Source organism: Lepisma saccharinum, chromosome 15, assembly GCF_977018435.1.
Source record: "Lepisma saccharinum chromosome 15, izLepSacc3.1, whole genome shotgun sequence".
NCBI lineage: Eukaryota > Metazoa > Arthropoda > Insecta > Zygentoma > Lepismatidae > Lepisma > Lepisma saccharinum.
In genome coordinates, this window is record NC_139243.1 from 23,695,972 (window position 1) to 23,768,060 (window position 72,089).

The window sequence follows — 72,089 nt, forward strand, 5'->3', positions numbered from 1 at the left end:
AACTGTGGGCACAGAAAAATTAAACAAAGTTTCTTCTAATGAAACCAACTAGTCTTACACTCTTTTTCACCATAGCTTGATAATGGGTGATGAAAGACAAGTCAAGATGTGAAGTGGACACTGAGGTCAGTGACACAACTCGTACGCCTCACTGTCGAGCTGCCAAAATTTTATACTCGTCTATAATGGTTGGTTTTTTGTTGGTGAAGGTCATTACGTTGCACTTATCCACATTTACGATCATTCCTGTCGATAATAAGTTGTTGCTACTGGGTTTTACATTATCAAAATAATTGATTGATTGATTTGTTTTATTTTACTTCGCTTTTTTGTGCCACTTTTTGGCTAATTTGCGAAGATGGGGATGAGTGATGATATGATTAAATTGATAATGGACACTCACAAACATCCATGCCCAGGCCGGGACTCGAACCCGATACGCCTGGCGTCACAGCGCGATGTGCTAACCACTCCGCCACGGGGACAGGCACATTATATAAATAAATAAAAATATGTAAATTTGATAGTTAAATAACACGCAGGACAGTGAGGGAGATGTGGGAGGATGGTATCCCCAGCTAGCAAGATTTTCGCAAAGTGTCCCCAAACTGTGTCACTGTCAGCATGTTAAATCATACGATCCTACAGTGTTGTCAACTTTTGAAAAACATTAGGTGGAATGAACAATGAGATTTGTTTTAAGCCTGTTACACACGTAATGTTTTATCGCGTCTTGCATGATCAAGCCAGACGGATAGAACAAAACATTACGTGTGGGTGGCAAGTTTGGCGTCTTGCATGAACTGAATGAGCTTGGAGCTTTTTTTCGCATAATTTTGCGACGGATCTCATTGATATTGGATGAGCAATGTAATGTTTTTCGATTTCTAGGATTACTAGCGTTAATTTGCAGTAGGTGTCCCCATCCATACGTAATTAATTACGCCTATCCTCACGTTCCTGCGGTAATTCACGGAGCAAATTGAAATGCGAATATTTACCCTTCTTAAGAAACCACTCTCGAGACCGCAGTGAACAATGCGTTTCTTTCCTTTCATTCTCACCGTACGCACTGAAATTATACGTGTCAATAATGCTTCATCTGTGGTGTTTTTGAATAAAAAATGAAGAAAAGACGGAGTGAAGCCATGAATAGTGCAGCCGCGTGTATTGCTTCAGTCTTATGTGACAAATTTATCATCCTACCAGACTGACGACAAACCATTACGTGTGGACCAGGCTTTACACTTTTATGGAATATTTACCCTAAAATGCCTTCCTTGCGTATCCTGAGTCTCGAAAGACAGTTCCCACTGATCTCGATTTTGACGCACGGTACTGCCCTCTGTGGCCAGCCATTGTAGTTTGTGTCAATGGTCAAAAGGAACAGGATACCCAAGATTTTTAAAGCGTTTGAAAGGTTGGTAGCAGTCAACAGATACACTATCTGTAATGTTGACTAACATTTGCGGGTCATAGGTAACTCAGCGGGACATGTAAAGTGACAACAGGTACGGAATAGAATATAGGACACTTAAAAGATAGAAAAGAAGACGTTAAATTCTCCAGAAGACATTTTTCCACCTTGTCATTTGCCTGGGGATGATGTGAATACAATTAAGAATAATGCTAAAATATTTTTCAAAACTGCTAAAGAGATAGGTTTGCAAGAGAAAACTAAATATATGCTTACAGGCCGAAACCAAGTGTTAGGTAATAATCAAAATCTAATTATTGATAACAACTCGTTTGAACCAGTTTCCAAATTCAAGTACTTAGGAGTAATATTAAAAGTAGGCTTAATTCAGGAAATGCATGTTACTTCTCTCTTCATAAACTTTTGTCTTCTCGTTTAATATCTAAGAAACTAAAAGTTAAAATATACAAAACAGTAATTTTGCCTGTAGTATTATATGGATGTGAAACTTGGTCCCTTACATTGAAAGAGGAACATAAATTGAGAGTATTTGAAAATAAGATGCTTAGGAAAATCTTTGGACCTAAAAGGGATGAGGAGACAGGTGAGTGGAGAAGGTTACATAATTTAGAACTACATAATTTGTATTCATGTCCAGATATTATTAGAATAATTAAATCAAGAAGACTTAGGTGGGCAAGTCATGTGGCACGAATGGGAGAGGAAAGAGGAATTTACAGGATTGTTGTTGGGAAACCTGATGGTAAGAGACCTGTAGGAAGGCCAAGACGAAGATGAAGGGACAACGTTGAGATGGACCTAAGGGAAATCGGTAGGGATGGAAAAGAGTATATAGAACTTGCTCAATATAGGGAAAGATGGAAGGCCTGTGTTGCTGCAGCCATGAACCTTCGGGTTTAAGAAGGCTATAGAGTTAGTTAGTCAGTCATTTGCCTTGTAATCTAATCACCTATCGTTTCGGGTTCAAATCCTGACGTGGGTATTTATTTGTGTTTGTTCCTTCATCAATATTATCACATCATTGACTCTCATCTTCACGGTCATAGCCCAGAGAACTACACACAGAATTCCAAACGCGTCAGCGCAGTAGTAGCGTCGTCGCCTTGTAATCAAGGGGTCCGGGTTCGATACTCGGTGGAGGCACATAGTGGTTCGGATCCCACTTTAAACTGTAGATCCAGTCCCGATTAGCCATACTGTGCATAAATTGGACTTATAACACCAAATGAATCAAATATGAGGATGAGTGATGACATGATGAAACTGATGAATGGACACTTACAAACATCCATGCCCAGGCCGGGATTCGAACTCGGGACCCCTGGCATCGTAGTGCGATGTGCCACTGAATAAATGAAAGATTGAACATAGAACATTTACATTCTCAGTGGACGGTATGTGTGCTAATTTCGTTTCGGGTTCTGTGTGTAGAAAAACCACATGAAACAAGGAACATGCACAGGCCTATACGTAGCTATTTTTAGAGCTAGGAATTTTAGGTGCTGCACCTTAAATTTTTTTGTGTGAAAATGGGTAAAAAAGTGAATCATCCCCAAAATAAGCACGTATTGAACTTTACTCATGGTGTTTCGGTTGCACCTTTTTGCACCTTTTTCACAATCTCAGAACCTTTTCCACCTTTTTCACAATCTCAGAACCTTTTGCACCTTTTCGCCCTGTTTGCATCTTTATCATTTTTTTAGTACAATTCGCGTGCTGTTTAACCCCACCCACATTTGAGGCACGGCTTCTTGGCACGCGATTCTTGTGTACCGCACAACAATGAATCGGCTTTCTTCAGTTCTTGGACGTTAATGTAGTAAGCGCGCGGACTTTAAACAGTGCCAACAATGACGCGTTACAATTGCTAGAAGTTGTGCTCTTTTTGTCCTATGCTGTATTGTTTACGAATTGTTGTAGGAAAGCTGTTTTGTTTTCGTTTCCTTCTCCAGCCTCAGCGAGCAATGTAACTGCAGTTTGTGATCGACTGATCGATGCATCGGATTTGCTTGTTCACCATGCCAAAACATAAAGTAAATGTTGGGAAACTGCAGGACATTGTTAAACAGTTTAGCGGTGACGGCATTCAGAGTGATGGATCTGTTCTGAGGTGTGATGTGTGTGATATTTCTATTGCTCTTGATGAAAAACACCAACGCACTCGGGTTGTGCAGCATATACAAAGTGGGAAGCACGTCAGGAATAAAGAACTACGAGATGGTAAAGGTGGGAAGCGATAGCAATTCATTGGTGAGGCGCTTGCATCTTCGAGTTCCAGAAATACAAATGAATTTTTCAGTTGGACAGCAAGGACATTTTTAGCGTGTGGAATACCTCTTTCGAAACTTAACAATCCTGTCATGAAATCATATTTGCAAAAATAATCTGGGAAGTCAGTTCCAGATGAGAACACCTTAAGGAAATCTTACCTTCAACCTCTTTATGAAGCTAAAATCTCGCAGATCAGGCAAGTAGTAGCTGACCATCCAGTCTATTTCATACTAGATGAAACCACAGATAGGCAAAACAGGTACGTTTTGAACATTTTAGTAGCACCTCTCAATGGACATCAAGTGAAACCCATGCTTTTAAAAACTTATTTTCTCGGCAAAACAGATAATGCAAGTGTAATGCAAAGTTTCGATGATGCATGTTTTGTATTGTGGCCGGAGGGCGTAAAATATGATAGAGTGTGGTTAGTTCTTACAGACCAAGCATCTTACATGTTAGCTGCATTTTCTAATCTGAAGAATATGTATCCTAACTTAAAACATGTGACCTGCTTTGTTCATGCTTTGCATAGAGTTTGTGAAGCTCTTAAAGATGAATATACATATGTGAACGAATTTGTTTCTAGCATTATAAAAATACTGAAAAAGGCTCCTTCTAGAATACAGAAGTACGTAGAAATTACGAAACTTCCACTACCACCCTCTCCCATCCTCACTAGGTGGGGTACATGGTTAAAAGCTGTAGTGTTTATTTGCAATCATTTCTATACAATATCGAAATTTTTAGATGCTTTGCCTAGTGATTCCTCAGCTGTAGAAAAAGCCAAAAAACTTGCACTTAAACAGGAATTGCAAGATGAACTCTATATTGTACATGGCTTCTCTTTCCTTACTACTGCAATCACAAAACTGGAGGAGCAGTGTCCTGAAAAGGAAGCACAGTGGGCTGTTTTGATGGATGTGCAACGAGAGCTGCAAGGGGTCGGGAAAGAGAAGTTAGAACAAAGTTTAGCCAAAAACCCAGATGTTCAAGAAGTCACAACCAACAAGGATGTGGATTACCGGTTGAAAACAAAATACGCACCACTTGTGTGTGTTGACGTTGAATGTTCTTTTTCAACTTACAAGTATCTGCTTAGTGACCGCAGATGTAGCCTCACTCAGAAGAACATAGAAATTTTGAATGTAATCTATTTTAACAGTTTTCTAGATGACTAATTCTAAGCAAGTAAGAAGAAGCATATTTTCCTTTATGTTGCTTTCTAATGTATCAGATAATTTTCTTTGCTTAGTTATATTAAACGATTTAAAACCGAGAATACTCTATGTGTTTATCCAGACAAGTTGAATCATATCTGTATGGACTGCTCACAATAAATTCTACATCTGAAAATTAGCACCTATTTTAGCACCTTTTTTGTACAAAAATTGGCACTTTTTTTGCACCTTTATTGGCAAATTTTTGCACCTAAAATTCCTAGCTCTAGCTATTTTGCACCAACATCCGTGACCGTGTGGTTAGCACACTAGATTCGAATCCCGCCCTGTGCATGGGTGTAACTTACGAGTGTCCCTTCATCACTCATCCTCATCTTCGCAATTAGCCAAAAGTAGCAGAAAAGCGAAGTAAAATACACCATATCAATGAACCAATCAATTTTGTTGAAAGTATTAGTTACAAAATAAGATATTCCTTACACCTTAGTTACATGCAGTAGCTAAAAATTAATATGACCCCGATGCCTCTCAGATGGTGCAGCGTAATCTAGGGGTCCTGGGTTCGATACCCGGTGGAGGCACATAGTGGTTCGGATCCCACTTTCAACTGTAGGTCCAGTCCCGATTAGCCTTTCTGAGCATAAAGTTGGCTTAATTAAAACTCAAACTCGTCAACACTTATCACCAGTTATCGGCATTCTTCCAAATTGCCTTATCACTGGCAACACTTGACGTTTCACTGCAACAGATACTTTTGAATTAAGATTCACAATGTTGTTTGCCCCCCCCCCCCCCCCCCCATCGTTTTGCCATGCAGTCGCAACGTGCGTGGCGTTTCCAAATGGCCCTTTTATACGACTTACAGTTCAAGTTGTTATTGCTAGTTGTTGTTATTGCCCAGAGGCGTCTCGTGAACGCATGCGTCAATTGTGGGAAAAAGGACAGCTTGCTCTGCGACGACATTCATGAGCATTTCTACATTCTAATTTCTTCATATATGAGAAGTATTTATTTTACACGATAGCGCTGAACTAAGCTTATATTACATTTCTTGGATCTGAAGTGACGCATGCATCAATTGTGGGAAAGGAATTATTACTTTCTTTCACTTCAGATCCAAGAAATGTAATATAAGCTTAGTTGAGCGCTCTCGTGTAAAATAAATACTTCTCCTATATGAAGAAATTAGAATGTAGAAATGCTCATGAATGTCGTCGCAGAGCAAGCTGTCCTTTTTCCCACAATTGACGCATGCGCAGCATGCGTTCAAGAGACGCCTCGCCGAATTGCTGATCAGGGATCTTCGGCGAATATTTATTTTAAAAGTAGGCTTGCTCGTCAACGGGGGGAGTAAACTTCTATGGTTTTGATTGGTTGGTTTATTTTACTTCGCTTTCCTGTCGCTTGTGGCTAATCGCGACGATGAGGATAAGTGATATGATGAAATTGATGAGGCGATACCCACAAAGAACACCGATCTCCAATCCTACATTCGAACCCGGGACCCCTGGCGTCGTAGCCACTACTCCACGGAGGTCAGCTGATAGTGTTGAGACCATGCAATTATTACTTATACAGTAACCCCCGAGTTACGTAAAATAAGTAATGCGTTCCGTAAACATTAATTTTAAGTAAGTCGAATTTGTAACTTAGTAAGAAACTGCAATATTTATTATTATTATACGAGTAGTATGTATGTATATATATGTATATTATTTACACAGTATTATTTTATAAATGAAACATCATGCAGCAGTATTTACTCGGATATAAACTAGAAAAGTATGAAAAATATATAAAAGAATATACAGTAATTACGTAACTGCGAATTTACGTAACTCGGGGGTTACTGTACATAAGATTATGGTCAGGCACGTATATAGAAATAGATTTGGGGGCGGGGGTCCAAACCAAGTGTCTCACAATAATAATAATAATAATAGTTTAAATTTAAATAATGATATTAAATTTATTAAATATGTATATTTATTGATCTTGTGTTTTTATTGCATGAGTAGGTAAAAAGACGATATGAGAATAGATATAACAGCACGTATTTATTATCTAGCATACATGTAGTTTAGATCGCCAAAATTAAGGAAATTAATGTAAAATGCATAAAGAATTGAAGATTTTTTCAATAACAAAGAAAATAATGTCGAATCCAGTTGACGAAAAGTATAATTCATGATTAATATTTGATGCATAGCTATTATTATAAGTAGTAGCGTGCATAAATCTTCTTTGATACTGTCATTCAAAGATTAGGATCTAAAAATAATCCTTGCCTTCCAATAAGTTTGGTGGAAATAGCCATCGACTAGAGAACAAATGTTAAAAAAAGTGTATTTTCATTATTTAATTTTAGTACTTGGTAAATATTTCTGGGGTTGGGGGTCCGAACCCCTTGGACGTCCTTGATTATGGCTGAGCCCATACCACTTTTGGACTGATACGATACAATCGAAATAATTAAAAGGTGTTCAAAATTTTGATCAGAATTAAATATTCTACTCAGATTACTTTGTATATGCATGAATTTACCAAGTATGTTGCTTAAAACTATATAAAGAAAAATAACATCAGAATATTAAAATCGTAGATATGTAATCACAAAATCCACTTTTTCATGCAATATTGGGGCAAAATGAAAAGAAATTTTGAATTGTGCCTTATTTCCAGGATTGGTTTCGCGAAAGTGTCATGTACATAAGAGATCTTCAGGATTGTATGACACTATGTACGATTGTTCTGGAAAGCACGTAACCAAGAATAACATGTAATTATCCCCAGGAATATACTGGTCGTAGCTGTACACCTTGAAATACAGTCTCGCAACTTCAATATAATATCTACATTGATTCATTTGTTTACATTGACTTTGATCTTTTAGCTGACAGATATTAGTTGATTTTGTTATTATTCTTTCTTTCAGGGAGGCGGAGATAGAAGTAAAACCATATATTCATGAATACGGTTGTTTAGTCCCGGTAACATTGGCTTAGAGCATGCAATGTTGTAATAGGGTGGAACTACCTTATTACAAAGCACCACACACATACAACTTGCGAATATGAAACACCAGCTTGCCAGTGGCAGTGATGTGCCGTAGACTATAAGTTTACGTCTACATGCGTTGTCTACACGTAATCTACGCGTAGATTACATTGGGTTGTAGTTTACATAGACTACGTAGACAATCTAAAGTGCATTAAAATTAATTTTCAAGGGTTTCATGAAAGGAAAGTGACATTTTCAACTATATTGGTTCCTAACGAAATGAAAAGAATCCTATTTACAACAAAATTTCTCTTCTCTTCTATTACACTAGGGAACAAATGAAATATTTTTTTTGCCTCCAGAGCGAAATAAGTTGCCTCTTATGGAAACAAGTGTGCTGAATTCAAAAATAACAAAAAAATGCTCTAACACGCAAGATTTTATTTTTACAGGTAGATTTTAGTATACATGGAAATATGCGTAACAAATGTACAGAGCCATGAATTGTACATCATGTAAGTACATGTAAATAATATGAAGTATCATTTTATAAGGAAATTAGTAATCAACCACTAGTCAGAAGTAATTAGCTTGCTTGAGATAAGGACATTTGAACAATACAAAAGCATACGTTTACTTGAGAATAGGTAAAAAATGTCTACCTTTCAATGAACGTCTCTTATATTCAGTGCTACTTTCTCGTTTCGTATTCCAACAGTAATCCCCTAACATGGCTGGGTCCCATCGTCCTTGGTAACGACGTTCCATGTCAGAAATGTCCTGATGGAACCTTTCCCCCTGTTTATCACTTACATCACCTAAATTCTGTGGAAAATATTCAAGATATTCAAGATGAGAATGTAGAAGATGAATTTTTAAAGACATTCGGCAACCCATTTCTTTGTAACACCTCAGTAGCTCTGAAACTAGAAATTCATAGTTCTCTTCTTTTTTGTTTCCCAGGAATCCATTCACCACAGCTTTGAAGAAACTCCACGCTGCCAGCTCGACGTCTTGGAGCTTTGATTAAAAAAAATGTCTTTCAGGAGTTTTCTAATTTGTGGTCCCACAAAAATACTTTCCTTCAATTTTGCTTGTTTTCTAGTTCGAGAAAAGGTCTTGGAGGTAACGAAATCCACTGCCATCTTTATTCAAGGTTTTCACGATGTTCTTCATCAATCCTAATTTAATATGTAGTGGTGGGAGAAGAATCTTCTTTGGATCAACAAGCGCCACATATTCCACATTTTTTCTCCAATTTGGTATTCATCCCTCATTCCCCAATCTTTAACTACAAAATGACGACTTGTGTCGCGACTGTCTCAGAGGCACAAAAAGCAGCAATGTTTCGTAAAAACTCCCTGTAATCCTGTGAGCAAGGCAATAACCTTGAGATCAGCACAGATTTGCCATTCATATTTATTATAATTTACAGCTGCTAACAAAGCAGACATTGTTTCGTATGTTTCCTTCGTATTTAGAGCATGGAATAAAGGAATTGATGGTAAAACATTGCCATTATGCAGCAATACAGCTTTCATACTTAGTTTTGAGGAGTCTATGAACAGTCTCCAATCGGGTACTGAATGTCGAACACCGAACTCATTCATTAAGGAAACGATATCTACACAGAAGCACATATTTTCTCTCATTGTGAAATACTTGGAAAACTGTTCGTTACGGTTTCGATAAATGGAAATTTTTGTGTCTTTCGCAAGGAGTTTCCACTGCTGAAGCCTTGAACCAAGAATCTCTGCTTCTTTTTTTCCCAAATTTAAATCGCGTATAAGATCATTTAGCCCATCATGCATAATGAGGTGCACACCATCATCTTGTTCGTCACAATGGTATTCTACGTCGATTGATGTTGACGGCTCGTCTGCGGTATCTTCATCTGGTGCTTGCACAACCTATGTGCGTGTGGGGGTGGGGGGGGGGGGTAGAACTGGTAGTTCCTCGCTGTGGTATACCGGTCTCTTATATATAAATTTACATAACTTTTCGAATGAAGTAATTCTTTCCCTTTCTTTTCCAGATAAACATCTAGCCTTATTTTCCAATGTTCGTATACCTTATACCTTAAATTATATTTTATTAAAAATTGACATTATGAAAAAATTTTACGTGTAGGAGAATTTTGAGGATTAGTTCCGCTTACTACACTACAAAACACATTAGAAACAGTCATTACTTTCACGGGGGCAAAAATCATGTTCCCTAGTGTTATCAACAATGGAAGAACATAAATAGTATGCAAAAAAAACAACAACAGATGGCAGTCGTGAGGCAAGAGTGGTCTTTTTCCCATAAAACACTAGAATATTTCCTATATTAGGTTTCTTCCTAAGTGAGAAATTGTTCGACTTTGGAAGAAAGAGTATGAAAAGTTCTCCTCACACATCAGCAATTGATACGCAGTATATTCTTCTTTTCATTCAACAGCGCCCTTTGCTAAGTTAACACCTTTCGCCATGTTGTTTACATAGATTACCTAATCTACGTGTATAAAATAGTCTACGTGTAGAATGTAGACTAACGTTGTTTACGGGTAGACGCACATCACTGGCCAGTGGTAATAAAAATTACAATTAAAATTTCATGCAGGAATATTAGAACGAAAAAAGCATTAGTGTTCATCACGATAGATGACTGAAATTTTCCATATATGTCATAAACCTACAGCTTCTGTATAAATTAACTAACGTGTTAGGAACGAGAAATTATTCCCTAATAACATTTATTGGAAGGTTGAATTCTTCTTAACAGCCAACCAATGGTCGGTGAAAATTTCTAGATGGCAGGTTCGAGCCTTTGGAATGGGCAGTGACATCTTTAAAAAGCAGGGAAGGGTGGGTCTTTCCCCAGTTTTTAGAAAATATACAATATTCTGCATTAACTTTCCAACTTCTGGGAATTTTTGTATACCCGATCTGCCACTCCGGTCCTATCTTGATTCCCATTATACTAGGTGGGGGTTGCCTTGCGCAAATTATCCTAGCTAAAGGGGGTGGAATTTCTCACATCGAACACTGCAGTTGAACTGAATTACTAATCATTAGAAAATACCACAGGAATATTCACTACACTATCGTAGTGGTTTTTAAGTGCAATTTCATACTTCATGTTGCAGGTTTAATACATGTAAAGTAATATCATGATAAGAGTTATTATTATTATTACATATTTGAGTGAAATTCAAAAATATTAAGTCGCGAGCATAACTAATTTACTAAAATTGCAACTAAAAATACCATTTCTACTTGCATCAAATTGAAAGGGAGTCACGTCATGGAATTTCGAATCTTTAGAAATTTGAAAATTCACAGAAGAATCTGGAATTATATTTTTACCTTAGAATAATATCTTTTAAAATTATATTCTCTCTCTCTCATATACGCAGATCAGGTTTAGAGACTTTTTAGTGAAATAAATGTAGAGATTTAGTGGCATCTATGTTCCAATTGCTGGCAACATTTCTCCAGTTCAGTGCTACGTAAACGGAATGAGAAAGTAAGTCCATTGTGGTGTTTTCTCACCAGCCCAGTCAGTGAAGGGGGAAAAAAAAACTTGTCGGGAATAATTCCGGGAAAGCTGAAATTTAGTCAGCTAGAACATTACTAGGAATGCAACATCCCAAAAGTCCCCGCCCTTCCCCCCCAGTCCTCCGATTTGAAGTTCCTGACCTCCATCTCCCTAACTAATGATCATGAGAATCTTTTTTTTTTTTGATCCTCACTAGATGGGCTACAAGAAACGGGTCTGTCCGATTGTTCGGGAATGAAAGCATTCTGCTGCGAGCCGTCTGCGGCGCATGCGCGCGCAGCGAATAGACTGACTGACTTGCTCATGTGAGCTCGGCCGTGCAACATACTACGCGCGCGTCTCCTATTATCTACGATATTAGACAGTTGTAATTACGGTTCTACATACCAATATGTATTCTTTAGTATTATAAATATTCTAAAATCTAAATCGATGTACCGTGTTATTCATCTGGTAGAACTACGCCTAAGGTAAAACAGTTAACTTAAATAACCAGAGTCTCAACGAATTATAAGTCGGTCTTAACCGCAACATATGGTCCTCCGGGCCGGATGAATTACGGATATCGGTAAACTATAACGAATATTGTTATAAACACTATTTAAAATGCAGACTGTATTTAATATTTTATAATTCATGTCAAAAGTGTAGGTAATTTTCATATGACTCGATGTGAATAGTTTACGTGTTGTTTGAATGAGTACAGTATTTACTCACTAGGTGGCAGTAGCCTGCAGCGCTGTCGCAAATAGTTTGATTTTTGCTCAATAGATGGGCTTTGCGGTTTCTCGGTGCATAGATGATGTGTATTGGTATGTAAAATTAAGGCTGATTACTTCATTTTTTAAAATTTATTTTTGGTCATCGCGATAACTGGTACGGCAAAGTGATAATTATGTAACTAATTGAAAGATTATGTCTTTAATGTGTGCTTAAATTGAAAGATGGTAATTGACTTCAATGAGACTTAGTGTGCATAAAATCTCTCAGGAATAAAAGAAGAAGAAAAAAGTGTTGACCGGAACTGGAACTTTTGAACGCGGGGGAAGGGATCTCGCAAAGAAGATGGAGAACGAGAAAGTAGCAAGTAAATACGAGCGGTGAAGAATCAAATGATATCGGATTTGTAAAGATAGTACAAGCCATTATTGATATCAAGTTCTAAGCGCAAGAGTTCGGGAAATACGGACATGATCATGTAACGAGACGAACGATTGTCAGATTGCAGGATAAGTGAAATTCACTGCCGGCTGTCAGAGTCACATGGTTTGTATTCGGAACAATAATGTAAGTACCAAATTCTTCTAGTATTGAAGTGACAACTGCGTGGTTGTTGAAGAAGCTTTGAAACATAACGTTTCAGTCATTGAAGCATGCTTGCATTGTGTTATGGCCATTATATGTGAACTTCTTGAGTCACGAACCTAGGAAAATAACAAAGGATGTGGCTTCGTCATATTGAAAACAATTTGATTACGGGAATTTGCTGAACGATAATATTTGCAAGGGATATGAATATGGACCTATAATGAGAATAAAATTAACATTTCATATTTGTTAATTGTAAAAGTGAATTGTTATGATTGTCACTCTAGGTCATGTGACCTTTTCTAAAACATGAGTAACCTATAGTTGAAGTGTGGAATCTATCACCGCTGTTATCAGCTTTAATGTGTTAAACAAGCTGTTTGAAGACAAGTTTTCATAAATTAGTTAAACTTGAAATCTATCCATTTTTTTTTATTTTGTTCAATTTTCCTATTGCAAAGGAAATCATGTCTGAAAGTGATCATTATTTTTATTACTTGCTATGTTAATAAATGTGCATTTCGAAACCGTGGTGTTACACATTCACCTAAATAATTTATCAGTGTAAAGAGATTTAATAATTTGTGTGCTAATAACTGTCTTCTCTTCCAGGAGGGGGGGAATTCAGGTTCACACCGATCATAATTAATTATCCTCTTTAGAAATATACAGAAATCTTCATAGACTATCAATTTTAGAGTGATTTGCAAAAAATCGTTGGTATTGACAAGTTAATTAAAGAATATTTAAGGAATTGCACACGTGTGAGATATATATATAGGGTGTCCCAGATAGTAATGATAGATTAAAGTTAAGGTTCGGTTGGATTGGCAGGTTGTGTAAATTTCGCAATTAATACTTTAAATTTTGGAAAATATTCAGCGGTGGCTCACTTGTCATAGCTACCTATGCTACTGGCGAGGCGAATAGGGACGGGTTTGTCGGTTCGGTATTTAGTTGGAAGTTAAGGGGCAAGTTTGGGGAAACAGGTAGGGGTTCCTTATCGCGCTGTAGAATATTGGATAAACCCTCCACAGTTAGTTCGTCTCAAAACGACGGGACTGGTGAAAGTGCAGTTCAGTGAAGTGAAGTGTTACGGACAGTGAAAGTACAGTGAAGTTACAGAACAAAGCAGTTTTCCCGCCACTTCAGCCACGCCGCGCGAGGGGAAATTAGAGCGAGCTAGGAGAATCAACGGACAGCACGATCCAGTCACAGGGTTGCCAAGAGCAGAGGAATTATCGACGGCTGCAGATTCCATGTACGTGAGTAAATCCTTTTATTTTCCTTTTCCATGCTTGTTTGTTCATATTCCTAACCTTGCCTGAGAAAATGCCGGAAGAAAGTGAAATGCTTGAGAAGCTAGTGAGACAACGCAGTGTAATTCAAGGACAATTAACTCGGCTTCAGAACTACGTGTCGAATTATGACGAGGTAAGTGGTCATGTAAACGAAATTGTAGCCAGGCATAAGCAACTCGGCAGTGTTTGGTCAAAACTAGAGGATGTAATGGACAAAATATCTGAATTATCAGATGAGCAATCTCACGACGAGAAGAGAGCGTCACTTGAGCAAAGTTACTTCACGTTAGAAGCTAAAATGCTTTCAATAATAGACAAAGACTCGACGAGAAAGAATAATACATGTAAGCCTGAAACTAAATCTCCAATCAAGCTCCCAGATGTAACTTTACCAACGTTTGACGGAAACTACACTCAATTTTCATCGTTTCAAGATATTTTTGTAGCCCTCATAGAAAAAAATGAAACCTTGTCAGACATACAAAGATTGCAGTAGTTACGGCTTTCGTTAAAGGGTGATGCATTACAAACTATCGAGAATTTGCAACTCACAGGTGCTAATTACAAGGTTGCCTGGGATTTGATTCAGCGCAAATACAATAATCCAAAGTTAATAGCCGCTGCTTACGTAAATGACATTTTGAATGTATCTTCTGTCACTAAGGAAAGTGTAACAGAATTAAGAAAGTTCACGACTACGATTGGAAGTTCTATAGAAGCATTAAGAAACATTCAGGGAGACGCGGACTTAATTGATATTTTTCTCGTTCAGTATCTTTCAGCCAAATTGGATAAATGTACGAGAAGAGACTTTGAGAAACAATCAAGCAACACAGAATTCAGTACCATAGAAGAATTGCTTATATTTTTAGAAGCTAAGTGCAACTCTCTACAGAAATTCGAAGCAAATGAACCTTCGACATCGACGAAGCCGTTTTCAAGGTCACCAGCTGTTAGTAACATCAGGCCAAGAACGCCACAAGCATCTAACACGTATTTTACTGCGTCGAGCAAAAGCTGCATCTACTGCAGAGATGCATCTCCTTTTCATCCTTTATTCAGATGCCAGTCATTTTTGAAATTGACGAATAAACAGAAATATAAATTCCTGCATGAGAACCGCATATGCACGAATTGTTTGCGTTTTGCTAATCACTCAGTGTTAAATTGTAAAGCCGGCTCTTGCAGGTACTGTAGGTTGCGTCATCACACGAGTTTGCACGAAGAAAGGGGTGGCGAGCGCCGTGTACCTCCCCTCTCTCCAGGAATATCAGCTGCGAACGAAGGAATCAGTGTTTCCAACCCTCAAGTCGGAGAGGGAACCAGTTCATCGTATTCAGTAAAGAATAAGAACCAGAATGTTTTGCTGGCTACTGCCTGTGTTCTAGCAAAGGACAAAGATGGAAAATACTTGCCCTGCCGCATCTTATTGGACCCGGGGTCTCAAGTGAGCCTCATTAGTATGGATATGGTACAACGTCTTGGGTTACGAAGACAGAGACAAAATACGTTGATACAGGGAATAAGTTCCAACTCTGTAAATTCACCTTATGCTGTGAATGTGGAATTAAAATCAAGATTCAATGAATTTACTGTAGAAGCACAATGTTCTGCCTTGAAAAATATTACTGAACGTTTGCCTGCAGAAAAAATGGATACTTCGACATGGCAGATACCTACAGATATTGACCTGGCGGATGAAAACTTCAATGTTCCTGCAAGGATTGACATATTAATTTCTGCAAGTATATTTTTCGATATCTTACTGCCAGAGAAGATGTCGAAACAAGGACCTTATCCTAAGTTACAAAATACACAGTTTGGCTGGATTGTAGTGGGCAACACTCCAGGAACAACGTCACATCCAAGTAGATCATTCTTCATACAGGGTGAGCCGTTGGAAATCCTTTTACATCGTTTCTGGTCGGTGGAAGATTTGTCGGAAGAAATTATGTCGCCTAAAGAAAAGAAAATGGAAGTACATTTTCGCCAAAGTACAGAAAGGAATGAAGATGGCACTTACACGGTACGCTTACCTTTGACGGAAGATAGATCAGCATTAGGGGAATCTTTGGAACATGCACACTCCAGATTTTTACAGTTAGAACGCCGACTAGATAGAGAACTGGAATTGAAAGAAGAATATGTGGAATTTATGAACGAGTACGAGAGATTACACCACATGCAAGCAGTGCAGGAAGTGCGAGAGGCACCAGCAACGGGAGACATCCGATATTTCATCCCCCATCACCCAGTTGTGAATATAGCCAGCTCCACGACGAAAGTACGGGTCGTATTCGACGGTTCAGAAAAAACGACCAGTGGCCGGTCACTCAATTGTCTACAAAGTGCAGGACCGGTTCTACAAGAAGACCTGTTCGGGTTACTGCTTCGCTTCAGGACTCATATAATTGCTCTGAAATCTGATATTGAGAAGATGTATAGGATGATTCATATGCACCCTTCTGATAGGAAATTACAGTGCATATTGTGGAGAAAATCTCACGACGAACCACTGATGATCTACGAATTGAACACTGTAACTTATGGTCTGACATCTAGCTCATATCTAGCAACTAAATGCCTACAGCAACTAGCGACAGACGAAATGCACAACTATCCACAAGCTGCTGAAATACTGAAGAGAGAATTTTATATAGATGACTTGCTGTCAGGGCAAGAAGACGAGAATCAAGCCATTAATCTACGTAAAGAACAGTCAGCATTATTATCGGCAGGGGGATTTAAGCTACGTAAATGGGCATCCAATTCTGCAAGAGTAATGGAAACTATACCTTTAGAGCTACGGGAAGTTAAAGACAGGATTCTGTTTAACGACGACAGTACAAAAACTCTAGGTGTCAATTGGAATACCACCGCCGACACTCTTTGCATATTAACGGCCGGAGATTCAGCCCTAGCGCCAGAACGCAATGCTGAGTTGGCTACACTCGCACCGGCGAAGAAACATCTTACAACCTACCCCCTACGCAGTGATCCAGTGCACGGGAAAGCAGACACCAACGCTTGTTTTGTAAACAATCACCCAGCCATCAACAATCAAAGAAACAGTACGGCTGCTGGCTGCAGCAAACCTCCTTACGATAAACAAAGCTTTTCGACGAAAAGTGCAAAGAAAGAAACCAATTTGGCCTGCTACGATTTGAACGTTCAAGAAACATTAAGCAAGCTCAGGGTTGCCAGTCAAATCGCGCAACTCTTCGATCCGCTCGAAATTATTGGGCCTGTTATTGCACTGTTTAAACAGTTTCTACAGAAACTATGGAAATTAAATGTATCCTGGGACGACGAGTTACCTTCCGATGTATTAAACGAATGGAAGGCTTTACAAGCACAAATATGCCACATTTCAGACATTAAGGTTCCACGATGTATTTTACCTAAAGGGAAGATAATAAACATTCAAATTCACGGGTTTTCTGACGCGTCTGAGAGAATGTACGGCGCGTGCATTTACGTCAGAACTGTCACTGCAGGAGGAGAAGTTAATTCACGGTTATTGTGCAGCAAGGGGAAAGTTGCACCGATTAAGAAAATAACTTTACCTCGCCTTGAGCTGTGCGCAGCACTTATATTGGCAAAATTAGTTAATAAAGTGATACCTTTATTGAATCTCCAAATAAACAAGGTATATTTATATACAGATTCGCAGATTGTTTTGGCATGGATTGCAAAGGACCCAGAGACATGGAAACCCTTTGTGGCAAATAGAGTGGCTCAAATACAGGAGTACACGCAGGTGTGTGATTGGCGGCATGTAAGGTCAAAGGATAATCCTGCTGATATGTTATCGAGAGGAGTCGAACCCCTGAAGCTAAAGGAAAACTCACTTTGGTTACAAGGACCAGCATTTCTAAGCCAATCAGATCAAGATCCGAAGTTGGCCATCAACGAGAGCACTTTTGGAATAAATGCACCTATAGAAGTACCAGAACGGAGAAAGGTGAAGATAGCCTCATTGGTAACTACACACAAATCAGATGAAATTCTTACGCGATTCTCTAACCTTTTGAGAATGATAAGAGTTATTGCACTTTGTCATATTTTCATTGATAATTGCAAGGGGCCCACGAAGAGAAATGTTGATACTTCGAAACTGAATGCCAAGGATTTGCAACGAGCCACAGATACGTGCATTAAAGTAACGCAAGCCTTATTCTACGCGAAGGAAATAGAAGACTTGACTCACGAGAGAGAAGTTTCTCCGAACAGTGGAATAAAAGATCTGTATCCATTTCTCGACGCCGATTCCATTGTTCGTGTGGGCGGACGTTTACAAGAAAGCGATCTCGCTTTTGAGGCTAAACATCAGATAATCTTGCCTCCTAAGGCCCATCTTACACGGCTGTTAATTGAATACGAACATCGCAGATTACTTCATGCTGGAACACAGTTGCTACTTTCTTCTATCAGACAAAAATATTGGATCGTCCAGGGAAGACAAATAGTTAAGCACATCCTACACTATTGTATTAAATGCCATAGACTTAAATCAGAAGCTAGTAAACAACTGATGGGACATCTACCGGAGCACAGAATCCGAGCCGCTTATCCATTCATGTACAGTGGCGTAGACTACGCGGGACCGATAAGGATAAAGACTGGAGCGCCAAGGAGCAAAGCGACGAGAAAATGTTTCATTGCACTTTTTGTGTGTTTCTCAACGAAGGCTGTACACGTTGAAATTGTTACCGATTTAACAACCGAAGCATTTTTAGCTGCATTGAAAAGATTTATATCTCGAAGAGAAAAATGTGCAGCCATTTACAGTGACAACGCCAGTACCTTTCGAGGTGCATACAGAGAACTTCAGGAACTACGCAATATGTTTGAATCTACCCAGTTTCAAGATGTCATTCAAGACTACGCTGCAAATGAGCACTTTGAATGGAAATTCATACCGCCAAGAGCGCCAAATTTCGGTGGACTCTGGGAAGCGGCGATTAAGTCGCTAAAACATCATCTACGAAGAGTGATGGGAAGCACCATACTAACCTACTAAGAGTTAAGTACGTTACTTTGCCAGATTGAAGCAATATTAAATTCAAGACCACTTTGCATTTTACCCGACGAATCAGATTACCAGATATTAACTCCAGGGCATTTTCTCATTGGCAGACCCATAACAACCTTCCCAGAACCTGACCTTACCCTCATACCTGACAATAGACTCAGCAGATACCAGCTGATACAGAAGATGAGAAGATCCATTTGGAAGCAGTGGAATAAAGAATACCTACATTCTCTTCAACAACGTCAGAAGTGGACATCCTCCACGAAGAACTTATCTCCAGGGTCAGTTGTACTGCTGAAGGAGGACGACGTACCCTCACTACAGTGGAAACTAGCTAAGGTGGAAGCGGTGCATCCTGGGAACGATGGACTAGTGCGTGTAGTGACAGTGAAAACGAAAGACGGAGTTTTTAGAAGAAGTGTTAGTAAAATTGTGCTCCTCCCCATAGGTAAAGACGGAGATTAGTTGAATTATGTTCATTCAACCGGGGGGAGTATGTTCGGGAATGAAAGCATTCTGCTGCGAGCCGTCTGCGGCGCATGCGCGCGCAGCGAATAGACTGACTGACTTGCTCATGTGAGCTCGGCCGTGCAACATACTACGCGCGCGTCTCCTATTATCTACGATATTAGACAGTTGTAATTACGGTTCTACATACCAATATGTATTCTTTAGTATTATAAATATTCTAAAATCTAAATCGATGTACCGTGTTATTCATCTGGTAGAACTACGCCTAAGGTAAAACAGTTAACTTAAATAACCAGAGTCTCAACGAATTATAAGTCGGTCTTTACCGCAACACCGATTTCTTGTTAATATCAGTGGTTCTTCTGTAAATTATAAAAGTAATTAAGAAAAAGTAAGTTTTATTATGCTTTTCAAAGATTTTAAACTTTTGAATAATTGTCAAGAAACTGTAGCCTTACGTCTAGTTTATAATATTTAAAACTATATAAGTTTTAATGTATTTTAATTATATACGTATATGCAATGAAATGTGTTCAAGTGAAGTGCCTTATATCGATGATTTTATTACAGTCCGGTGGTAAAGTCTAATAATAATTGAACTTTTGTAGAAGATAAGAGACCTGGTAGGATTAAGATATTTTCTGTCGAGTCTAGCTGCATGCTGACTGCCGCAATCTTGAAAAATACCCCCTTATTGGATATTTTTTTTTTATTCGACGTGTCTTTGGAATGGTGGCACTTATCAATGTCCAGTGTTTCAGAAATGTTGCAAATAGTGCAATTGAAGTTTGTTCCGAAGCATTATGTGCCTTTACCGGGTATTGAACCTGGGACCTCTTGATTTAAGGCGACGACGTTACCACTGCGTCATCGGGGTGATACTAACTTTGGCTGTAGTATTCGGAAAGTTACTTTGTAAAAAGTAACAGTTATGGTGGCTCAAGAAGTAACAGTTATAGTCAGTGACCGATTAAAGTGTGTGCTATTGATGATGCAGCATTCGAGTGCGCGTCAAATCTCCTGCATATGGGCTTGAATGGCTGAGCAGCACCAGCGAATCCCAGACGTGCGGCGTTGCCTAGTTCCGTGCTCTCAGTTGACAAGGGGTTTCGCTGAAACACGCTGTCTCTTTTCCGTGTGAGACATGGCACCGCTGCAGTGCGTTGCTATTGGCTATCGCCATATGCAGGAGATTTGAAGCGCACTAACACACATTCCTGAAATAGGCCCAGATGAAAACAGACGAATTTTCCGAGAGCGGAACAGTTTTCTTTTGCTATATTAACCTGAAAATAAATCTGAATGAAATTTGGAGCCCCAATTTCGGACGCCTAGAGACAGCGTTACATATTAGACTGTTACTATTATTCATTGCCTTGTGACGTAACTATAACGTCGTGTGATTATTGTTGCCTGCAGCATCAGGCCAATTCAGTCTTAATCCTTCCCTGGTTTTACCTACTCATTTTAAAAACTTACAATTACTGGTGTATGATAGTTTTTAGCTACCTTTTGGTAGAAAATTTCTCAAATTACACTATGATTAATAATTATAATAAAATAAATATACGAAGACTTGTGTATTTCATTTAAGTTTCTCGTGCATAGGTCTTCATATATTTAAATAACAAATATAAAGATGCAACAAGGACTGCTTTTCTTGAATCATTATGCATATACCATAAATAGTATCTCAAACAAGAAAGTTCATTCAAATTTAAATTAAGAATATTTAATAAAAATTTAAATATTTCCTTCAGTGTCATTTAATTCGAAAGTCATACGTATGTCGACCACGGTACTACTTTTCACGTGGTGGCATCAATTCCAATTGCACCAGTTTATCTCATTCCAAGCTCATGATTTCACAGAAAGTCTTTCACCTAAGCATCCAGAGAAGAAAACTATAAATCCTTACCCAATTTAGATCTTCCCCTAGTTACAGATTTTCAGTAAATGTACAAATAACTGCTGCTAACTATGATTTATTGAAAAAACCCATCGAAAACTACAACTAAGTTTTAAAAGCAGATAGTTACAGAGTTACTCATAACTGCGGTACAAGTTGCTTCGAAAAAATGGGTTGAAGTGCACACCACCAGCTCAGCTTGCTACAGTGCACACTATCAGTTTTTACAATAGTTCGATGGAATGTCAATGATTGTCCTGTTACTACCAATGGTCTTTGAAAACATATTTCCTTCATGTTTCGATTTGGGAAATATTTGTGTTACAAATATGACAGCATACCATTCCTGGTAGGAAGGAAAGTTACCTTGGCTGCAAGGGGTTGAAGGGATCATAACACACTCACTCGTTAATTCACACCCTGTAATAGGAAACAAACTTACAGTAGTGAATGTACGTCCGTATGATTTTTCCACTTATGTTTCTGCAATGTCTTTATAAGTACTATGATCAACCAAAACTTGTGAAATATATAATTTGAGGTTGATATCTATTTTGGAGGGGAGAGGGGTGGGCTTCCTCCTGCACGTCCATGGTAGAATGTAGATGGCAACACTAGAGAATTTTATCATTTTCTAAGCCTTTTTTGTTAAGTCTAGGGAAGAAACTTGTGTTTTTGAATAAACCAACTTATAAAAAATTTTATTTTTTAGTAAAATTAACTAATGATATGGTAGGTTGGGTTTGATTGATACTTTATGAATTACAGCTCAAAGTTTATGTAAATATTTTAATGTATATGTAACATTCATACAGAAAATATTAGCAAGTAGTTAACTGGAAATTCATTGGTAAGCTCAAGACAAAAAATCTCCACTTGTTCGGAAGTACAGCTAAATTCACAAATTAACCCCTACGGTACCAAAGTGAGGCCTTACTTGCTGGAAGTGACTTTGCCCAAAAGCACCTTCAGACTGAAACTTATTGTCAACAATGTGTTCACTGGATTGGAAGCTGCTATGTTCGAAGTGTTCGGCTTCAGACTCTTGAAAACCAACATGCTGAGATCCGAACCCAAGACCGACGCCATGTTGTACACCGAACCCAAGGCCCAGATTACCTCCTACACCGAGCTCGGCTCCTGAGTGGGATTGCAATCCTGGGAAAACCATCGATCGACCCTGGACGCCATCTTTATGATCAACGGATTGCTGTTCTGCATGCATGACTCCTTCCAGTCCGGGAAAAGTCGGCATTGGTTCCTCTTCCTCTGAAGCACGCGACGCCATCTTGTTGACCTCTGTAGACTTCGGCAGTTCCTGGAACTTCCCTAGGACCAAAGGGAGGTGGGACGTACCTTGGAAGAAATCACTGGGAATAAACATAGGTTGGAACCCGAACAAGTGTCCTGCGCTCACGAAAGGCCCAATGTTCTTCAGACGTGTAATCTCGTGGAAACTGCCATCTTTCATGATCACAGCACCGCCAGGAACTGCACCAACTTGCTGCTGGAGCCCAGCCAGGATTGGTACCTGCTGGAAACTGACTGCGGAGTGCACCATGGGTGTTGTCAGCATAAATGGTGCAGCGGTTGAAGACACTTCTTGCGCGTGACCATTTCCGGTAGACATCAGTATTACAGCTGGTGTAGAGTCGTGGCTTTGAGTGTCCCTCTGCGGTGAACCGGGGCTGTGTTGGATGGTCACGTGGCCTCCAGGAAGTGGGGTAGTCACAGTGGTGAACACTGCGATGGTGCTTTTGCAACACACCATCTCTGAACCAAGGGCATCTCTGCCGCAAACAACGTCCTGTGTGCAACAAGGAATATAGAATTAAAACTCGAAAGAATCTACTAATAAACTTTTACAAAATTAACAGTTTTCATGTTAAAAGAGTAGCATTAACTAATTTCTTTGCAGTAAAGTTGTGGAATCGCATTTCGCTTAATTGCTTATCAGCACAATGTGATTTATGACCTGTTCGCCATTTTTGACGAAATGGGATATCCCCTTTCGCCAAATCCCATTTCGCCTAAACTGGTTGAAAAGAAAATTTTTCAAATGAGGGAAATTTAACGCTCTCGCAACAGATATGTTAGTTCACCCTTAGCTCTCCTTGATGTCTCACACCTGATCCAGCGATCGGTTCAACCAATACAGAAAGAACAGGTTAGGTTAGTTATATGCACAAAGTATAAATATACAGTAGAGCGTCGATTATCCGAAGTAATTGGGGGACATGGGTGTTCGGAAAACTGGTTTGTTCGGATAATCGAACTGTACATGTTTATTTGCCAAAAAGAAGTACTGTACAGTAAATTTATTCATTAAACAGGCATCTCTAAGTATTACAAAGTAACGTACAAAGGCAACTTTAGTAGGAATATATAGTATGTGGTACAGTTTATTAAACAAAAATATGTACATATTACATACGCATTTTGCATGAACAATACACACAGTACACAAAATTAACGTTTAAAAAAATCCTTTATTTTGGTCTGTCTAAGCAAGCCTACACGCTTACGAGCAGCTAAGTCACGTACTTTTTTCATTACAGATATCTGAAAGTGGTCACTTTCATCTTGGGAGTACACAGTTCGGTTAAGCGGTCGTTCGGTTGACCGACGTTCGGATAATCGACGCTCTACTGTACATCAATTATCTTATACAAAATACAATAAATGCTGGATTGTGTGACAATGCTCCTTTTTAGAAGCAACATCTGAGTATTTGGCTCATGTGACTGTTCGTAATTAGCATCGCCATATATTCCGTATGGTTTGCTGTTTAAGTTAATCAGCCAGAATTTCCCTCACGTGCAATATTTCATTAACTTTCAACCGGTTTAGGCGAAATCCCATTTCGCCAAAAATGGCCGACAGATGTCAGATCTGATTGGCAGGTGCTGATAAGCCATTAGGCGAATTGGGATCCAACCGGGTAAACTAAATCGGGTTTTCATTTAACCCTTTGATTACATGATTAAATTGAACGTTGCATGACAAAAATGTTACAGCAAATTAAGCAACTTTCAAAGTTATGGAAGTTATGATATAACTACATTTCTGCGAGCATAGAAATATAAAGGCAACTCTTACTAAATTGTAGAGAATACCGTACTTTTTGCTATAGCTGTCTATGAACCTTAAGGCATCCTAAATTCATAAAGAAACAATTTTACTTGTTTAGAAGTAGTGATACGAGTCTAACTTATTTGTATTTGTTATTTTACGTTGCTTTTCTGCCACTTTTGGCTGATGAAGATGAGTGATAAAATGGAAATTACAAAAAAGACTTAAGAACACAGACGCCGGGACTAACTAGGAAAATTTGGTGACGATATCGACAGAATGCTACTTCGCGGCTCACAAGCACCATTCAGTCTGTTGTGGATCAAACAATATATAAAATACAATCAATACGTCCGGGATTAGCCCGGACAGTCCTGGTTTTTTGAGAATCTGAACATTAAAATTGCTACCGGTATTGAATATTGACCAGAATTTATAACCGGCCAGGATCGATCGATTATAAGGATCGATTTTTTTTCTTTCTTCCAGAAATCGACTTCCGAATGGTTCAGTTTCCCTACTTCCGTGAGCGTCTTGGTTGTCTTGCAAGTGTGTGAAGTTACTCGTCTACACGTTTTTGATAATTATAACTATTTACAAGGGCTTTGCATTTGGCAATGAGCAAATGAAAGTGTATTTAACGTTAACCTGCAGCAGGAATACAAATTCTTGAAACTGTAACGATAGTGACAGTGAACGTGCAATGTACACTCTGTAATGGAGTATTTTCTCTTGCACATAAAGAGGTGATATTGAAGACCACGTTGAAACAGTTAATCATAGGAGTGCTATTAATGCTACTGCTTCAACAAACATAAGAGATTTTAGAAAATAATGTTAATATTTTTCTTGTACAATTTATGGTTTAATGTTCCAATAAAATGTTGAGGCTTAAGTAATTTCAATTTATTTTTGTAAAAAAAAAAACAAATTCAGCAGTAACGAGTTGATCGCGAATATGTCCTGGGTTGGACCCAAAAAAATATGGTAAGCCTATCAATAAAATACAATTAATGACAATCGAAAGTTCTTTGGTCTAATGATTGTTACGTGCTATTTGTCTGCATTTTAATTTACTTTCAAACAATTCTTGAAGGAGAATGAGAGAACCTCTGTTGTAAATATAATTGTTTTCAGTTTGATATGATCCAACAAACAAAAAGAAAAAAACTGCTTTGAATTGTAAATTAACTTAGTGTTGTTTACATAGTCTACGAAGACAAATTATGCCAATGTAATATACGCATAGATTTCGTGTAGGCAATGCATGCAGACGTAGTTTTTACGGCATATCAATGCTTAGGAGGCGGCTTACAATACAAGGTTATGTTATGCAAGCTCAATCACAATGTCAATGTGTTTACATGGGTATGATAATTGAGGGGGCAGTTGCCCCCTCCCTACTTTTTTCCACTTCACCCGTGCACTATGGCCTCTACATGCTAATGGGGCATTCAATTGTCACGGGTGGAACACAAACTACATTTTTGATGTTAAAAGTAACTATTCTACGGATAGTTAAACAAAGTTTCTGTGCAATGAAATATGACACTGTTGATTAAACATAACTAGCCTTAAAACACAGTCCCCGATTTGTAGCTATAAGGGAATAATCTTTTGTCATGGGTGGGGCAGACGAAACGTTGCCTTTTCACTTAAGCAATTTATTTTAATTTCTGTGAATTGTCAAGTTATGTAAAATAAATGATTTAATACAAAGAGAGAAGGTAATTAACCTTTGAATATTCTAATGGAGTTGAGGGGGAAAATGTAACCGTTAAAGGATATTTTTGCTTTTCTGTGTCACGCGCGGGACAATAGAAAACAAGTAAATCAAAAAGTTTAGATAAACGAATAATACGTATGTAACAATTCTGTATCGGGTGGCCAGAATTAAAGTTACCCAACTCAGAGCCCTCTGTGGCATCGTAGAACTGAAATTTGGTGAATCCACTCTGCAGACCTTGAGGAAGAGGATGGTGATAAAGAAAATAATTCAATTTTCCGCCACCAGGTTGAAATGTGGCGCTGTATTTCCATGAAAAGTTGTACAAATAATCACGTTAAGTGATTTAGCTGAGTTATTAGAAAGACATTTGTTAGTGGCTGGAAGTTGAGAACATAATCTCTCGTTTATTGCAAGATTGCAAGGTAAAGGCAAATCCATAACAAATTGGAGAAGTTTAAGTCATTATTACAACCCATCAACCTGGTGGCAGAAAATTGAACTATTTTTTTCATCGCCATCCTCTTCCCCGTGGTCTACATAGTGGATTCACCAAATTTCAGAGTTCTACGATGCCTCAAACAGGCTACAGAGGACTCTGAATTGTGTGACTAATTCTGGCCACCCGGTAAAATACATGACATTTTTATCCAAAAGAAAAATGCAGATTGTTCACTGAAGATAGGATCAAGATACAGCATTGCATTTAATTTTAAAAATTCAGGTTCAGGGGAACTTTTAGAGGAACTCCATGCGAGTCATTTCTATCCAGAGAAAGTAAATTGTCCCTGCCGTCCAGTTAACACCCAATCGTCTACACAGGTCAGATCGGTTTTATTTAAAAGTGATTTACATAACATGTTATAGCTATTCTAAATATAAATTTTATAACTTCATGAGCTACACAATGTTGGGAGTTTACGTTAAATTCAATTAAAAATCACCTTTTCCACATTTTCTATCTTTCAGATGGTAATTATTTTAGTTTGAGGAGAAAAATTGAGGCAAGAAATAAGTTTTTAACAGTCAAGGAAATAGCTATTGTATTTTTGTCTATAATCCATAGCTACATTAAATCTACATTGGGCCCACGGGCAAAGAGGTTTTACAGATCCGTGAGTCCTGTACATTGTACTCTCGCTGTAGGAAAAGCAACGTGCGCGGAGACTTTTGACCGAAGGTTCTTTTCCTTATGGTCGGTGCTGTTCGACCACGAACGACTCTTACTATAGCTCTTTTCTAGGCTTACGGCGGGCGGTCTACATGCTGGCAGGGGAAGTGGGGAGCTGGGAATACGCCGCAAACTGACCAGACAACAGCGGTGGCGCCGAGAGTTACGTCGCGGGAGGATGTGCTGCACGCGCCTCGTTCTACAGGCTGCTGTGTTTCTCATCGCTCAGGATTCGTCGCTTCCCCGCTCTCCCTGCCAACATGTAGGGCGCCCGTCGTAAGACTAGGCAAGAACCATAGTAGTAAGTAGCTAGTGACGAATCAAAACGCAAAGGGAACGTTTGAGTGGAGAATAGGTAGAAGCATGCACCTGGACTTCCACAGTTTGCGCATGCGCACTTTGCGTGGACTTCAGCTTCGCTTCAGAACGAAGTTGCAACCAGGGTGCCAAATCATGAAAACTGGTGAGGGAAGAAAGTTCTTAATCTACAAGCCCCCCCACAAACATGTGTAAATTATAGGATATTGCTACATATTTGTAATGTTATTAAAAGTATAAATAAATTACTCAATTAAAAATGTATTATTATTTACATAAAGGAAATTAATTTGCTACTTTTGTACATATCACATATTGTAAAGCAGCTAACTAATTCCTTTACTAAGTGGCTAAAGATGTTAATAAATTATGAAATAGTTGAAGTTGTTTTATTATGTGTAAGTTTTTGTTTAGTTTGTGCTTTATGTCAACATAAATCAACATTTCATAGTTATTATTGTCTTTAATTCTTGTTTTACTTTCATTGTGTGTATTGATGTAGATTTGTTAATGATCTCTTGAGAGAGAAAGCATTCAATACTCAGAACTACACTAATTTGTGTGTTTTCGATATTATTCTTAGTAAAGTATATTTGAAATTAAAAGTAATTGCTTATCTTTTGTTTGTTTTCCCCCATGGAAATTTTTGGTGGGAGGGATTCTTGAGGCCAAGATTGTTGGTGGGGAAATCCCCCGCATCCCCCCAGGATTTCGCACCCTGGTTGCAACCAACTCAGTTTGTTTAGTTTCCAAGTAATTAGCAAGAAAATCGTATAAGAGAATCCAGAAAGAACACCTCGCCATGTCTTTTTTAACATTGAATAAATGACGTACTGAGTTCACCTACTCGTAAGTTCTTGTAATATTTATCCCAATTCCACATAATGTTAGGTTGAATTTTTTTGTATGTCGTGGTTATCAATTTTGAGAACTGAAAGGATTACAAAAAAAACAGCAAAAAATGAAATTGAATTATACACATTACAGTTCTACATCAACATTTTAGAGCTTAATTGCAACTTTGAAGTGTTATCTTTACAGTATCTTCTGAAAGTTTAATAGAATCTCTCCGAAGAACTATTTAGGACCGTGCACACATTAACGTTTTTCCTGAATAATATTTAACAAAGCAAGCCAAATTAACTGGACGCTACACGATACGACGTTCAAATGAATGCAAATATCAGTTAGAGTCCGACTTAAGGGGCGAGAAAAACAGCTTTTGTAGATTTCTGACACCGATCTGCAAGTCGCTATTGACTGTGCTTGAGTATAGATTTATAGCGATGATTTTATTTGCATGTTACTGACATGACATCTAACGAGCATTTTGGGACTTTTTAGCTTATTTTCAAAGTTATTTTTTCTTGTCAAGAATTTTTATAAATCCCTGACATTTTTTACTTTAAATAAAATCCAGTCTGATACTTTTCATTTATAAAAGGAACAGTAGCGGCAATTAAGTGCCAAAACTGGGGGGGGGGACAAGGACAGTTTACTTTCTCCGTAGACAAAGAGGCCATATTCCTGGAGCATATAGTGGGTGGTGGCAACCGCCCCCCTCCAAATCTCGCTACTACAAGGAGGACATGTTCGGGAAAATGACTGTGGTAATCCTCTTATAGGTACTAAAACTAGCATGATTTTTACCTTAGTTGCACAACTTGTCAATTAGATTGAATGCCAGATTTCCTATTAAGAAATTTCTTCAAATCGGTAATAGTAACAGTTTGCAAGAAGCAGGGTCAGCCCTAGGTGGGTGCGGGCCCTGGGGTGTACAAAATGCACGGAGCCTATAACCAAAATTAAAAAAGTCAGAATTTTGTCCCTTAGTTCGAAGTAGAGGTTCCCTACACAACCACAACAATCATTGTTACAATTAATACACAAATAATTACATATTTTGCTTTATTTCCTAAGATCGGAGCATGTTGCAGGTTAAACTGGGAATTATGGGACGCAAATAACAGTTTCTAAATTGGTGTTTTTCATTTCCTACGTTCATTATATTTGGGCCTAATTACAAAACTGGGTGTATTTAATATTATTTATATTAAGTGTCAAAGTGGCAATGTTTAAGTATATTCAATAGCATTCTCTATTATAATTAGTTTAGTTTACTTTTCATTCAGACAATAGGGCATATCCATTGTTTCATAAGAATCATTTTCACTTATACTGTATCATTGTGTAATTAAACGAATAGTGAATTATAAACTATTTTTGGATTGAAATATTTGAACACTACTTTCGTGTAGTACTTTGTATAGGATATGATTTCAGTAATTTTGGTATTTTTAAGTGCGCTAAAACAATACATGAAGTCAGGAAAAATAATTTGTTGTTTAACTGGAAGCACCAGTGACCTATAAACTCGTTATCAACCTTACACAAACTATTGTTTTTATCTGGCGCGGGGCCCCGAGCGTATGCCAGAGAGCCTAGGGGCTGCTCTGACAAGTATCAAAACACTGTCAAGTTTCGTTAATGCTGATTACAACTAAATGCTAAAATACACCAGGGAAGCAATTTTAAGAACTAAGAAAGAAAGTTGATTTTTCATCACGATACAAATCTGAAAGCAATTCCTAGATTATGTCATTTTAATTTCTGTGGTTTCGTTGAAGATAAAATTTCATGTTTTTTTTTCACCACAATTCAAAAAATTTCTAATTTTTATGTGATATTATAATTATCAATACAATCTTAAGGGGGTCCTAAAGCCATGTTAAAGAATAGACCACATTCCCAAACATAACCGTACCATTAATCTATATTCAGTAAGGAAGAAATTTTCTGACTTTCTAGACAAATAGTACCTACCCTTGAATCACGAGTAGATCTGGCAACATGGCACACTCTTGCAATGAAAAATTGTACTGCCATCTGTTATCGAAAATTTACTGCAAAATTGCCTTTAGTTTCCCCTTAAGCAATTGCCCGTAGCGAGGGGTAGGTTAGGGGCGGAAGACTTGGGCGCCATACACAGAGGGCGCCACTCAAAGCTTTATTTTTTTAAGACAGTCTGAATATGCAAAGGAGAAATTTACACTTTAATTCGGTTTCCCGTAATGGTACTTTTTAAAGATTCTGAAATGTGCTAATTTTTTTTGAAAAAACAGAAATGCAAACTACAAGTCTATGAATATAATCAACATTATTTTTAAAAGTTTTCTTTGATTCTTTTTCAAAATCTGTAGGATGTAAATACCACAAATATCGAAGGACGCACATAAAATGCCAGGTAATTGAGGAGCCTCAATCCTGTCTAGTGTGCCAAAATACTTAGCTGGTCTGGGATATATACCTGTAACATTGTAATACCACGTATAGTCGACGCGCTAGCTACGTTAACGACCGGCTGGCTTTGAAGTCCACGGAGCGCACCCACCAGCTGCAACAATCACATTCAACGCACAGTGTTTCCACACATCTACTCTACGCCACCTTGTTCCTCCGCGCACAAGCACCTTCCCACTGTATCCACATTGAAGTTGCAATGTACGGCAACAGCGTATCCGCAGTCATGTGACAGACTCCACGTGGAGTAGACGAGCAGAATGACAGCTGTGCCTCTATTTCTCCCCACCCACGTTCGTGGCGGCAGCTTTCTTCAGTTCTTGGACGTTAACGAAGTAAACGCGTGGACTATAAAAATATCATCGGTGTGAAGTTCACCAATCTTTCGACATGGTTCAGCACACAATATTGAACTGTGCTAGCTACTCCGAATTTCTGAGTTGAGTAGTTGTGAATTGAATTAAAGGTGGGGCATCTGTATCGGTATCTGAAAGTATCTGTTGCTTTTCATCTCCGATACCAACAGATACTTTTCCGGCATATTTGTCTTTCACGGGGTCCGCAAAAATGCTTTGCGACACTTCGCGCTTTCTAATTATCCTGAAAATTATGCAAAACTCAACTTTTTTTATTTCGCTTCAGTTTTGCACGAAAAACTATTTTGTAATTACATAACATCTATTATAATATTCTGATTTAATTCTCGAATATTCTAAAGAAAATTTCTTGGTAAATTGATCCATACAATTGTAGAAGAATATTTACACCCCAATACTGATCAATACAGTAAAACTTCGTTAATCCGGACCCCGATAAGCCAGACTTCGCTTAATCCGGACAGGCAAAAGGAAAAAAAAAAGCAGAATGAAAGGTTTTAGATGTGGCTAAAGTCAACAAGAGAACTTCCCAAAGAAAAGGCAGTCAAGCACTCATGAAATTCTGTTTCCTGCAGACTTTGTACTGTACTGTATGGTATTTAGGCGTATGCCCTTTAAATACACCATAATAAACTTGTTTTGTTGCTATAAACGGGGTTTTAATGCACTTTCTACTGTCTTTTAGGTTATTTCAGTTAATCCAGACTTGTTAAACCGGTCAACTTATCCCCCCATTAGTCCGAATTAACGAGGTTTTACTGTATTTTGAAGAGTTGTAATTTCCTGTTATCGGTGGTAATCGATAAGAGTATCGGCATCTGTTCAAAGTGGTATCGGCTCAGCCCTAATAAAAGGGCTTCTTAATGCTCTCGCTCAAGTCAAACTGAGTTTTCACACATTTTCCCCCCTCACGTAGGCCTTTCATATATGACGTCAAAGAAACAAGACTTTTAAACTGCTGAAGTACTAGGACAACCTAACCTACAGAGCAAAATAAGAGTTTTACCTATCCGATTACCATAACAATTCTGTTTCCAGTAGGTTAGGCTGGTCAAGTTTGGTTGCCCTAGTATTTTCGCACTTTAACATTTGTTAAACGTCACAATGGAAGGAATTTTTTGTATTGTTTACTACTTGGAACACAAAACAAATATTATAGCCAGTGAATGAGTAACATTTGAGAGATCAAGAACATTTTTCTGCTCTGAAAAATATATATAAAAAAGTAGGCTTAATTCAGGAAATGCATGTTACTTCTCTCTTCATAAACATTTGTCTTCTCGTTTAATATCTAAGAAACAAAGTTAAAATATACAAAACAGTAATTTTGCCTGTAGTATTATATGGGTGCGAAACTTGGTCCCTTACATTGAAAGAGGAACATAAATTGAGAGTATTTGAAAATAAGATCCTTAGGAAAATATTTGGACCTAAAAGGGATGAGGAGACAGGTGAGTGGAGAAGGTTACATAATTTGTATTCATGTCCAGATATTATTAGAATGATAAAATCAAGAAGACTTAGGTGGGCAGGCCATGTGGCACGAATGGGAGAGGAAAGAGGAGTTTACAGGATTGTTGTTGGGAAACCTGATGGTAAGAGACCTGTAGGAAGGCCAAGACGAAGATGGAGGGACAACGTTGAGATGTATCTAAAGGAAATGGGTAGGGATTGAAAAGAGTATATAGATCTTGCTCAAGATTGGGACAGATGGAAGGCCTGTGTTGCTGCAGCCATGAACCTTCGGGTTTAAGAAGGCTAGAGAGTTAGTGAAAAATATAAAGCTAACCTTGCTCAATGTTGCAGATTTATCATCACCAGCCTTGCACACATCTGAAAGTGAAAAGAAACGATAAGTTTATACTAGAAGAAAAACAACATTTATCTAGAACTGAAACTAAAGGTAAAGATCTTGTCTTTGTTTTAGCACCCTACCCCACCGAAACTTTCTTTCCTCTCTGCGGTGACGATGAGGACATGATCAGAAGCAAACTATGAAGGGATATCAAATCCCAGCTCGAGACTCGAAGCCAGAACATACAGCGTAGGTTGACTACCAGACTTTCCCGACCACAGAGATTGCATCAGACAAAAATAATGTAATCTCTTGCGTATCAGTGACTGCTCTGGGTGAAGAGCAGGGGTGGACAACCAGCAGTACACCACATGCCAATTTTTATGTCCAGAGTCTTGAATGTGTCGCAAACGCCCCCTCCCATGGTTGCCAGGAACAAACACACACACTGGACTAATTCGAATCTTTCGATAATTTCAACAGAAGTTTATTCCCGTCAATAATTCCTATTGAAACAAATATTAAAAATTAATTTTTAATTCGAATTTTCGAACCTTTTATTTGAATAATTCGAAGGCAGCGATTCCGACAGCCAAAGAGAAGAGAAAGTTTCTATTTGTTGGTATGAAACTTTCACCCTCTTAATAACGTGCAATTTCCCACCCGTTTTGTGCGCAGGTATTCGTCCTCGAACCTCCACTAGCCAATGATTTGTGCAAGTCTTATCTGCCCTCAGTCGTCAGTTGTGATTGGTCAGGGTACGTTGTTCGCAATGGCGAAGAGTGGTATGTATACTACACAGCTTAACATTAAAGAAAATAAAGTAGAAATTCTGAGGGAAGTGGAAAGTGACATCGATATTACCTTAGGAATCGCTAAAGAGTATGGGATACCCATCAGCTTACATTAAAAATAAGGAAACAAAGTGTACGTAATAGTGTTTTCCACTTACTGGTAGCTATTGTGAGGAATTGTTTTCATAGGTGTGTGCACGGGGCAGCAAGGGGGGTCAGTTGCCCCCCTCCCTAATAATTTCAATTACAGAAATTAAAGTGAGGTGTATCTTATCAAACAATATCTATGCTCCCAAAGAAAAGTGAAGTGAAATTTTGCCATAGTGTTGTGCGACATCTATCGCCATTATATCCCATGTAATTAAACTATATCCCACTTAGTTCTCTAGCAGATTTCTTGTTACTAACACTCCCACATACTTTATTCGTTACTTGTGTTACCTGTATGTGGCTGCAGAATAAATTGCTAATGCATAGGAAATTAAATTGTGTAGTTTCGAATTTGCTTTAAGAAATCATGTTTATATGTACGTATATTGGACTGACCCACAGAGGGAAAACAACGGGGGGGGGGGGGGGAAGCATAGAACATTGGTGCCTCTGATGTTGGGATTCTTCTAATATAGAAAAAGTCCCTTAAGGTAGCGGCTGGTGGTGTGGACCTTCCAAACAGCTCTGCAAGAAGATTTTATTTCCCAGACTGAAGGCTTTTGTCCCCCGTAACCAGAGGCTCTGCGCACGCCTGCGATTGTTTTGGCTTTGACTACAGGATACAAAGTATGTTAATTATTTACAGTGAGGTCCATTGCATGTTCATTATTTTTGTCTATACTGTAGTACAGTAGTTTTGTTTTATTGATTTTCTTTAATAATTCACGTTTTTGTTAATTCTAATTTATTTTTCCTGTCCCCTTGGAGTTCGAATTAAAATTAGTCCACTGTGTATATATGAATGACATCATTCAATTTGGAAAGATATAATATTACATTTGAAAGCTGAGTTTCACGGGCAATCTGAATTTAGCAACAGTAAGAAAAGAAACAAGTCTTCATACACTTGATTACAATCAATGATCACTAATTTGTTTTCAAGAAAATTTCCAGCAGAAAGTGACAAAGTAATATCGATACTTTTCAAGTACCATTAACTAACCCGAGTTTCTTCATGAATAACTAAATCAGTTGCCTTTTGAACCAGTAACTACTTTTAAAAGTAACATTCTGAACTTAAAATTCCACCATTATTCATCCTGGAACGTAACCTTAATTCTTATTCTCAGATGTTCCATTCTAGAAATTTCAGTTACTTTGAAATTTTCCACAATCAAATCTATAGTATCACACACCCGAATGTCTAAGATTCTTATCTTGGTGCTCTTTATGAATCAGGATTTTAAATACCGGTACCTAAGAAATTAATAATTGTGAAAGGTGCCTACAATGTTCGTAGTTTAGCACTTAGTTCTAACAGATTCGTGTTTTTGCTAAGTAACTTTAAGCTAGATTAATTTTTATTTTTATTCTAGGAACTCACCTTTGCAAGAACTTCTCACGACGCAATCACATGGTGCAGGACACTTACTAGGAGGTGCTGCCACCTGGTTGACGCTGATGCAGAAAAGGATCAAGAGTACCAACATGTTATCTGCAGAGAATAAAAATCTGGTGTAACAATATATTTTTATCTGATGCTGTTCTAATCTGAAACCAACACTCAATCATTAATATCTTTCTCAGCTTCAATTGCTAATAGATATGCGAAGAAACCCATCTCCCACGATTAAATACCGGGGCTCTAAATGATGTGTACAATTTCCTTTCCCTGTAGAATCAAAACTAAATTACATACGTTCTCTCTGTTACTGGAAAACAAACTGGCAACAAAGTTTGGCAACGTTGTGGTAGTTCGGGACTCCAGCGAGTGGTGGCGGTAGCGGGCTCAAATAGAAATGGCGTCTCGGCAGGCAAAAGCTGTATGTGGTGATTTTTTCTTTGGGGCGTTATCAAGGTTATTGTCTACAAGACAAGTGAAGCCTATCGCTGATCTGATATTAACGCATGAATGCCTTCGGTCGTGTAGCACCATACATTCTGCAGCGTACATGGATGGAACTGAGCTATCGTCTTGATAGAACAACGAACGGCATTGCACAAAACTTTCACTTATGGTGTTTGAGGCATAACATTTATCTTTCTACATAGTAGTTTCATTTTGCTGAAAGTGTACACTTCATTTGTGGATACCATGTAACCCTTACATGAGAAGGTAGCGTCGTTGCCTTGTAATCAAGGGGTCCCGGGTTCGATACCCGGTGGAGGCACATACTGGTTCGGATCCCACTTTAAAATTTAGATCCAGTCCCAATTAGCCTTACTGTGCATAAAGCGGACTTAAAACACCAACTCAATCAAAACCTTACATGACAACTTTTCTTCCTAACGTACCGTGCATGTGCCACCTCGGTGGCGTTCAGTAACATTCAGGCTAGGCATTTGGAGCAGAGCTCGAACGTAGGCGTAGGTACTGTTTGTTCAACTTTATGTCAATCATCATCTTCGTAGCGATTAATCACACGAAGAGAAATACAAACTAAACAAATCATCCCATTCTTCCAAAGGAGCCTAACAATCCAGATTTTAGAAAGGAAAGTTCTTGTTGACTTTATGGGCAAATGGGCTGATAGGGACTGGATCTAAAAAAAAAAGCCCAAGATCCCAAAATTGAATCCAAACCACTGTGCCGTGTGCATCGACCGGGAATCTAACCGACGCCACACACCAAAGTCTGTATCGTGAGAAGCAAGGACAATGCAAAAATTCTTCCGAGAGATCTACAGATCTATGAATGAATTTGTTTTTCGCATTGTTAAGTCAGTATTTTTCGGCAAGACAATGAGGATGTACATGTCATACAGGGTGATTCAAAAGTCTACCTTTTCCTTATATCTGTAACGAATGGTTTTCAGGATGGGATGGAAGACACTTCTTTCTAGCAAGATGGTGCACTACCCCATTTCGCCAGAATCGTTCGGAACTACCTGACAACTTCCCCGGTAGGTGAATCGCTCGTGGCTCTGGGCAACTCGCTCTCCAGACCTCACTCCCCTAGACTTTTTTGTCTGGGGTTTCATTAAGTCCAGTGTGTACCAAGTCGAGATAAACACCATAGAACAAGTGACGCAGCGAATAGCTACAGCAACAGGGAATATCACACCAGCTATGTTGGAGCATATGTTTCGGTCTACGCAAGAGAGGGGGTGCTATGCCTAGACCTACAGGGCCACCACTTTGAAATGTACCGAGTTTGACTTCTATTCTAGAGCACTTTTCAGCAGTACTGTCAATAAAATGCTTATTAAAATGTCAGACTTTTGAATGACCCCGTATAATTATTATTTACATGCGCAAATAACTATTTTAAGATTAAAAATAGGCCGCGGTGCAGCAGTAGTCCTTTGAGGGTTGTGGCTGACCCAAAGATGATGTTCATTTATTATTTATTGTTTAATTTTGTTTTTAATATGCATGATTGTTATCAATTTCGGTTTTGTAATAATTCGCGAAAATGTTATGTTGAACTAATTATGACCACATTATTGATAATCTAAATTAACGCTGTATAAATTTCCATATACATTTGAGCATTGCAGCAGAAAAGAAACAAAAGACAGTAGATAAATAAGTGAAATATATATGGAAATTTTAAATAGTGACGTCAGTTTTCTTTGAATTTATCAAACTAAGCAGATTTGGATAAAGGTAAATACTAAGATGTTTCGTTAAGTTTAAGTAAAAAGGCTTGCTTCAGGGTCAAGTCCGGGACCCCTAATCGAGTGTACCTCCTTTATTTACGTAGGTTAATCGATATATTGAGGTTTTATGTAACAATTTGTTTCAAAGTTATTCGCAAAAACAGATTGTAAGCACACTGAAAGAAAAAAAAGCACCTTCAAATACTAAAGCCATCAAACATAACCCTCCTAACTCAGTCAAAATTACTAAAACTGTCTAACCAAACACTTCTAAAAAAAAATAATGACCATGAAATCTAACGCTTCTAATCTAATAACTTAAAATTACTATTAAAGCCATTCAATCTAAGGAGCGAATTTACAATATAGAGAAAGTCCCCAATTTTGTTAATTTTCGGTATACTAAGTAATTTTGACCTAATCAAGAATCTGTTGAAAAAACCGGGGGTCACATCTAAAAATTTGAAAAAAGCCGATTGATTTTATATATATATATATATATATATATATATATATATATATATATATAGAGAGAGAGAGAGAGAGAGAGAGAGAGAGAGAGAGAGAGAGAGAGAGAGAGAGAGAGAGAGAGAGAAGAGAGAGAGAGAGGTGTGTGGTGGTTATGCAATTCTAGTAAGATCCCTATTTTTTCGATGAATTTAGGGGTGAAATGAGTGCTAATGGAACCTAACCTCTTGTGAATGGTTCGTGGGGCTACCCGTGGATGGTTTTTGGGGCTACCCGTGGATGGTTTTTGGGGCTACCCGTGGATGGTTTTTGGGGCTACCGAACAATGTTTCATCAAAATGTACAATTTCCAGACGTGACCCCCGGTTTTTTACAACAGATTCGTGATTAGGAGGCCAAAATTAGTTAGTATACAGAAAATTAACGAAATTGGAGACTTTCTCTATTGTAAATTCTTACCCAATCTAATATTCCTAACGAAATAAAACAGATCTCAACTAAAAACCATAGTCAGGAGGTTGACAAACAACGTAGCTACTACTTTATTCATATCCGCTATATGCAAGGTAGAGATGTAAAAGTGGTGCCAAAATGTTTGAAAACTAACCAAGTATTTTTGTTGCAGGTTTGAGTAACGTGGCTGCAGTGTAGCAGCGTCAGTGCCCAGAAAACCGGAAATGTTCACAAATCAGGAAAAAGCTCAGCATGTCCTCTGGTATCACGAGACCCGGTCACCAATAACAGTGCAGAGTAACTTTCAAAGGTACAGAATTCTTTAGTCTAGAATATCTGCCATCAATAAGTTGGTATTTCTAAAATGGAATTTATCTTCAGTCCCAAATCCTGTCAAGTCCAAGAAACATTGTATGGAGAGATGCCACCCGATGTCAAGAGAATTAATTCCGGATTCCTTGGCACTGACACTGCTACACTACAGCCACATTACTGAAACCTGCAACAAATAAACTTTTAGTTTTCCAACATTTTGGCACCACTTTCACATCTCTACATTGCATATAGCGGATATGAATAAAGTTTGTAATCAGGGAAAGACTTCTGGGACACCTGGTATATTCGTAAAAACAGTTTATATGCATACTCAAGAGCGAAAAAACAAGTGCAAATGGTTTATGTTAACAAAATTTGTTTCAGGGCTCTGAAACACTAACCGAGATATTTGATCACAATAGTACGGCTTGACGCCAGTGGTCCCGTGTTCGAATCCTGGCCTGGGCATGGATGTTTACGAGTGTCCATTCATCAATTTCATCATATCGTCGCTCATCCACATCTTCGGAAATTAGTGGCACAAAAGGTGAAGGAAAATATAGCAAATCAAATAGTTCGGCTTAAAACCGAACATTATTTCACTGTTAACACCTCAAGAGTTAAAACAGAAAACTTTCATTAGTATCTTCATAGACCGCACAAATTTTCCACTTTCTTCGTGTACAGTGTGTCAAGTGTACCGCCAAGTTCTGCCAAGCGGCTTTCCATGCGGGGACAGTGGTCAGCAAATCTAGTCCCATTGTCGCGGCTTTTTTTGATCTCAGAGCCAGGTACTTTTCCAAGTAGCTCCCCAATAGTCTTCACGATATTGGGCGAAAGTAATATTGAATATCAAGGGGTTCGACCCGAGACCGCACGTACCAAAGGTAAGAGCGTTAACCGTGCGCTACGTTGGAGCTCTGATTAGATTAGAATACATAGCCTCGGATATTATAAAGATAATACTCAAATCCGCGGCTGTATATCCTCAGATTTTTCAATTTCTAAAGCGAATGCTGGGGTTGTACCTTGAATGAAGGCCATGGACCTACTTCCTTACGTTTCTTCCATCGTTCGATCTCAGTGTCACTATTAATATAGTGGTACAAATAGTGACTAAACGATCCAACCAACGTTAGGCTTCAAGGTCAATACGCATCAAGACGAAGCACCATTAAAGAAACTAATTTATTCTGTGCCGCAGGAAGATCCATAAATATCTCGTTTTCTTTGGAATTCTTGCTATTTCTTCTCCCAAACAAGTTTATTTTAAAATCGATTCTGCAAAAGCAGCAGCTTTGTATTTTTAGAGCTTCAAATTCCAATTACGCTTCGGAAACCAAATATAAATTTTAATTTACATACAGGGCCTCAAAATGTCAAAGGTTGAGGACTTTCTAAAGAAAAACAAGCCAAATCTGGTGTTATGGCGTTCACTTAGCTTTCTGAGTGTGGCTGCTCATTCTTAACATTGCAGTGCTTAGAAAAGTTGATTAAAGTTCAAGACTTAGGTTCGATCAATTCATCAAGTCATATCAACACTAATGATCCAATTTTTATTCACGTAGAACAATATAGACGTTCTGTTACCGGATTTTCAGTGTTTCCCCCCGTCTCAGTGTGCGGGGTGCTCAGGGCATCGTGATAACCTACAGACTTCCGGCTTCGGGTCCGCGCTTTTCGCTGTAGCGGGTGTTACACCACTTGATTTCAATAGAAGCTGACAACAGGAGTTCTGTCGTCAGATTCATTCAGTGTCTGTGTGCGAGGTCCTTAACTGTTGAGCTGCAAATGGTGCCCACATTGAGGTGTACCAGCGTACATAAAAACTTTGTATAAAACCGGGACATGAAAGTTAATAAACTTTACAGATACTAAACTATATGTATTTAGATGTGCATCTCTACATCTCTTATTTCATCAATCATTTTTATTGTAATTGATAACCCAGAATGACAATCAGAAATGCACAGAATGTAATCATTGCATGAAGTATTTGGTTACATGGGAACTATCTATACACACACACACACACACACTAGGGTGACCATACTATTTTGACCCAAAAACAGGACATCCCAAGCAGGGCAGTTTACCCCCTCCCCCGCTTTTGAAAAATTGGTTAGGGCTAAATATAAAATTATCGTTATTAAAGTATGAATCCTATAAATACATTTAAGAATACTTGAAATATGATCTTATGTTGTCAAAAGGTATTAATTATTATAATTTCGGTATAACTCCTACATAGTGTTCCGATCCTTTTCTGATCAACTTTTGATGTTGGCCAGACGCTGTAGTTGATGGGTGCCAGAAGTAGCCTATTCAAGAATGAATCTTCTTGGAAACAATTTTATTCTTCACTTCAACAGTTCATAAAACTCCCAACATATCTGGCACACAATGCGAGATTTTACTTTTCAGTTTGTGTCAAGATGCAGGAATTTGAATTATTGTCGCAGGTTTCTATTGAAACTACCCGTACTCTTTGTCATTCCTATTCATTGCTCTACAAAGATCTCAACACGCACAAAGCAGTTCAACTGTCTGCTCGAACATTCTCGACAACAAAACATTTCGATTGTTATGGAGTGCTTGAAACTGTAGAGCTGTTATGTCACTGTAGTCATAACGCTAGTTTAAAAATTCTATGAACATATTCTTTACACATGAAATGTCTTAAATTTAGATTTCATTCTCAAGCTCTTAAGACTTATAAAACGGGACAAATAGTGTTTAAAAATAATATCGACGGGACGACCGGGACACGCCTCTGAAACGGGACTGTAGGATACCATAACACACACAGACTAAAGTTAATCGGTGTATGACCTTTCCTCCTCCAAACATTAAGAGGAACGTTGTTCGGCAAACAATTTTGGAAAGCCACCTTCTGGAAATCTGATAGTAATTAAACAAAATTAGCTGTTAACTTTCTAGGGTCAATCCTAGTTAACCAGACAAAAAATTTCGAAGTTCAAAACTGCACGATGTGACAAATACAGTGTAGCAAACCTCACTTAAGGAAATAAAAATAACACGACAGGCTCATAGCGAGGGGTTGGCTAGGGGCCGAGTCCTAGGGCACCAGGTTTAATTTTTGTAAGGCAAAGTCAGAAAATGCGACGCAGAAATTTAAACTTAGCAGAAGTAAGGGAAGAAGGAAATCATACAATGTGTTACTCTGCTCTTTTTCCCATTAAGATTTTCAAGTGATGGTGACCCTTCGACACTTCTTCGGGGGGGGGGGGGGGGGTCCCACGTGAAAATCGGTGTCACCATTCGGCCCAAGTTCCTTTTGTTTTATTGCGATTTCATCATGCTACGAATGCAATTTTAACATGGTTCGATTTCGATTTACTTCTGTTAACACATACTGCGGAGTTTTAGCGATTACTTAAGATTTTGTTCTAACTAACTAACTCTCTAGCCTTCTTAAACCCGAATGTTCATGGCTGCAGCAACACAGGCCTTCCATCTGTCCCAATCTTGCGCAAGATCTATATACTCTTTTCCATCCCTACCCATTCCATTTAGATCCATCTCAACGTTGTCCCTCCATCTTAGTCTTTGCCTTCCTACAGGTTTCTTACCATCAGGTTTCCCAACAAGAATCCTGTAAACTCCTCTTTCCTCTCCCATTCGTGCCGCATGGCCTGCCTACCTAAGTCTTATTGATTTAATTATTCTAATAATATCTGGACATGAATACAAATTATGTACTTCTAAATTATGTAACCTTCTCCACTCACCTGTCTCCTCATCCCTTTTAGGTCCAAAGATTTTCCTAAGGATCTTATTTTCAAATACTCTCAATTTATGTTCTTTCAATGTAAGGGACCAAGTTTCACACCCATATAATACTACAGGCAAAATTACTGTTTTGTATATTTTAACTTTTAGTTTCTTAGATATTAAACAAGACGACACAAGTTTATGAAGAGAGAAGTAACATGCATTTCCTGAATTAAGCCTACTTTTGATTTCCTCTAACATCATTTTCATTTGTTAATATTACTCCTAAGTATTTGAATTTGGAAACTTGTTGAAAGTAGTTGTTATCAATAATTAGATTTTGATTATTACCTAACACTTTGTTTCGGCCTGTAACCATATATTTAGTTCTCTTTGCTAACTTCGAAACCTAGCTCTAGCAGTTTTGAAAAATATTTTAGCATTATTCTTAGTTGTGTTTATATCATCTCCTAATAAGTCTACATCATCTGCATATGCTAACAACTCAGTCACACCATTTAATTTTAGTCCTTTAGTTTCTTTTACCTTCCTAACATATTCTAAGGCAAAATTAAAGAGCAATGGAGATAATGTATCTCCTTGCATTCTACTAAGGTTCCAATTTACGTCTACATTAATTCCCACTAGTCTAAGATACTTTACAGTCGCTTGTCAACGACAATACCTTGTCAATGGGAAGCGGGCATGTTTGCGTAAGGTAATTTTTAAGTTGTTTTTTTCAACGTAAATAACTTTTCGAAATCCAAACAATGCTCCTTATGTTAAGGAAGGTTCAAATTTCGTGAGACAATGATTGCCAAAATTCTACGATAATTAGTCTTCCTGCTAGGAGAACTTTAAAAAATCATAAAACAATCTGAACAGTTACCCAGCATTCAACTCTTCCCGACGCTCCCTCATCGACCACGGCACGAAAATATTTTTCAAATCTTTTTCGATTTATGTACAGACTCAACCTGTATATCAAGGGCGCCCGCAGAGGGGGACCGGCGGCACTTGCCCCTTGAGATATCAGGAAGAACTTCATACAATTCGAATGGCGAAATTCGAGCGTGAAAACACGGTTAAGGGGTGCCATGAAAGACGACAGAATAAGTGCTCTGTCTATATCTGTGCATCGGAAAGCACTAAAAACAAAACTGTTCAACAAAGTAAAAGATTTTTGTGGAAACTAAGCAAGTCCAGTTTCTATTTAAGTAGTGGACTTGATAAATCCAAGGTATTTTGCAATTCAATTTCACTTTTATGATTTGTAAAACAGGTATTTTTTTATGACTGAAGGGCAAGATATGAAATTTTACTGCGCGCCTAGCACTTTAAAATTCCTAGCTGTGGGGGAGATGCTTTGCTCAATTTGGGGAAAGGTGGGGGATGCTTGTATGGATCAACATGGAGTAAATGCAGTGGATGGGGCATATACATGTAATCAGTGGGATGGTGCTTTGAGAATTTTATTAACTTGAGGGATAGCATCTCCTACGCGCCTCTCACTGTGAACACTGCTGCTTCCTTGAGATAAAATCCTGCGGAGCCTTTTATGAAGGCCCTTACGAATTTGCACAAATTTAATCTGAGGAACTTTTTTGCACAATTAAGGCTTTTAAAATAATTTAATCTAAAATCTGCAATTGATTTAATTAAATTTAAAACTGTGTTAGTAATGTTTAGGAAATTAAGCGAGTTGTAACTATTAGTTCGTTTCGTACAGGGTGTACCAAAAGTCCCATTACCCTCCCCTTTGAATTTTAGACAAACCTGCAAAATGTTATTTTAACAGCATGCGTATAAATGAGACCAATGACCACCATTTACTCCAGAGGATCTGTGTGCACACAGCCATTTTCTGGCACAGTATTATTCGCCTCCAGGTGCGATGTGAAATCCTCCGTAACATGGCTGGCGTGAGGGAAGCAAACTCACTGCAAACAGCTTCTTGAAGTTCCCCAGTTGTCATAACAATTATGGGCGATTTTCTGTTTGATGTATTCCCATAGCGCATTATCACAATATGTCAGATTTGGACTTTGGGGTGGCCATTTTAGAGGTGCTGGTAAATTTGGCGATCCTCGTCCAATCCATTTGTCTCTGAACACATCATTGAGGTATTCTCTTAAAATGGCCACCTGAAATCCAGATCTGACATCTTAAGTTACGGAGGATTTCAAATCGCACCTGCAGGCGAATAATACTGTGCCATGAAAATGGCGGTGTGCACACAGATCCTCTGGAGTAAATGATGGTCATTGGTCTGATTTAATGGCATACCATTCTCACATACGCATGCTGTTAAAATAACATTTTGCAGGTTTGTCTACAATTCAAAGGGGGTGGGGGTAATGGGACATTTGGTACACCCTGTATAACTAAAAGGGCCCCACATCTGTCAAGAGTAACTAGCGAGTGTGTTTTAAATTAACTTTATGCACAGTAAGGCTAATCGGAACTGGCCATACACTTTAAAGTGGGATCCGAAACACTATGTGCCTCAACGGGATATCGAACCAGTGACCCCTTTATTACAAGGATACAACGTTATTCTATATTCGAAACATTACAAGATTTACAAGCTACCAAATAAATATCTGGCCATAGAAGATCCAGAAGACACTAATAGAAACATTAAGCTAGTTGCAGAATGAAATAAATTATGAGAACTAACCAAGTGTTAAGCATTTTAAAAATACATCAAGGGATTAATGAAAACAAAATTCATGGAGCAGTTTACCCACTGTATCCCCTCGACAATCACGTAGATTTTTTTAATCTACAGATTTCAATGTTTTACGTAATATAAAAGTGGTTCCAGCATTAGGACAGCACAAATAACGGATATTTGATCCCAAAGAATGACCCACGTAAGTTATAACCTGCGATTTCGGAGTACTTTCGCAGCTTTTTGTTAGTAAAAACAGTTTGTATGCACACTAAAATAGCGAAAGAACAAGTTTAAAATAAGTATCAGTACCAAAGCTAACAATCCTAAAATTATAACTGCTGTTGTGGAAAGTAGTTTTGGGTGCTATATTCACTTGCGTGAAGCCTTCGGACTGTTTTGCTTCACAGTATAGTAACATGCTAAGGTAGCCTACTTCACAATAACATTTCAGAGAGCTAAATCAACTGAAAACGTTCATAAACAAAATAGTCATATACCATGCAATATATTTCACTTTCTCTATGGAGTACAAGGGTAACAAATTAATTTGCGATCAATTTTCTTGCACTGACGCATTCATTATTTTATTGCTCCTGTAGGGTTGTAACTTTCAAATGTATCACATGATCCCCTTGGTATGGGTTCAATTTCCAAATCATGTACTAGTTTTCCATTGGCTGACGTCAGTACAACTCTTACAATCACTACTTTCCACACGTTTATATCAAAGTCGAAGTATTAGTCCACTTGATTTGAAGTTTACTAATAGTGAACATAGTACACTACAAAATGCATAAACATGGACCATTTTCGAAATTTTTCCACATTAGACAGTTCTACAAAGGATTTTTTTTTATTTTGAGATGCTGATTAAAAGACTAACCTTTGTTGATTGGCTCCTTTCACGTAATACCAGGTATTTTAACAATACTAAAACCATGTGTAAATATATAGTTTTGTCCTTTATGCATGACCGTATAATATACGGAAGTAATTGTTGGGGTTCAAATTACACCAGCCCTAGTATAATTATAATTTGCATATTTTTTATCGTTATCCAATACCGTTTTAGGTATGACTTAAGATGACCGGACCCCTCTCAGATTCTTCATATTTGACATACTAATCGAGGCCAGCTAATGACGAATCTGAAATTAAAATTTGTCTGAATAGTCTAGAAATTGCAAAATAATTGCGAACCATTGACATTGGCGCTAGTCCCACGAACCATTGACGTGTGGTTAGGTTAGTTTCGGTTAGGTTAAGCAAACACAGTTAAAATTTGGTGTCGTGGTATTATCAGGAATATAGATATATTTCCTTGTGAAACAAAATTTCGCGAAATTAGACTGTTTCCATTCCGAAAACTCCTTATTTTCGCTATTTCGCAATTTCTAGAAGTTTTCGACAACTTTTAACTTCAGATTCTTGATTAAAAGGCCTCAATTAGTGAGATTACCAAATATGAAGAAAATCAGAGGGGTCCGGTCATGAGTCGTTCCCCATTTTATATAAACAATTTGTATGTAAATATCAGCTTTATTTGTATTATAATGTAGAACTTTCGAGGTCTACAATTCTACCCAATCAACCAAATACTATTCTGAATAATACTACAAACTTAATGTAAATGTTAGTATTTATTTTTGTTGCAATTAAGCTTTTATTTTCAAAACACTTACTTTATATTAAGTTTCAAAACCTTTACAATGTACTTTAATTTTGAGATGTATTTTTTATGCGTTTTTCTGCCACTTCTGCTGAAATTAAATCATTCTGGGCTGGAATCTGCCAGGTGGCGACATCTATGTTCAAAACTTAAATATATTTCAGCGGGTGACCAAACTCTGGGTAACAGTTTACCTTCTCTTGGTACTGTGCAAGGCTTCGCATTATGAGGCCATAGTGGGGGGCAACTGCCCCAGCGTCCCCCTAATCGCCGCATATTATGTTAGTCACACAAGATATTTTTTCCGGTTTGAGTTTTATCTGCTTGGTAACATTTTGGCAACACTATCTGGTGAATGAAATAATCACAGGCATGTTCCAACTTATAAGGGAATTTTAGTTATTTTAGTAACTTCCGCCTAATAATTTTCCAACACTTTAAAAATCTAGGTAGGGTATCACTGAAAACTCCTGGTTACGCCCCTGCATATGAATATAACCAAAACTCGTCCCCTTGATTTCTGGGCGATTACAGCCACACTGCTATCAAATTCTATAAATTACCACTAGATGGATGTAACTGATATTAAAGCCAACACTTCATTCTCTTAAAAGGCTAACAGAAAGATTGCAACTTTTTTTTCTTGCAAATACGAACAATCATAGCAGAACATACAATTTTAATTATTTATTTGAATGCTTGAGAATGCATTTTTAATTCTCATAAAGAGATAAAGCTCGCACGAAATGACGTATGGAATTTTTTTATATGTAGTCTAATTCGGATAGTTCATGCAGAGTAGCATTGTTGTGTAATTTAGTTTCTAACATTTGTAATACTTAAGACCTCTGATTTTAGGTTTACCTATTTTTTCCTTTACATGTAAATAAGAAATAAGTTATATCGGAGTTTCATAAAAAAAGAAACTGACTAAGTTTTATAGTGCCTAAAATAACCTATTTTGCTTAGGTTTATGTGCCTAAATTAAACTTTTTTTAGGTTTTTATATTTTTTTAGGTTTTTTATATTTTGTATTTACTAGATTTGGTGGCGAAATAATTCAATGACTGGCGTGTTTGAAACAGGTCTATTCCCCTCAGTGATGTGCGTGTACGCGTAAACAACGATAGTCTACATTCTACACGTAGACTATTTTATACACGTAGATTACGTAATCTATGTAAACATGGCGAAAGGTGATAACTTAGCACAGAGCGCCGTGGAATAAAAAAAAATTATACTGCGTATCAGTTGCTGATGTGTGAGAACTTTTCATACTCTTTCTTCCAAATTCGAACAATTTCTCACCTAGGAAGAAACCTAATATAGGAAATATTCTAGCGTTTTATGGGAAAAAGACCACTCTTCTAAGAGATAATATTTTAGCTAAAAACTAAAACCTGCTAATTTGATAAATTTGCCTATATAAAACTCAAATACTTTAGGCTACTTTAGCAACTGCTGCTGATTCAACAGACTCTTCCATCGCGACCAGAAATGGATAGAATAGCGAAGTTATGAGAAATAGGCACAACCCCAACTGGCAGTTTAATATCCGCTATATGAATGGAGCTACCTATCTCAAGATTTTCTAAATCCACTTAAATGAATTCAGGAATGTTTAGATCTTTACAATAACAAGCTACAGACCTTGTCGCAACGTTCAATACACCACCCTTCTTAATTCCAAGAAGAATTGGAATTACGACTGCCATCTGTTGTTTTTTTGCATACTATTTATCTTCTTCCATAGTTGATAATAGAAGAGAAGAGAAATTTTGTTGTAAATATGGTTCTTTTCATTTCGTTAGGGACCAATATAGTTGAAAATGTCACTTTCCTTTCATGAAAGCCTTGAAAATTAATTTTAATGCACTTTAGATTGTCTACGTAGTCTATGTAAACTACAACCCTATGTAATCTACGCGTAGATTACGTGTAGACAACGCATGTAGACGTAAACTTATAGTCTACGGCACATCACTGATTCCCCTCCCTCCAAGTAAATTATGTTTATCAAAGCTTTGAACAAAACGAAAATGACGTCACTTACCTGCAGACAGTGGCGGCGAAATGGGACAGTTCCCCCTACTTTTTACCCCTGCACTAAAGGCTCTTAATGCTAAGCCTTGCCTACTAAGATAAAGTAAACTGTCTTTCCAGCCCCCCCCTCCTCCCCATTCTCAGTTTTGGCACCCAATCGTCTCTACTGCCCGCACAGTTCCAAGTGCAAACTTCTGATCTGTGTGGCCTTGCTCACTTTCGCGTCAGTTTGGTCCTTTTGACATTCACGCCTTGCGAAGTAATATTTCAGCATTCAAATTAGCACTACTGACTGTTTCTGTTGAAAGAATTTTCAGCATATGCAATTATCCTCAGACAAAAGGTGTAATTTGAGTGTGGATAACGCCAAAAGATTCATGGTGGTCACTAGGACCATGATAAAATTCAAGTATAATTCCTGGTTTTCAAGGTGAACTTTCCAAAACATCAAGGATACAAGCAGATGTTTTCTCTATTCCAACCTTACGTATTACCGACTCTCACCCTCCCTTCCATACACAAAAATATTGACAATATAACGGGTTTGTATAATTCCAATGTAACAAAAAATTTACCTAATCAACTTCAAGATATATTATTTTGTATTAATCTTCAGTTTGTCAGTGTATTCTGTAAAATACACTAACAAAGTAAACTGATTGAGAAAATTGTTTTATTTTCTGTGTAGCTTTCTTTTTCATTCTCAAAAAAAGGAAATAAAAGCTAAACTGAGAGAAACTTGCCTCAGGGCATTTATAGACTTTTATAAATTTAATGGAATATGGATTAATAAAAGTTGCAATTTTTCACGTCTACGGAGAAAAATGGAATCGAGAAAACATCAGTGTTTACCTCATTTCATGTCTTGCCAATAATTCACGTGTAATTCCCGGAATTCAAGGAATTACAAGTGAGTAGCCACCCTGATATTGTGCAGCAAATTATACATACGTAATTAATTTTTCATATCAACAAGTAACTTTTCTAACAGCACAAGTGCAATATTATAATAATTTGTAGATAATTTTGAAAATGTAAAGAAATTAAAATTTGTTTAGAAAATTTATATTTGGTTATTACGGTTCTTGTGAAATTTTGTTTTTAGCGATTGTATCTAATCAGTATTTTCAGGAATTTTGTACCAAATTAAGTATTTTGCAACCTATTTCAGGATTTTTCGAGCTTTATTTAAGGTTCTTGGAACCTAATTTAAGGTTCTTGGAACCTATTTTCGGATTTTTAGAACCTATTTTCGGATTTTTAGAACCTATTTTCGGATTTTTAGAACCTATTTTCGGATTTTTAGAACCTAAAAGCACATTTGGTAACAGTTCGGTATATCGGAGACATTTCTTCACTTTTACAGAAGAAACTACTTACGGAAATGAGTTTCTCTAAGGTTTCCAACGTTCGTCGAGGTATTTTCTTTTGTAGTGGAATCTATTTGACGGGAAATCGTGTATTTTTCAAGAGAAATTACTCGCAGACGCACAAGTGCAATTGCTTTCGCTACGTGAACCGGATGCTGCATACGTTTGATGACGTAACCCCCTGTCAGTGTTTCCAACCCCTTTTTTTTTAAAACTATGCTTGCCTAACCTAACCAAACCTAACCTTATCGGAAATGGTTCGTGGGGCTATCCGTCAGTTACCCGTGCATAATGTACAATTTGCACAAGTGACGAACACTATAGTAGGTATTTTTCGGTGAAGGTTGGAAACACTGCATACATACAACGGTATGTCAACCTGTGCACGCCATATTGTGTGTTACGGAAGCGGAAAAAAGGAATAACAAAAACTACTCTACGTGGAAATATTGCGTCTGTTTTCGTGTAAAAAGCATAATTGTACCTTGAACTATGTTCCGCAATACACAATTGGTAAGTACGAATCATGCGCAACACAAAATATCCGATTTTAATGTGTCTCCGATACAACGAACTGTTTCCGCACATTTTTTAGAACCGAAAAATCCGAGGTCTATTACTGAAAAGCCTTACCTCCTTCAAACTTAGTCCTGTTGTAAGAAACAGCTTTTAACTGTAGATGTAAATCTGGTCTGATGTTCCCGGTACCTCGGTGGAAATGATGTTCCCGATAACAGCCTTGGTGCAACTGACCAGCTAGCTGTGCTGGTCCTCTGCAGCACACGCCCCCTACGTGTGGCGTGTTGGGAACAGGTCATGTGGCCTGAGCAGGCATCGGCAAGAAATACGTCATCACTAGCGTTAACGTGAAGCAACTTGAAGTCTGCTTCGTAGCCTCATATCGAGGAAGGGTTTAACGGGATCATACATCTCCCTTTTTTGTTACTTAGCGTCGCTTTCGTGCCACTCTTGGCTCATCGCGACGATGAGGTGATTAGATGAAGTTGCTAATGGGACACTCACTTGTAACACCCGGGACTCGAACCCTAGTACCTGGGTGGCGAAATCGAAAACCTAACGCGCTCGGCCACCGAGTCGGCTAACATCTCCCATTTATTTAGTAAACATTTTGTATTAATTACGTAAACAAATCACTATATTACTCGGAACAATTATGAATGTATGATTCGCAAAGGGTGTAAGACTTAATGAAGATAAATTATTCATCAAATACTTACAATAATGCTATTTTCTGCATAACCTTAGCTTGTTTCAGAATCTGTTGTGTTGAAAATGAACTTCAATTGTTGATAAATTAATCAAATATGAACATACGGACATATTTTGAAGATTTAAATCTAAATGAAAATAAAAATAATGAATACTAATCATAAGATGAAAACGAAATAATTTGCCTTGTAATCAAGGGGTCCCGGGTTCGATACCCGGTGGAGGCACATAGTGGTTCGGATCCCACTTTAAGCTGTAGGTCTAGTCCCAATTAGCCTTACTGTGAATAAAGTGGACTTAAAACACCAATTCAATCAATCAAAACGAAATATTTTATCAATTAATTGTAAATTAATCCCGTAATCCCGTTTATAAATAATCCGACGCCCCTTCTTCAATTTCATCGCATCATCACTCACCATCATCTTTGCGATTAGCCAAAAGTGGAAGAAATGAGAAGCAAAATATACCAAATCACTCAATCATGTAGTTGGTAGTGTGCCATTTTGTGTAGAATATTTAATTACTTAATCTGCGTGTTCCTTGCAGCACTGACAAACGCTGTTTCACGATAAGAAGCACCGCCAAAGATGCGATTAACAGCAGGCAGGCGACAAAACGGACTTTTTTTAACGTTCATATCGCCGAAACGACGCACCAAGGACAGAAAAGTTGGGTAACAGTTTGTTACATCGAAGACACTTTAAAATCGGATATTTTGTGTTTCGCATGGTTCGTACTTAACAATTGTGTATTGCGGAACATAGTTCAAGGTGCCATTATGCTTTTTACACGAAAACAAACACAATTTTTCACATAGAGAGTAGTTTTTGTTATTCCTTTTTTGCTTCCGTAACACACAATATGGCGGGCAGAGGTTGCCTACAGTTCTAGGTATGCAGTGTTTCCAACCTTCTTCACCGAAAAATACCTACTATCGTGTTCGTCACGTGTGCAAATTGTACATTATGCACGGGTAACTGACGGATAGCCCCACGAACCATTTCCGATAAGTTTAGGTTAGGTTTGGTTAGGTTAGGCAAGCATAGTTAAAAACAAGAGTTGGAAACACTGACAGGGGGTTACGTCATCAAACGTATGCAGCATCCGGTTCACGTAGCGAAAGCAATCGCACTTGTGCGTCGGTGAGATATTTCTCTTGAGAAATGCATGATTTCCCGGTCAAATATATTCCACGATGAAAGAAAATACCTCGACGAACCTTGAAAACCTTAGAGAAACTCATTTCCGGAAGTAGTTTCTTCTGTAAAAGTGGAGAAATGTGTCTGCGATATAACGAACTGTTACCAAACGTTGTTTGTTTTGATGTCCTGTATTCATTTCTGTGGTCCTCGGTCTCCAGGCTTAGAATCTCAGTAAGATATGTTCTCAATCTTCTCCAAATGTCCATTCCTCTGCTTCAAGTCAGGTACTACATGTCCACAATGTAAATGCACAATGGCTGTGAGCACCTCTCAGGAACGAAAAAAATGTTTTGAACATGTAAAATATGACATTTTTACGAGCTGGCTGGAAATGTAAAGGGTAAAGATTGTATTTTATATTTGTCTATATTTTAAAAATATTGTTTGATGTCTGTTCTGATGCAGGGATCTCGAAACCGTCGTTCGAGAGCTACCAGTAGCTCGCAGGGTCATTTCCAGCAGCTCGTGAGGGGTTTGGCTAGAATGGATTGTTTGTTATAAGCGGCAATACTCGAATGAAACTTTGGCAGAAAGATCTGGTTTTGGCGATAGATTTGGACAGCTCCTTCCAATATCTGTGACAACCAATTCGTCAAATCTAAGAAATATTGTGGATAAAAATGAGTAACATCCTCCTTATTAACATGATAAAAAGCAAGATGCTAATGATTAGGAGCAAGTTTTAAAATTTTAGTTTGTGTGTAAGAAAAGTATTTACATGTTTTTAACTATTTTTAATAAATGAGAGCCTGTGAAATGTTGCAGATAAATTAATAATAATTTGATGTGATTTGATTTGTTATTTAGCGTCGCTTTTCTGCCACTTTTGGCTAATGGTGACGATGAGGATGCATAATGATGTGTTGACATTGATGAAGGGACACTCACAAAGAAAACACATGCTCATGTCGGGATTCGAACCCGAGGCCCATGGTATGGCGTCTTAGAGCTGTATTATGTGTCTTAAAGTTTTTTTATAAACGGACAGATGATCATAAATCAGTTAAATCCACACTTCGTAGCTCGTCATGTATTTTCAAATATGGGAAGTAGCTTCTTCTTTCAAGAAGTGACTGAAAGCACCCGACGCCTAAATGCGCATAAGGGAGAAGAAGAAAAAGAAGGAGGAGGAGAAGAAGAAGAAGAAGAAGAAGAAGAAGAAGAAGAAAAAGAAGGAGGAGAAGAAGAAGAAGAAGAAGGAAGTAGCTCAATGGCTCGATGAGTTTGGAGACCTCTGTTCTAATGTGTCTAATATTGAAGTGTTCTGGAAGATGAAAACAACGTTCTCAATTAATAAGAAAGGATGATTCAATCAGAAAACGGAACACTTTCATAGTGCGTTATGGCAAACTGCAAATGAATGATACCAGACCACTCTTGTGACGTCACGGAAGCTAGTGTGAAGTATCACGAATGGCCCGGCTCACCTTTACCAACCCGATGTAAGCAAATGACTTGAATGAAGACAAAGTACTAATAAACACATTACATAAAGTACTACCAGGGGTGCCAACAGGGCGGATTATGGAGCAGGCTGCGCCATCGACATTTGTGAGAGGGGATTTCTTCTCTTCAAATAATATAAAATTCAACATTTATATATTTTTCCAAAACGTATGTAAAAATTTTACACCATAAACGCACCATATTTAATCCATTAGATGAAGAAACGAAAGTATTTAAGGATCGAAGGGAGGGAGGGGAGGGATATCCAACTCTCACATATTAGACCTTAATTGACACGTGTGTTCTGGGGAAAGGAGGATTCTGAATTAAACTTTGGGGGAACAGTATCCAACTCTAGGTCTTAGATTATGGCAGGTATTTTAGTTAAAGGGAATTGAGCATTAAATTGAAGGGGACATCCAATTTTTGTGTATTACTATTGTCTTAGACTGTTGCGCGAATTCTGGTGTGGAGACTGAGAATTAATTTTTTTTGAGGAGGCAATATCCACTCTTCAATATAAACAGTAAGTCTAAAATTGGCATGGAAATTTTGGTGGTAGGATTGAGTATTGAATTTAAAGGGAGAGATAGGAAGCTCTTGATAAAGTGTTAAATCTTTGAGTGTCAAGGGATTTCTGTAGTGGAGAGAGAGAGAGTTCGAACATTACATTTTGGAGAGAGTATTTAGGCGATATGGTATCCACACGTTTTCGACTCCGCACGTGCCAAAAGAGAAGCTGGAAAAGACTAAATATCTCGGGATCCTAAGAAAGTATTGACACCCGCTTGAATTAATTCTTGAAAGCCTGCAAAGAAATGGATGTAAAAATTTTCTTGATCGCTTCGCTCGCAGTGTTGCGTTGCGAGAATGCGTGTTTCGCGCTTTACTGAGGAGAATGTGAAGACTTATACTTTGATTTGATTTGATTTAGTTTATTTTACGTCGCGTTTTGTGCCTCTTGTCTAATTTGCGAAGATGGGGATGAGTGATGAAATGATGAAATTGATGAATGGACATTCACAAACAACCAAGCCCGACCGGGATTCGAACCCGGGACCCTTGGCTTCGCAGCGCGATGTGCTAACCACTCGGCCACAGGGTCGGGCCAAGATTTATACTATAGCTGCATTACAAGACATAAGCGATATTCATTAATAACATCACTTCTTAAAATATAATGCTTAGTGTTGGTATGAATACGCGACCGAACGTACCAGCGACAAAACGTACCTACCACCTGACCGGCTACCTGCGAAGGGTCTTCTAGTGAATCTAAGGCCGTGTCCGAAAGGTGCAAGACCGTACTTGAAGCGAGCATCCTCCGAGTATGATCTTGGAGTGCGGTCTTCAAGTCGTGGACACGTCTTTCGAATTGCACTTCGACTGCAGCGCCAAATACGATCAGTAGATAAAACTGAGTACTCGTTGTTTTCCCCACGTTATAAAAACTTGTTTTTCACCATAGAAATCACGTTGCATTTTGAAATGTTCGGACACATACATTTCCACACATTAGAAGCACTTTAACCAACAACTTGCTGGCCCATAACGTATATCTACCTGTGTCGCTGGCTTTCTACCTCCGTGATTTTAAACAAATGAACAACGAGTGCGGAAACCACGTGACCTAATCACCAACCATCTGCACTGCGAGCTGTGCACTTGCGTACTTCTGTTCTTGGCGCTTTCGAACTGTACTATGTGACGTCACTTCCGGCAAGACCATACTTCAAGTCTGTACTTTGTATCTTTCGGACAGAGCCTAAAAATATTTGCGATGCGACAAAACGTACCACTTGATGGTTTTGCTGATTTCCATCACACTTTATCCACGCTTTGGACTGGCAAGATTACTATATAATGCATATATACCGTGCGTCCATTTCGATCTTCAGCCGAGAGATCGGGAGAAGCGTGGCGGGCGGCGCTGACGGAGATCCCGACATTTGCGGCCTGTAATGCCCGCTTATTTTTATGGACATATGTAGACATTTATATAAATATTGCAAAACGAGCACTAACCTGTGTTATAAGAGTACGGTTTTAATTTTTGTACCTTAGTGGCTGTATGTGCTGATGATTTTGACACGCCCATCTCCTGTGAAACACGGCGTAGAGGTTTGTTTGGAGAACGTTCTAACGCTGCACCAATTTTATCGAGTTTTGCTTCGGTTAGAATCCGTCGTTTTTGCTTAGGTGTTTTAAAATTTAACGATCCAATTTCTCGTAATTTAAGGACAAGATGTCTAACCGTATCTCTATGTGGAGGTGAAACGCCTGGGAATTTCTGTACAAATTGCCTACACACGTCTCGACACGAGTCTATTTTCACGTGTCATACATAACAGTTCTTTGTTCTAACGCGAACCTTGCGGCTGGCATTCCAATCGTCTCACTGACACAACACACATACACACTGTAATAACACAAACAAGTAACGGCAAGTAACCAAGAATAACACTCTTGCGCACAGTACGAAATTAACACGCTCTTGGTTTACATCTGCTCGCCACTATATTCACAGCTCTGTCTTCATCTAGTCGCGAAGGAACAAAAAAACTCGAGCTCGGAGATTTCGGATTGCAAGGAAGCTCACGTAAACCATTGACTTTTTAACGGTTTCGTCTGCAGCGTAATCTTGATACAGTGTTGCACATTCGAAACCTCCAAAGGATCCCCATCGACACAAAACTCTTTCAAGGATATAAACTTAAGGAGGACGTTACTGGTCAAAACTATGATTAAAATGTTTTATTATCTGTGGCTCTTAACATCTTTTTTAAAGCATATTTATTTGTGTATATAAGGGCAGAGCTTGGATGAATTACAGAATAACTTTTGCGTGTTATAACACAGGTCAGTGCTCGTTTTTTGCAATATTTATATACATGCCTGCGTATGTCCTTGAAAATAAGCGGACATTACAGGCCGCAAATGTCGGCATCTCCGTCAGCGCCGCCCGCTACGCTTCTCCCGATCTCTCGGCTGAAGATCGAAATGGACGCACGGTAGCTATTTTGGCATGTTTAAAATCAGCTGTGGTTAAGCTGTCGTCCACATTTTTTCTTTTGTTATATCTTTTCGTCTTTTTTTCGATTTTCGTTTTAGTTATGTCAGTTCTAACCTAACCTAACCTATCCTATCCTAATCTAACCTAACCTAACCTACCCTAACTTAATCTTTGTCGTGTAAGTTGCCTAGAGTATCGTTGTAAATCTTGGTAATTGGCGTGTCTCCTCTCTAACCCTTTTCTGCGCCTCTTGCATACGCTTCTTCACATCTAGCTGAGCATCATTCGGGACTCCACAAACGTGATCACTCGACAGGCCACTAACAACTTTATTCTTTCTTGATTTTAAGTTCAAGCGTTTTCCTTGAAGTGGTACGTGTTGTCGCGGAGTTAATATCTTGAAGGTAGGTGTTTATCTCAGTGGTACGTTTCGTCGCGAAAACCCAGGTGGTACGTTCTGTCGGGACACCGTTGGGATACTGCTTAATTTAAACAGGTGCATCATTTGGAACCAAAATAAATCGAAACAGCATTTCTAACGTCTCGTCGCAGGAAAATTTTACTTTAACAAGTTAAATTTGCACTGAAGATAAAATCCACGTAATTATTGTTTTAGGTTACTAAAGGCGGACGGAGCGTAGTGCTGATAACATCACCTCCAAAATGGCCGACATCGAGAATGTGAGGGACCCTACCCCCACATACAAATGTGCCTTCAAATAATACAAAGTCAGCAAATTTCCAGTTACGTGGGGTCAAGTTTCCACAAACTATTGAAAGCGAGGTGTACTAACATCACACCAACATTCTCCAAGTATTTAACAAGTTCTAACATTCTTCAAATATCTTTTTTTAGTGATCCTGGATTCGATACCTAGTGGGTGCACAAGTGGTTTGAATCGCACTTCAAACTATAGGTCCAGTCCCGATTACCCTTTATGTGCATAAAGCGAACTTAAAACCAAATCTCAAACTAAATCTTATTACTTATCTGATTATAAATGTTACTCAATAATAATATTTCTCATAAAACAAACATAACACCTAACGATTTATATATCTTTATTAAAGTCAATATTCTTTTTCACATAGTAACAGTTGCGATTAATGTCATTTAACCTGGATTAGAGTGGTCAGTTGAAATAACTAGGCATTATACTGGCTTCAAGGGATCGTAGTTGCGATATCTTCCGATTTCCTCGGTATTATAGTGGTCAGTTGAAGTATCCTCGGCATTATACTGGCTAGTAGGGATCGCAGATGCGATATCTTCCGATTTCCTCGGTATTATAGTGGTCAGTTGAAGTATCTTCGGCATTATACTGGCTAGTAGGGATCGCAGTTGCGATATCTTCCTATTTCCTCGGTATTATAGTGGTCAGTTGAAAGATCCTCGGCATTATACTGGCTAGTAGGTATCGCAATTGCGATATCTTCCAATTTCCTCGGTATTATAGTGGTCAGTTGAAGTGTCCTCGGCATTATACTGGGTAGTAGGGATCGCAGATGCAATATCTTCCGATTTCCTCGGTATTATAGTGGTCAGTTGAAGTATCCTCGGCATTATACTGGCTAGTAGGGATCGCAGATGCGATATCTTCCGATTTCCTCGGTATTATAGTGGTCAGTTGAAGTATCTTCGGCATTATACTGGCTAGTAGGGATCGCAGTTGCGATATCTTCCTATTTCCTCGGTATTATAGTGGTCAGTTGAAAGATCCTCGGCATTATACTGGCTAGTAGGTATCGCAATTGCGATATCTTCCAATTTCCTCGGTACTATAGTGGTCAGTTGAAGTATCCTCGGCATTACATTGGTTAGTAGGGATCGCAGTTGCGATATCTTCCGATTTCCTCGGTATTATAGTGGTCAGTTGAAGTATCCTCGGCATTATACTGGGTAGTAGGGATCGCAGTTGCGATATCTTTCGATTTCCTCGGTATTATAGTGGTAAGTTGAAAGATCCTCGGCATTATACTGGCTAGTAGGGATCGAAGTTGCGATATCTTCCGATTTCCTCCGTATTATAGTAGTTAGTTGAAGTATCCTCGGCTTTATACTGGCTGTTAGGGATCGCAGTTACGATATCTTTCGATTTCCTCGGTATTATAGTGGTCAGTTGAAATATCCTCGGCATTATACTGGCTAGTGGGGATCGCAGTTGCGATATCTTCCGATTTCCTCGGTATTATAGTGGTCAGTTGAAAGATCCTCGTCAATATACTGGCTAGTAGGGATCGCAGTTGCGATATCTTCCGATTTCCTCGCTATTATAGTGGTCAGTTGAAGTAACCTCGGCATTATACTGGCTAGTTGGGATCGCAGTTGCGATATCTTCCGATTTCCTCGGTATTATAGTGGTCAGTTGAAAGATCCCCGGCATTATACTAGCTAGTAGGTATCGCAATTGCGATATCTTCCAATTTCCTCGGTATTATAGTGGTCAGTTGAAGTGTCCTCGGCATTATACTGGGTAGTAGGGATCGCAGATGCAATATCTTTCAATTTCCTCGGTATTATAGTGGTCAGTTGAAGTATCCTCGGCATTATACTGGCTAGTATGGATCGCAGTTACGATATCTTTCGATTTCCTCGGTATTATAGTGGTCAGTTGAAGTATCCTCGGCATTATACTGGCTAGTAGGGATCGCAGATGCGATATCTTCCGATTTCCTCGGTATTATAGTGGTCAGTTGAAGTATCTTCGGCATTATACTGGCTAGTAGGATCGCAGTTGCGATATCTTCCTATTTCCTCGGTATTATAGTGGTCAGTTGAAAGATCCTCGGCATTATACTGGCTAGTAGGTATCGCAATTGCGATATCTTCCAATTTCCTCGGTATTATAGTGGTCAGTTGAAGTATCCTCGGCTTTATACTGGCTGTTAGGGATCGCAGTTACGATATCTTTCGATTTCCTCGGTATTATAGTGGTCAGTTGAAATATCCTCGGCATTATACTGGCTAGTGGGGATCGCAGTTGCGATATCTTCCGATTTCCTCGGTATTATAGTGGTCAGTTGAAAGATCCTCGGCATTATACTGGCTAGTAGGTATCGCAATTGCGATATCTTCCAATTTCCTCGGTATTATAGTGGTCAGTTGAAGTGTCCTCGGCATTATACTGGGTAGTAGGGATCGCAGATGCAATATCTTTCAATTTCCTCGGTATTATAGTGGTCAGTTGAAGTATCCTCGGCATTATACTGGCTAGTATGGATCGCAGTTACGATATCTTCCGATTTCCTCGGTATTATAGTGGTCAGTTGAAGTATCCTCGGCATTATACTGGCTAGTAGGGATCGCAGATGCGATATCTTCCGATTTCCTCGGTATTATAGTGGTCAGTTGAAGTATCTTCGGCATTATACTGGCTAGTAGGGATCGCAGTTGCGATATCTTCCTATTTCCCTTATTATAGTGGTCAGTTGAAAGATCCTCGGCATTATACTGGCTAGTAGGTATCGCAATTGCGATATCTTCCATTTTCCTCGGTATTATAGTGGTCAGTTGAAGTGTCCTCGGCATTATACTGGGTAGTAGGGATCGCAGATGCAATATCTTTCAATTTCCTCGGTATTATAGTGGTCAGTTGAAGTATCCTCGGCATTATACTGGCTAGTATGGATCGCAGTTACGATATCTTTCGATTTCCTCGGTATTATAGTGGTCAGTTGAAGTATCCTCGGCATTACATTGGCTAGTAGGGATCGCAGTTGCGATATCTTCCAATTTCCTCGGTATTATAGTGGTCAGTTGAAGTATCCTCGGCATTATACTGGGTAGTAGGGATCGCAGTTGCGATATCTTTCGATTTCCTCGGTATTATAGTGGTAAGTTGAAAGATCCTCGGCATTATACTGGCTAGTAGGGATCGAAGTTGCGATATCTTTCGATTTCCTCGGTATTATAGTGGTTAGTTGAAGTATCCTCGGCTTTATACTGGCTGTTAGGGATCGCAGTTACGATATCTTTCGATTTCCTCGGTATTATAGTGGTCAGTTGAAATATCCTCGGCATTATACTGGCTAGTGGGGATCGCAGTTGCGATATCTTCCGATTTCCTTGGTATTATAGTGGTCAGTTGAAAGATCCTCGTCAATATACTGGCTAGTAGGGATCGCAGTTGCGATATCTTCCGATTTCCTCGGTATTATAGTGGTCAGTTGAAGTAACCTCGGCATTATACTGGCTAGTTGGGATCGCAGTTGCGATATCTTCGGATTTCCTCGGTATTATAGTGGTCAGTTGAAAGATCCCCGGCATTATACTAGCTAGTAGGTATCGCAATTGCGATATCTCCCAATTTCCTCGGTATTATAGTGGTCAGTTGAAGTATCCTCGGCTTTATACGGGCTGTTAGGGATCGCAGTTACGATATCTTTCGATTTCCTCGGTATTATAGTGGTCAGTTGAAATATCCTCGGCATTATACTGGCTAGTGGGGATCGCAGTTGCGATATCTTCCGATTTCCTCGGTATTATAGTGGTCAGTTGAAAGATCCTCGGCATTATACTGGCTAGTAGGTATCGCAATTGCGATATCTTCCAATTTCCTCGGTATTATAGTGGTCAGTTGAAGTGTCCTCGGCATTATACTGGGTAGTAGGGATCGCAGATGCAATATCTTTGAATTTCCTCGGTATTATAGTGGTCAGTTGAAGTATCCTCGGCATTATACTGGCTAGTATGGATCGCAGTTACGATATCTTTCGATTTCCTCGGTATTATAGTGGTCAGTTGAAGTATCCTCGGCATTATACTGGCTAGTAGGGATCGCAGATGCGATATCTTCCGATTTCCTCGGTATTATAGTGGTCAGTTGAAGTATCTTCGGCATTATACTGGCTAGTAGGGATCGCAGTTGCGATATCTTCCTATTTCCTCGGTATTATAGTGGTCAGTTGAAAGATCCTCGGCATTATACTGGGTAGTAGGTATCGCAATTGCGATATCTTCCATTTTCCTCGGTATTATAGTGGTCAGTTGAAGTATCCTCGGCATTATACTGGCTAGTATGGATCGCAGTTACGATATCTTTCGATTTCCTCGGTATTATAGTGGTCAGTTGAAGTATCCTCGGCATTACATTGGCTAGTAAGGATCGCAGTTGCGATATCTTCCAATTTCCTCGGTATTATAGTGGTCAGTTGAAGTATCCTCGGCATTATACTGGGTAGTAGGGATCGCAGTTGCGATATCTTTCGATTTCCTCGGTATTATAGTGGTAAGTTGAAAGATCCTCGGCATTATACTGGCTAGTAGGGATCGAAGTTGCGATATCTTCCGATTTCCTCGGTATTATAGTGGTTAGTTGAAGTATCCTCGGCTTTATACTGGCTGTTAGGGATCGCAGTTACGATATCTTTCGATTTCCTCGGTATTATAGTGGTCAGTTGAAATATCCTCGGCATTATACTGGCTAGTGGGGATCGCAGTTACGATATCTTCCGATTTCCTTGGTATTATAGTGGTCAGTTGAAAGATCCTCGTCAATATACTGGCTAGTAGGGATCGCAGTTGCGATATCTTCCGATTTCCTCGCTATTATTGTGGTCAGTTGAAGTAACCTCGGCATTATACTGGCTAGTTGGGATCGCAGTTGCGATATCTTCCGATTTCCTCGGTATTATAGTGGTCAGTTGAAAGATCCCCGGCATTATACTAGCTAGTAGGTATCGCAATTGCGATATCTTCCGATTTCCTCGGTATTATAGTGGTCAGTTGAAAGATCCTCGGCATTATACTAGCTAGTAGGTATCGCAATTGCGATATCTTCCAATTTCCTCGGTATTATAGTGGTCAGTTGAAGTATCCTCGGCATTACATTGGCTAGTAGGGATCGCAGTTGCGATATCTTCCAATTTCCTCGGTATTATAGTGGTCAGTTGAAGTATCCTCGGCATTATACTGGGTAGTAGGGATCGCAGTTGCGATATCTTTCGATTTCCTCGGTATTATAGTGGTAAGTTGAAAGATCCTCGGCATTATACTGGCTAGTAGGGATCGAAGTTGCGATATCTTCCGATTTCCTCGGTATTATAGTGGTTAGTTGAAGTATCCTCGGCTTTACACTGGCTGTTAGGGATCGCAGTTACGATATCTTTCGATTTCCTCGGTATTTTAGTGGTCAGTTGAAATATCCTCGGCATTATACTGGCTAGTGGGGATCGCAGTTACGATATCTTCCGATTTCCTTGGTATTATAGTGGTCAGTTGAAAGATCCTCGTCAATATACTGGCTAGTAGGGATCGCAGTTGCGATATCTTCCGATTTCCTCGCTATTATAGTGGTCAGTTGAAGTAACCTCGGCATTATACTGGCTAGTTGGGATCGCAGTTGCGATATCTTCCGATTTCCTCGGTATTATAGTGGTCAGTTGAAAGATCCCCGGCATTATACTAGCTAGTAGGTATCGCAATTGCGATATCTTCCGATTTCCTCGGTATTATAGTGGTCAGTTGAAAGATCCTCGGCATTATACTAGCTAGTAGGTATCGCAATTGCGATATCTTCCAATTTCCTCGGTATTATAGTGGTCAGTTGAAGTGTCCTCGGCATTATACTGGGTAGTAGGGATCGCAGATGCAATATCTTTCAATTTCCTCGGTATTATAGTGGTCAGTTGAAGTATCCTCGGCATTATACTGGCTAGTATGGATCGCAGTTGCGATATCTTCCTATTTCCTCGGTATTATAGTGGTCAGTTGAAGTATCCTCGGCATTATATTGGCTAGTAGGGATCGCAGTTGCTATATCTTCCGATTTCCTCGGTATTATAGTGGTCAGTTGAAGTATTCTCGGCATTATATTGGCTAGTAGGGATCGCAGTTGCGATATCTTCCGATTTCCTCGGTATTATAGTGGTCAGTTGAAGTATCCTCGGCATTATACTGGCTAGTAGGGATCGCAGTTGCGATATCTTCCGATTTCCTCGGTATCATAGTGGTCAGTTGAAAGATCCTCGGCATTATACTGGCTAGTAGGTATCGCAAATGCGATATCTTCCAATTTCCTCGGTATTATAGTGGTCAGTTGATAGATCCTCGGCATTATACTGGTTAGTAGGGATCACTTAATGGAAAGCAAGAAAACTTAAATTCTAATTACTTTATTTCTAAGATATCAGTCTGATCTTAAAAATATTTTGTAAATTTTACTTAGAATAATCTGTAATACAAGGATGTTATTGTTGCAAGCAGAGTTGAATTATTTTAAATTACAATTTTTTTGTACTGAGAACATAGAGGATTATTTAATTCAATTATTATTCTTAATTTTTTATTTTTTTATTTTACTTGAGTGTTTCTTTTCTGGTAACACACTGCTGAAATTTCCGGTTTCCAAAAGTAGTAGTATAGAATAGAATAGAATAGAATGGTCTTTATTTAAGCAGGCGTGTTTCGGCTTCATGGGCCGTTCTTACAACCAACCCTTGTCAAAGATACAATAAATGAATAAAAACAAAAAGAAAGAAAAAAAAAACACATAATGATCATGATAATACAATAAAGATAATATAAAGATTATACAATGATAAAATAATACATTGAATAGATTAGTATATATACTGTTGAGTAAAGATAAGTAATAAGTCTTCGGTAGTTCAATGTGTATGCGGGGGGGGGGGGGGTGTAGGTTAGGTATGCATTATATGATATATAAGTGCAGGTGCAATTGTTAACATATGAAGGTTAATTAAGTTGTTGGGACAATAGTAAGTTCTTCAGATTTTTCTTAAAACTTTGATGGCAAATAATGTTAGTCAATGGTGCAGGCAGTTTGTTCCATTCCCTGATCCCTGTAACAATGAATGACTTGTTATATGTGGCGGTTTTATGTTTGGGGATTTTTAGATTGTGCTTCTTGCGGATATTATGTTCGGCTGATGTTCTACGAGAACAGATCTTATCGGATAAGTATTTAGGGGAGCCACTCTTAAGTATTTTGTGCATCAAGGTGAGTGTTAAGTATTTTCTTCTATTGTTAATGTTTAGCCAAGAAAGTTTCATTAAATAGGGGGATACATGTTCCTTTCTGTTTAGGTTAAATATGAAACGTATACAACAATTCTGAATTTTTTGAAGTTTATAGTTTAAGCCCTGGGATATATTACTGTACACTGGAGCGCAATAGTCTAATGTGGATAGGACGAGTGATTGCATAAGACGATCTTTAACATTAGCGTCCAGAGCATGTTTTAAATGATACAGAGATTTAAGTTTCCCCATACAGTTTTTCACAATAAATTCGACTTGTGGCTCCCAATTTAAGTGTCTATCGAACACAATCCCCAAGTTTTTGCTTGTATCCACTTCGCATAGCGGTATACTGCCAAGAGTTGGAGGAGAAGGTGCGTTTTTGTGAAGTTTCTTAAGTGTACCATGAGTTCCTATGGTCATGAAGCAAGATTTTGTTGGATTTAATTGAAGGGAGTTCCTCCGTGACCAATTTGTTATAGCATCAAGGTCGAATTGAAGTTTGGTCATCGCATTATCGTAGTTTTCTGTATTACACTGAATATAGATTTGCGAATCGTCAGCATACTGATGGTAGTGGCAATATTGGACAGCGCGGTCGAAATCAGCTACGTAAATCATGTATAGTAGTGGACCCAATATACTTCCTTGAGGGACGCCTTGTTGAACAACTAACCATTTAGAGTATGTGACTTCCGGTTCACGATATTTCACACGTTGTTTCCTGTTGCCGAGATATGATCGAAACCAATTTAACGCGTTTCCGGTAACGCCATAGTGATACAGTTTGGCCAATAGCAATTCATGATTGATCGAGTCGAACGCTCTTGAATAATCCAACAAGACTAAAAGTGTAACTTCATTTTCATCTATTCCTTTACTTACATTGTCTACGATATCTACCAGCGCAGTGCAAGTACTATGCATTTTTCTGAAACCAGATTGAAAGTGTGGTAGGAAACCTTGAATATGTGAAAGTATTTGTTCATAAATTACTTTTTCAAGTATTTTGGACATTGTGGATAGAATGCTAATAGGTCGTAGATCTTTTATTTCTGTGGGGTTCGATTTTTTAGGTATACGTGTTACTTCGCATTTTTTCCACTCTTGAGGGAACCAACCTTTGGAAAGGGAAAGATTAATAATGTGCGTAAGAGCTTTTAAGCAAAAGGGGATGCAATACTGTAAAACAGTTAGGTTTATGCCATCATAACCGCACGCTTTTGATTTCATTTTGTTAAAAATTTTACGTACTTGTTCGCTACTTACTGGGGTAAAAAAGAACGTGTCATTGTTGGGTTGCTCAAGATACGTGTTGGTTTCATCAATCACCGCTGCATTGTTATCTGAGGGTGCACTCGGCTTAACAAAGAACTCGTTTACCGCATTCGGCCGAAATGTGTCTGAGGAGAGCGCATTACTCTTTTTATTTGGTAAAAGTCCCTGGCTTCTGAGGTTAGACCATACATTTTTAGCATTTTTTACATTCATATTTACCGTTTCGTTATAGTGCTTAAATTTTGCGTTTCTGACTGCTTTTTTGGCTCTGTTTCTGAAGTATTTGTACGATAGGAGAGCGTCTGGGTCTCCTGTATTTACATATCTCAGATGAAAGAAGTCGCGCAACTTCCAGAATTCCCTTACTTGATTTGAAATCCAGGGGGCGGGAGGTTTGGTTACACGAATTTTTCGCTGGGGGGCGTGCTTATCTATTAATCTGATAATGTTATCATTCAAGGCCTCCACCGCTGCATCTACGTCCTCGTTTCTTTCGATTTTGCACCATTCCACATTTTCCGCGTCTTTACGAAACTTGTCCAAGTCCATGGTTTTGAAATTTCTAATTTTGATAATTTTTTTAGGTTGCTTTGGTGCGTACAGGTCAAATATGGAGTATGTTATATGGTGATCTGTGATTCCAGGTAACTCGCTCTGCCCAATTTGCTTTACAATTAAATCTTGTGAACAAACGATTAAATCAATTAATGACTTTGACGTCGCTGTCACTCTGGTTGGCTTGGTAATTAATTGTTTCCCGTGAACTTCCTTGATTATACTCTGAAGGAGTCTAGTACTGCTTTCGTTTTTTCTTAACATGTTGATATTCCAGTCGCCTAACGCAATGAAGTAATCGTAATTTAAGTATAGGTGTTGGAGGATATCTGCTACGTGACTGATGTGAGTATAGCTGACATTTGGGGGTTTATATGCTACCGTAAGTCCAATTTTTTTCCTATCAATAGTTAATTCGATTACAAGGTACTCTACGCCGATATCATTATTAACGAACCCGTCTAAAAGTTTCCATTTAAGCGATTTAGAAATGTATAAGCACACACCACCTCTAGATTTGTTTAATCTATCTTGTCGAACTAACGTGTAATTTTCGATGTCTACTATATTATTACTAATATTCGGTTTTAACCAGCTTTCTGTAATGGCTATCAGGTCAAAGTTTAAGTTCGATATCATTTCTTTAAATTCATCTATGGAGTTGAGTAAACCTTGAATATTTAGATGACATAATTTAAAGCCATTTTCAGATCTATTTATTTCAGCTTCGAGCTGTTCCTTTATATTGTAATTGCTGTGGCGGATATTAATGGGCGACTCATCAAAGTAACTGGAGTGAATTCTGATTGGGAGTGGCGTTTCTGCACCATTGACTACATTGGTAGGGTCATTTATATTTATCGTTTCCTCCACTGTTGGTCATGGAGTATATATTCTGTCCCGAGTGTGAATTGCATATTGGAATAACAATGAAAATGTGCATACGCATAACACTTAATTCAAAAAAACAGGTGCTAGTTATCATAGTGACTTATTACTACAATCAAATTTTTAAAAATGTAAAAAATAAATGAAAAATTTAAGAATAAAAAAGTAAAAATTAATATAAAAATGTGAATACTGACACAAAAGAAGAAAAATTAAAAAAATTAAAATATTTGTTGATTAACTAAAAATGGGAGAAATATAGATTTTTGAGCTTGCCGATATATTCTGGCGTGAGTTAGAATACAAGCTGAGGGTTGTTTACATTTATATAACAGTCTATTATGCGACAGGTTCATGCCCTCCTTTCGCCACCATTGAGGAATGCTGAGAGTATTGCAAGCTTTGTATGGTTCGGCGCGGAATGTTCTCCTGCATTCTCCTCCCCTCTACTTTTGACTGGTCACCGTTGCCCGTACGTCATTGATGGGGAAGCAGTTCCAAAAATAAACACAACTACCGTTAGGAGGGGAGTGTGTACTAAGAGTACGTTTCTAAAGATGTTCCTCGGACACTAAGATATAACTGAAATATTCTTAAATATGCAAAATTCTTTTAAATCAGTAATGCAAATATGAATCTTTAAATACCAGCACAACCTCAATTATTTTTAATGAATATTTGTTTGCTTCCTAATTTTTAAAAATTTGTAGGATGTAAATACAAAAAGAAACATGGCTTAAGAAGAAAATATCAAAGAACGCTGTTTGCGAAACGTTTGCAAGATACCTAGTTTATTTTAGTTCATCCGAAACTCTCTTCAGAAATAATACGAACAAATTGGGAAAACACGTAAAAGAATTTACGTCAATTTACAACTTAAATTGCAGTTACAGCCCATATATTGGATACCCAATACGTGAAATATATTTCGATTTGAGTATGATACTTTCAACTATGATATTGATTCACGTACATAAATTTCAATGTTTTCAATCCTTACCTACCTTGGCAGAAATAAGTCACATTAATACCAAGGGTTTTGTTTTTGGACTGCAAATATTTTTTTGTAAAAAATACGTAATAATTGTATATTCTGCAAAATCTATTTATTAAACTTATTTTCATGTTAATGGTAAATACTTATTTTTCGGTTGTGTTGGAACAGAAGATGATATTTGAAAGTAATGTTGTTTTCTCGTATAGATACCGTTTATGTCAAATACAAACTGATTTTCCTTGATAATTATTGAAATGTCAATGAATTTTCACTGTTCAGCTTTTCAGTTTAGATGATAAATGTGAAATTAAACAACAAGTTTTTCAAAATTTACATGACTAGCATTGGTCTACGTGGTTATAGCAAACCGTGCAGACCGTTCAAAGTACATGGAGCAAGAGATCTTCTTGACTTGATTGATTTAAAATTGATTTTTAAGTCCATCTTATGTACAGATAGGCTAATCAGGACCTACAGTTTAAAGTGGGATCCGAACCACCACGTGCCTCCAGCAGGATTCTAACCCGGGGCCCTGATTACAAGGCGACGACGTAACTGCTATGCCATCGGGGAGGTACAAGATATCTGTTTTTTTGTTTGGTACTTGTCTGATAAGGCCCGAACACCTCTCACTCGTTTATTTCCTTAATTTTAGCATTGATACTTACATATTCTGCTTTGCGGATGATTCTTTAAGGCGAAGTTATGCCTTTTTCATAAAATAGTGTCAACTTTTCATATTACAAGTCATTATTTGTCTTCCTTGTTATGCTTGGGTAACAGACAATATGGCGTGCAGTCGTGCTTGTGTTTTGTCGATTTGGAGTGGGTATGCAGTGTTTCAACCTTCTTAACCGAAAAATACCTACTTTCGTGTTTATTATGTCATCATAAACCATTGACGGATAGCCCCAAAAACCATTCACGATAGCCCCAAAAACGATCCATGATAGCCCCACGAACCATTTCCGGCAAGGTTAGGTTAGGTATGGTTAGGTTAGATAAGCATAGTTAAAAAAAAAATCTCGCGAAAAAAAGGCACGTTTGGAAACACTGCCGAGACGGCGTGACTTTCGACGCTCGCGCCATCTGCCGGTACATAATGGAAACAAAGGCCTAATGTTACAGAAGATGCAAGTTCCTTACGTAAAAACTGATTATTTATTGTTCTGCAGCATTCTATGGTGAAGTTTTTAGTTTCCGCGAAAGAAAATACCTCAAATAACCTCGACAATGATACAGAAAGTGATTTCAGTAAGTAGTTTCTCCTGTAAATTTGAAGAAATTCGTTCGAGCGATACAGACAGTTACCTTTTGTTTTTGCTCCGTTGGGAGATGTAGAACCGATGTCATTTTCGAGGTTAGTGTGGCTAGTGTGGCTCCACCTGTTGATGTTACGGGTAACTATACTCTGTCCCCGGAATATTTGGAGCAACTATCTCTGTAGCAGGCGAATGGAAACAAGTCTCTGCGCAAGTAGTGTCGCGAGACGGCTCCACCAATGAACACGTGAGAGGGAACGGGATTTTGTGGAGGGGAAAAAGCGACTGCAGTTACCAGCCTTCGAGCAGCGTGTACTGCTTCGCTCTGGCCAATAGATTCTTCCCGCTGCTATGCGCGGCCTTGCTCAAGAGATAGGTGGGACAGAGTATCGTTACCGGCTATACCCGAAAAATCTATCCTAAGCATTTCCCAACTCCCGAGAGAGCTATAAAAGGGGTTAACAACCTGCCTCAGGAGGATCGTCAAAAACTGATAATTATTGAAACTGAATCAGTGATCGGTTAGTTCGTATGAACTTTCCAACCTGATCATTACCAGTGCGTAATTAGAGGTCGGTTAGTTCATCGAACTCTCCAGCCTAACTATTGCCTATTTTTGTGGGAGCAGGAAAGGGTTTATCATCCATTTTGCCTTGACTCATCTCACTAAACAGGTCGCTAGGTGCCGTGGCTTGCCGCGAGTTGATAACTTCCTGGAGATGAGGCCTTGCTCGAAAAGGTTTATTATCCTCAGGAGGAGAAGCCAACGAGAACGCCAATGATCGAGATCGGGTCGCGAAGAGCGCGACAGTGCCGGAAGGGGAATCGTCTACAGGGCCGGCCAGAAGCCGTGAAGCGCAAGCCGGGACCTGTCCAGAGGCGAGACGCCTCAGGCCTGCCAGCGGGACCAACGTCCAGACGATCCGGAGATATGTATCTGCCCCTTTATGGCGCTAATCCTTCTCCCCTAACTTCTCCCTCTTAAATAATATATTGGAGTGCTTACTAAATGAACTCAGTCACTTAAATATTCAATTACTGTTTCTTTAATTTAACTGCTCTACCTGTGACACGTCGCCCGTTGGTCAACGGGTCCTAACCTCTAATACAGAGGGTTAAATCCGGTACGACTCAAGGAATAGGTACGACTAAGGTTTTAACGCCCCCAATTGTGTCTCCAGAGGACCAGCCCTGCGACAGAACCTTAACTCGTAACGGTATAGTGAGTCGAGGTGGCGCGACAAGGAGAAGTGAGCGCACGAAAGTGGAAGTGCAGCTGCGGCTACTGTTAGGGCCTGCCTGTACTGCATTGCTACGCCCACTCACCTTCTCCCCTTCCCTTCCGTTATGTGTGGTTTTGCTCCATAAATTCCCAGGACAGAGTGTAGAAGCCATCCTTGTAATGAATGAATCTACTACCGATTCTTGGTTAAAGCAAGCCATAACAAATCGCAATCACTAAAACTATATTTACGAAAACAAAACTAAGGAAATAAGTTACAGTGTACCCTGTTCCCGGTATCTATGGAGTAAGGCAGCAGCGCAACGCCGCAAAAATGTTGGGGGGGGGGGATCGAGTGGGGAAAGCGCAATCCCGTTCCTTCCCATGTGTTCATTGGTGGAGCCGTTTCGCGTCGCTACTTGCGCAGGGACTTCTTTTCGTTCGTCTGCTCCAGAGATAGTTGGGACAGAGTGTAGAATGTGAAGAAGAGTTGAAACTGTCACACACAAGCATGCGAGAAAAG

The 72,089-nt window shown here is 38.6% G+C and overlaps 2 protein-coding genes across 2 annotated transcripts; one reads left to right on the plus strand and one right to left on the minus strand.

Moving 5' to 3' along the window:
- The first annotated feature begins 14,070 nt into the window (after nucleotides 1-14,070).
- Nucleotides 14,071-19,539, plus strand: LOC145999165 (uncharacterized). The gene is made up of 3 exons (XM_083136097.1): nucleotides 14,071-14,172; nucleotides 14,704-18,021; nucleotides 19,087-19,539. Exons 1-3 carry the CDS (start codon nucleotides 14,071-14,073, stop codon nucleotides 19,537-19,539), a joined length of 3,873 nt encoding a protein of 1,290 aa, XP_082992223.1.
- Nucleotides 19,540-22,225: 2,686 nt separating this feature from the next.
- Nucleotides 22,226-51,302, minus strand: LOC145999425 (uncharacterized). The gene is made up of 4 exons (XM_083136384.1): nucleotides 51,123-51,302; nucleotides 35,542-35,652; nucleotides 33,208-33,251; nucleotides 22,226-23,261 (listed from the first exon to the last, which is right to left on the minus strand). Exons 2-4 carry the CDS (start codon nucleotides 35,645-35,647, stop codon nucleotides 22,353-22,355), a joined length of 1,059 nt encoding a protein of 352 aa, XP_082992510.1. The 5' UTR covers nucleotides 35,648-35,652; nucleotides 51,123-51,302; the 3' UTR covers nucleotides 22,226-22,352.
- Between the last annotated feature and the right edge of the window lie 20,787 nt (nucleotides 51,303-72,089).

What these genes read in the sequence shown, in the direction of transcription:
- LOC145999165 (XM_083136097.1), top strand. Translation starts at nt 14,071, where the DNA reads ATGCCGGAAGAAAGTGAAATGCTTGAGAAGCTAGTGAGACAACGCAGT. An exon ending in ACGTGTCGAATTATGACGAG is followed by an intron (nt 14,173 to 14,703) that starts GTAAGTGGTCAT and finishes TCTGTCACTAAG; the next exon opens with GAAAGTGTAACAGAATTAAG. An exon ending in AGGTGAAGATAGCCTCATTG is followed by an intron (nt 18,022 to 19,086) that starts GTAACTACACAC and finishes TTACTTTGCCAG; the next exon opens with ATTGAAGCAATATTAAATTC.
- LOC145999425 (XM_083136384.1), bottom strand. Translation starts at nt 35,647, where the DNA reads ATGTTGGTACTCTTGATCCTTTTCTGCATCAGCGTCAACCAGGTGGCA. An exon ending in CGTGAGAAGTTCTTGCAAAG is followed by an intron (nt 33,252 to 35,541) that starts GTGAGTTCCTAG and finishes TTTCACTTTCAG; the next exon opens with ATGTGTGCAAGGCTGGTGAT. An exon ending in AATCTGCAACATTGAGCAAG is followed by an intron (nt 23,262 to 33,207) that starts GTTAGCTTTATA and finishes TGTTGCACACAG; the next exon opens with GACGTTGTTTGCGGCAGAGA.